At 41.7% G+C, this 56,274-nt stretch overlaps 1 protein-coding gene and 1 long non-coding RNA gene across 2 annotated transcripts in view; one reads left to right on the forward strand and one right to left on the reverse strand.

Moving 5' to 3' along the window:
• The window catches only part of EIF3F (eukaryotic translation initiation factor 3 subunit F), a 12,498-nt gene extending 12,331 nt beyond the window's left edge, over positions 1–167 (reverse strand). Inside the window, exon 1 of the mRNA XM_035330570.1 lies at positions 82–167. Coding sequence (XP_035186461.1) covers positions 82–152 — 71 coding nt within the window. The 5' untranslated portion in view covers positions 153–167. The remainder of the gene's footprint in view (positions 1–81) is intronic.
• Positions 168–14,040: 13,873 nt separating this feature from the next.
• Positions 14,041–55,385, forward strand: LOC118169332. The gene is made up of 4 exons (XR_004752025.1): positions 14,041–14,292; positions 27,353–27,456; positions 52,717–52,816; positions 53,548–55,385. It is a non-coding gene; the product is annotated as an uncharacterized LOC118169332 (long non-coding RNA).
• The last annotated feature ends 889 nt before the right edge of the window (positions 55,386–56,274 follow it).

Below are 56,274 nucleotides of genomic sequence, written 5' to 3' on the forward strand. Positions count from 1 at the left end.
AAAAAAAAAAAAAAAAAAAAAAAAAAAAAAAAAAAAAAAATGGTGGTCTCCGAGTCCCAGGGCGCGGCCGCGGCGGGGGGCGCCGCCGGCGGGCTGGGAGCCGGGGGAGCGGCGGCGGGCGCCGGGGCCGCAGCGGGTGCCGGAGCCGCCATTTTGCGAAAGAGAGAGGGTAGGAGGGCGCGGTGGCGATAGTGATTGGCTGAGCGGGACGCCTATCACGCAGCGCAGTGTTTCTATTGGGGAAAGCGGTGTGCTAAGGACCGCCTGGCAGCCGTCAGCCAATCCGCGGGGAGGGGTGAGGGATGGTGCTCCGATTGGGGCAGAGCACGCTGCTGCGGCTGGAGCTTAGCCTTGCTCCCGCCCCCTCCGGGCCCGCAGCTTCTTCGATTGGATCCTGGCGCGCACCGGCTCCGTGCCCCTCAGCTCGCTCATTGGGCGGCGCCGCTCTCAGCTCCTGTCCGTCAGCCCGAGCCGCCCGGGCGGTGCTGCGCGAGCGTGCAGTGGCCGCGGGAGGGCAGGGGGCGCCGCCATCACACCGCCCGTGGTGTCGCGCCCGTCGGGCTGCGGCTGCTCCGCTTGGTTCAAAGCCTTCCCCCCATCGCTTCCAACGTCAGCTTGGCAAACTCCGAGAACAGCAGGTGGCTGCAGCGTTTGCCTTTCGCCTCTAGCAATTGTTTCACTCGAGAGTGTTGGTGTCCTGCACGCGGATGGGAGCGCCGAAGGAGCCAGCGGTCCCGCCCCTACACAAAACACTCATTTGGGTGAAGCTGTGCCAGCCAAAACCTGCATCAGTTGTCTGGCACTGGTCCATCAGGTAGGGGGTTGAATAACCGAGAACGTCTCCAGGGAGCTGTTTTCCATCCAAAGAGCACAGTGGTGGTTACCGCACCTTCCTCTTCAGCCCTGGGCTCCCGAGGCGCTGCTCCCCGTGGCTGGGTTACCTCCTCAAGCCCTTTCCACATCACAGACTACTTGAGCATGACTGGGTCTTCTCAATTTCAGCTTATTTCATTAACTGATGAATGCCATCAGAGGATAAGCAGCTTCAACCTGATCACTGAAGCATATCGGGAGCAGCCCAATAAAAAAAATACTTTCTACCCGTGTGCTAGCAATTTGGGGAATACCTGTCAAAGCCACAAAGGAAGCTTAATGCTAGGGAACATAAGCAGATTTATCTTTTCCTAGAAGTGCATTCCCTGGTGTGTGCACCTGTAAAAACTGGAGCTCCTGTTCTTAGGCTTTCGCTCTGCACCCTTCGTTTCCTATAGGTGTGTCCAGGTCAAATTGCATAAGGCTTTAAAACGTTCCTGCTCCAGGAGCTTTGGTGCGTCATGGAGAGGTTTAATGTGTGAGGCGTGCATGTTAGAAAGCAGCTGTTTGATCTCATTTCGTTTGCATCAAACTAAGCCTCGGTGCTTAATTTTGCATAGTCAGCGGAGAGTTCATGTGAAGTAAGCAAGCTCTTTAACATCTGCCCATTATATCTTCACGTTGCCACCTTTAAAATTGGGCAACTTAATACATAGCTGCAGCTGTGCTTTGAAACTGGCAACTGTGACACTCTTCATTTAATATGTTGGCATCAAGCTGTTGGACAGCATGCTGGAGAGTGTGTGGTGAGTAAGGATGGGTAGCCTTTATCTCCAAAGTCAAAGATCAGTGGTCATGCAGAGCCTGCTTTGTACAAAGCTGGTATAAATCTTTCTGTCTAAGGATAAGAAAATCAATCATGTGAGAGTGCTTGGAGCAAAGGTGTCCAAGCTATAAAACTGTTTCTCTTTGCTGAGTGACTGGTGAAAAATAGAGACCTTCATAATTAATACTGTTACGCAAATGATCAGTTTACAGTCTGAGGGGAGTGATTACCAGTGACGCATATTTGTGGTGCTGGTTGTTGAAAACGTAGTGTCCATCTCTGTGAGGCAATTAAGATGTTTGTATACCACCACATCACAATGAAATCTGTCTGTCTGGAGGAGAACAGAAGACACATTGTCACATGAAAGTGGATCTGTGTGATAACACAGTGCCTTCTGATTTTCCATTTTTCCCTGCCTGGTTTCCCTGCATCTGATTTTGACAATGAATATAATTAACCTTCTATCTAGCTTTTGTATGATTTCTCTTCACAGTCCTTATGTGCGACTGAGTCATGATTATTGCATATGCTGTCACATCAGCTGCATTTTCACAGATATATAATTTCTGTATCAGTGGCTATCTAGCTTGTATTACTGGAAACAGCAGCATCTCTTGCATCAAAGGAAAAAAAAATCTTATATTGTGTTACAGGTAAAATAAAGTATTTACAATTTATCATTTATCTGATTTCTCATTTCAGAGCATAGTTTTGTCTGGTTAGTTTCATGGGATTAGATCTGACACTTTTATCCCGTTATTAAAAGAATAATTTTCTGTTGTGTCTAAGAAGTTAGGAGAGCCTTTCTGTTATTTCTGCCAAGAGAAAAGTCTGTCACTGAGCTTGACATACATTTCATGTAATTGTTCTTATTTTGGAAAAAAAATTAATATCAAATCTCATTTTCCGAATCACTTTGGGGTCAAAGGAGGGAAGTCAGTTTTCCTGCTTGGGATTTCAAGACTGTCTCCAGCCTTCGCTGTGCTCAACAGAGCTCCCTCTTCACCTTCACTCATAGTTAAGTGGCCCCACTTTTGTTGTCTCTCAGTTATCTGTGTTTTTCATGACCCAAATGTTCTACCATCTGTCCAAGCTTCTTTCTGTATAGGAAGTAGTGATGGGCAGCAGCTTCTGTGTTAGTTAGTTAGTTTGTTTAATTAAAAAATGTAGTAGTTTTCTTGTTTAGTCTTAATGGAGCATCTTACTCACCTGCTTTCCATGCATTTGGGATTGCTAGCAGATGAAAGGTGGTTGTTGGCAGCAGCCTAATTCCCAGCGTAATGGGTCAGCTGATTCATCTTTGTGTTAGCAAGAGGAATTCAAGCCCTTCCCCACATTTGCATAATGTTTTACAGGGCTGCCTTACTTATCAGAGAAGGGAACAGGGGACTACTGAGGTAATGCTGGAGTGAAAATCCAAATACTACCAAAAAATAATGAGGTGTACTGTTAATTGCGTACCACACTGATATAAGACTATCCCTTCTCTAAAGTTAGAGCGATAATGAAAGTCATCATCAGGTGTTCAAAAATAGCACACAGGAGACTGCTGTGTGCTTGTTAGTCACTATGCAGAAATACAGAAATTCAAGCTAAAATAGAAGTAACTTCACAGAATAACCAGCAGTGAAGAGTAAGAGAGAAATGTACACAAGCTTGCATACGTAGGGCAACAGATACTTTTGTAGTTAGAGTTTTAAAGTCCTGGCCAAGACCGTATAATTCTCCGAGCGTTAAATCAAGGTGCCTAAAAGGGCAGTCCCGCATCCCCTCTTACTGGTGCTCTGTTCTGGCTGCAGGGTTTCCAAACACCCATGATAGGCTCTAAAACGGCTCAGATGGTACTGGAGAAGCCTACAAGGCACAATCCCTGTGCAGGCATTGCCCTGTAAGTCAAGTGCCATACCAGTGTGTTGGGGAGAATCGGAACTGTTCAGTAGTGACATCCCAGATTGCACAGACACATTGCAAACGTTTGCAGAAAGAGATGTTGCTAGAGCAGACTCCTGCTTTTCAGAGCAGTTATGTGTGAGGCACTTTTCTTATTTTAGGCACTGTACAGACCATGAGGGCTTCAGGTCCACTGAAGGAAAGGCACCAGGAACAGGCCTTGCCGTGTGTGCTGCTGCGCAGGCTTTGCTTTTGAGAATGCAGGAGAAGTGCAAGGAGGGAAGCACAGGGATGCGACGAGGATTGCCCATCACTGTATGTGTGCAGGGGACAGGGAAGAGGAGCTCGGATTTGGGGAAGGTGAGGCTTTGTGATGTGCCTGTGCACCCTGCTGGCAGCTGGCCGTGCCCATCATTGCTGTCAGGTGCTGTTTTGTCATCCACAGACACTCAAACCACCTTTGTAATCACTTAACTCTCATTAATTAGGGACTTAACTTGGCCTGGTTTGAAGCGAGTTGCGTGAGCAGAAGTTTGTGCGTGGCACTTTTGCCTCATATTTATTGTAGATGTTCCTATGGCATGCCAGTTTCTTTCTTCAGTTTATAAAATTAAGGTAGGATCATGAGGTAGAATTAACTGAGGTGAAATTAACGCTTCTGTGGCATTTCACAGAAGAATGGCACATGGAGCTGTAGGTATGGATGACATAGTGGTGCAAGCCTGAGACGTGCTGTACAACCCCAGATTTAACTGAAATGTATGGTAATGAAAGGTATTTGGGGCCGTCAGTGAAAACACAGACTTTCCAGCTGCTTCAGGACATTCCAGCGTCTGGATGATCTATGACTGTGATTAGTTTCTGCTTTTGACTGAAATCATGCTCAGAGTCAGGTTTCAGGTCAGAGGCATGCTATCTACTGCTTGGGCTTAAAACTAAGAAAGAATGTGCTCACACTGACCTCACAAGGCAGTTTCACACACTGCTTTGCAAGATCAAACTCGTCTCATGATATTGCATTACATTCCTTCTGCCTACCCCCTGCAATGAGAAGCAAAGAAAACCTAGATGTGACTCCTGGCTTTTCTTTTTGTCCTGGGTAGCGTGGGGCAAGACTGTGGCAGCGCTACCGTCCTTGCGGTGTAATCGCCCTGTGTGAGGAAGGCAGCCTTCAACACAGTGCCCCTTCGTCTCCTAGCTTGCTGCTACTGTGCTTGGCTTGAAAGTGTTTGTAACAGAGCAGTGTCATGTCCTTGCGTACCTATTGACAGCCCAATAGAATGAAATGCAATATCACCGATTGCAGATATGCATGAAAGTCCTTGTGCAGGCAGATTTCAAATATTTAACATTTTTCACACTTGTAACAGTTAATGCATCGGTGTGCTATTTGTGGGAAAATATAATCTCTTCCCTCCGGTCCCTTGGTTTTATAAAATAATTTTACAGCTCAGCTTTGCTTCTCTTATGATCAGGCATGTCCTTTCCTTGGTGTTGTTTACAGCTTGGGTCAAAGTCACCGCTTTCCGTTTCCTGGAGCCCAGACCAAAATCACATGTGACCCCAGAGGCACTGAGCCGGGCCCTTGGGACTGGTGCTGTGAGCTGCGTCACTCAGCACAGCTTCTGCCTTGGTGCTTGAGGTGGAACCTGCATACGAAGTGAAATAACTAGACTGGAAAATCTGAATCGCATTTGGTGGGGTAGGGAAGTCTGCCTGGAGATAGAATGGCAAAAATCTGGCTATTTTGTGAACTCCGAGGATTTTGTTTGTGAATTACGATGTGATTTTGTTTTTCCACTAGAGTCTGACAGGGTTGTCTGTTTACAGATGTATTCTTTTTTTTTTTTTTTTTTTTTCTTTTCCTAGCAGTTGCATCATGATAGATATGGGGGCAATGAGGGAGGAGGTGAGAAGATAATCATTTGCATACAGAAATGGGAGCTGAAAAGGAACAGAGGCAGTAAAATCTAGGGGACAGTTACTATATAGGAGCTTGAGAGACGAAAGGGCCCATTGCACTTCTGTTACTGGCATCTTGGGTAACAGCAGGTCATCCATATAGCTGAGGTAGTGGCAGAAGCCTGTTTTGGGCAGCATCTTAGCTCTTCTGACGTAGTGTTTGATAACAATTAGACTGTGTTATTCTGCTCCTATCTCTGCCATTGACTTTGGGGAAGTCATTTAACATTTATATCTCAGTTTTCCACTTCTTTCAAATATGACTGATGATATTCAACTGGCTAAGTTTGCATATAGGACATCCACAGACAGTCTTCTGAGGAAAGACAGGAAAGCCCTTGCTCTTTGAGGAAACAGCTTTGAGAGGAAGCTGGAGAGTGCGTTTCCTGACCTAGAGACTGAACTTTGGAAAGGGAGGAAGTGCTCAACTAGCCTAGGGGGGAGGAGGAAAGTAGCTGTCTGTGCTGTTTTCTAATAATAAACTGAGGTAATTCTTTAGATGAGGTGAGTTCATGCTGCTGAGACCTCAGATACAGCAGCAAGATATGCTTGCATTTTATATCAATCCTGTTCATCAGGAAAGCTGGGGCTGTACTACAGTATTTGCAAGGGCTGCTTCTGCTAAATGCTGTCCTAGCCAATCAGTCTGGATCTGAAATGCCCCAAGCACTGGCATATAAATTCTCCTTCTATAATCTGTTTCCTAATCTGTCTTTCTGCATCAGAGAGCAAGATTCAGCACTGGCTGAGAGAGCTGCACAGGGCTGGCTGGACTGATCCGCACAAAGAGCTAATTCCAAGCTGCCCAATACTCCAGCAGAACCACAAGCCTCCACCTCTCTGTTCAACCTGAGTTCCTGTGGCAGGTAGAGGAGTACACGAACACGAGTAATTAGGCTGTTCTGGTGAGATATCCAGGCCTCTTCTGAAAAGTCAGACTTTGGTTGCAGATACAACTTCACAGCTGATTTTGTACACCCAGTGTAATTTGACCTGAAAAGTTCATAATTTCCAGGGTGGGTTTTAGATGTTCTGGGGATTTTCTGTTCTAATTCTCACAAATATTTGCCATTTAATACTCTGGATTACATCCCTCTGCATATCTTTTTTGCATTGGAATAAATAACGAGCTGATCCATCACTGAAATACCAGCCCGGTCATTTGTTTCCATAGCTGCCAGCAAGGCTGCCCTCTGCCAATGGCAGAATTTATGGAAGACATCCCTTGCCATGCCCAGTCATCCCTTAGCAAGCTCTGTCTAGAAATCTTTCCTTTTCATTCTCTGCCCTCTCAAATCTGCAGTGGATTCTGTCTCTCTCAGAAAATACTGTAAAACATTGCTCCCAAATCCGTTTGTTGGTAGAACTTTTCCGTACCAAGTCTAAATACATTTCCCCACTTTAAAATGTGTTGCCAGGATCATATGTTTCATCTGTGTATGCCTTGGGATATTCTGTGGCATCTCTTAACAGAATGGTCTGGTTTAGTAAGTATATGTTGTCTTAAAGACAGTGGATATCACAGCCTTTTGCATTTACAATTGCTTGACCCTTTTTAGCAAATATGAGAGATAAATCCCTTCTTCAATTCTGAAAAAAAATATTTCTGAATGGTAGGAGAGGCCTACTCAGAAAAAGGCATTGTTTTGACTTCTTCATAAGATGTCTTCCAAGGACTCTGAAAAGGAGGAGCATGTAGGTTTTGCAGCCTTGAAAAGTACTTTTTAGTATTTATTCCTCTTACATCTCACTTGGCATTTTAAAACTTAGGTAGCCAAAAAGTTACTGGCTGATACCTTTCTGATAACTCTAGGCCAAGGGACATACCATGGAGTATTTCCACAGTTTAGCCGTTGTCTTAGATGAGTGCCCACGTCTGGAGCCTGGACTCCAGGTGTTCGCTCTCTAGCCAGTGGTAAAATAAGTGTCCCCAGCAGGTGACTGGGGCACCTTGCTGCAGTCTAATGTAGATGCTCTTAGTTGCCCTCTGAAGGCAGTTGTCTTCCTGAGTGCTGGTTGTATGGAGAGTCTGCAGAGCCTACATGTCTAATGTAAGCATCCAGTTGACCTGCTTAATACAAACTGTCTGAATGCAGTCCTAACCTTTGAAAAGAGGATTCCAGCATGACCCCAAGAACTAGGGTGGCGTAGACTGTGATAGGCTGGTCTGCAGGGGGGCAGCTGTGTTCTGAATACTGGGGAAGGACTGGGAGGCTGTGCTAACAGCTTGCTTTTCTGTTCTTGCTTCTGCACTCTGATCACCATATTCCAGTTCATTTATGCATTCTTTCTCATTCTGCGCATGCCTGCAACTATGGCTTCAAATATCTGTTGTCTGTACAGCTCAAAAAAAAAAAAAAGTCTATAAATTATCTACTTTCGTAGGAAGGGTTTTGTTTGTTTCTATGTTGTTGGTTTCCTTTATGTTTATATTTTAACAATTGAATAAGTGATTAGAAAAAGAAGAACTACACTAAAGACTAGTTTTGGAAGTAGCACAGCATCTCTCCAGCAAATGGAAGTCTAGAACATTGGACAAGGAAACAGAAGCTCTCAGAGAAGTAGAGGTTAGACATACGTTATGCCCACTGGAACTGAGTCAGCTTCAGAGATACCTAACGTGTAGGAAAAACTACGCTTAGGGGCATGGATGGAAATATTGGTCATTTGAATTTAACCTGGAGTCTGTCGCAGCACCACCTTGCTTTGCAGGAGAATTATGGAGATAATTTTTTTAGTTTGTTAGAAGCTCAGATATTCTGTCCTGGGAGGTGTATGAGTACTCTAGATAAATAAAGGGAGTGAAAAAAGTTTCTCTGCAGCATTTCTTCTTTAAAGCACTTTGGAGACTGGCAGTCTGCAACCTTTCAGCAGTGTTTAAATTCAGTCTCTTGAAAAGAAAAGCATCTTGCTCTCTATGGTAGTTTGCTGTTTCTCAGTTTGAAACCAACCCCCAGAGGGTTTCTTAAACAGCTGACCATTAAACACAGTAAAGAACAAAGATCAATTGAAAACACATTTAGATGCAGCTTCCTGGCCTGCTTTTAATTTATTTGAATCAGCACTGGGAATTATTACCATGGCTATTTTGGCCCTTTATTTGTTCCATAGTTTTTCATAAAAACAATCAACTTCAGGGATGCCCAACCGCTTTCTGGATTTATTTATTTTTAATATATATAAATATATATTTAATCTCTTCCAAGTATTCCCAAAGTTATCAAAGGATTATATTTTTAATGCAGAAAACATGTTAAATAGAAACATGTTACTGGAAACAGAACTATGCTTATGAGCCTAGAGGGACTTTGCAAGAAATTTGTTTTGCAAACAGAATTTGGGTTGTGGGACCTTAAACGTTCAGTAGCCTCTTGAGTCTGGGATCTGGATAATCATTTGCTCACCTGGAGCTCTACAGGCACAAAAGGATATATGGCTCCAAAGGGTTTCAGTACAGATGGAAATAGTCAGTGGTTTGGCTGAGTGTACTTGTGCCTTTAGGGGGCAGGCAGGGAATCCTTAATGTAGCTTGTATCAGCCTCTGGGCATGGAAACCCCTGAAGCATGTGCAGTTCGGTCCACGGCTGTTCTGAGACCTGAACTCCTGCTGTTTAAGGTGCCACACTACAGTATTGCCACCTGTGGGGCCAAACACATGGCTTTGTTGCGAGTCTTGCAATATTTGCTGGATTTTGTTTCTGGGGCTTGTTTCTTTTCTTTTTTTATTTCTATTTTTTTTCTTTTTTTCTTTTTAAAAGGCTATAGGGATCCTAAAGTAAGTGATAATATTAGCTTTTAGATTTATTATGTCTGTAATTCTCACTATTGCAAAGAAAACTATGGACATTGGATCAAATAAGTATTGCTTTGTCAATATGCAAAAACTTTCACACGTTTCTTCAGATTTTAAAACCCCTTTCACAATTCTGGGGAGTTTTAGTTAGGGTATTTGAATGTGGAAAGCTGATGGCAATATAGCATCACTGTATCACTGTCAAGAAGAAAAAAACAATTCACACACCAACATAGATATGCAGTTAGACCAATGCATGGCAAATCCAGTGGAAGTGCAAGAAGCCCTAAGGCCGTGTCAGCAGAGCAGCCCCTTTGGATTAAAACACTTCTCAGCAGGGCCATTTAATTTCTGTGCTCAGGCAGCTCTTATGTACAGTGCCCAGGCTAACTTGCTCAGATAGCACAGCTGTCAAGTGTTCAGTCATGCACCAACTACAGTGAGTCTGGGGGCAGTGGGCAAAAAGGTCGTGTATGGAACATACTTCTTCATGTCTGTGGGAGCCGTGTACTTTTTTACAGGCACACTAAGGCTCACAGAAATATGTATGTTGTTGGTTAAGAACGGCAGAGCTGCTGATGGTTGGCCACAGCACGTTAGCGAAGTTTTACCTTGGTGTGCCTGTTAGCCCTGGGTGACTGGGAATCCCAGAACGAAGCTCTTCAGATCTGGTGGGACTGCACGCTAGTCAGAGGTTTGCAGAAGCCTTTCTTACCCTGAAATGCTTCTCTTTTTTGCCTTTTCCTTCAAGTATGACTGCCTGCGTGGATAGTGACTTGTAGCACAGTCCAATTTGTAACAGGGTTTACTTAAGGTAGTGTTCAGTGTTTATCATCTTTGTGCAGAACAGAAACCAGAATTATGTTTCCTGTGCAATAGTAGGCCTTTCCTAAAACTTAACTCTGACATTGGGTTCGTAGCAGTACTGATTTGAGTGATTTAATTGTTGTTCAATGCATTTGTTTTGTCAGCTGAAGGCAAATTACAAGACACATGCTATGCAAACGCAACATGGCACTTAATTGTTTTAGGTCACCGCAGGGGGAAATCGTCTGGGTTTTGGGTAGGACTTTTGAAAAGTCCCAAGACTGCTCTGTTTAGGGAGAAATATACTGTCCTTTAATCAAATGTGAACCAGGGCTTCCAGGGATTGTAATAATGTCTCAAGTTGAATTTGGCTCTTTTGCAGCCCATCAAAAGAAGTCGTCTTTGACAAAAACAATATTTTAAATATCTGCTCACAAGCTCTGGAGCCAAAAGGTTGCTATTTCATTTGGCTAAATACCTTCCCAGGAACACAGCAGAGCTGAAGCTGAGCCAAAATAAGCCCTAGCAGATGCTTAGCCTAGAGAGCACTAGACTGAACAGCTAAAATTGTTGAAAGATTGGGAAGGACAGCCGGCTAGTTCTGCTCCTGATTTACTGTGTGGGCAAGCTGCATCCCTTCTGTCCCAGTGCTCTGCCAGCTACAGCACCTCTCTTGTCTGCTTGCCACCTCACTTCAGCTTCTAGGGCTTAACTCAGTTCTTTCTGTAGTCAACAACAGACCTTCTTCTGTTCGTGACAGCCGAGGAGTCCAATGTCGTCCTTTCCTAATGGACTGTTTAGCTTGAATAGTGGGAACTCTTTGCATCAAGAGGTTCTGCTGTGGTTTTCTGTTCCAGCTTTTCATAACACATCTAATACTGGAGCTTGCAATAATAATAATAATAATCAGATGAGATTCAAGAATTGTGAAAGCTATGCTACTTTGATAATCTAGATTGATCTCATTGCCTACACAGCTCTCCTTTCCTTCCCATTTTCTGGTTCTGGCCTTGTCAGTCCTCATAGGATGCTGTCCTTGTGCTTAGATCTGGTGAGAAAGCCACTAACTTTCTTGGTGTTTTTCCTTAGTGCAACGTAGGGGTTTGGGACTCTGAGGCAAGGACAGAGCAGGACTGTGGTGGCCAGCAACTGGATTGGTTTGGGTTGTTGTGGAAATACAGCCTGATCGTGCTATTCTAGGACAGTTTATCTGAAACTGCAGCTTAAGGACTTGGTCATTTACCTGGCAGTGAGAAGAGGTGAGGACAACCAAGCTGAACAGCTTTTCTGGGGCACAGAGATGCTTGATCAATAACCAGAACTGTTCAGTCTGGAAGCACAGATCTCACCAGGATCTAAGCAGCTAATCGCTGCTCTTCTGGAAACAGGCAGTCACTCTAGATAGCTTTGTTTGAGTAAGAAATAGCAAGTGTCAGCGCTCAAGGCAAAAGCTAAATATATGTTGTGCTTTGTGCTGCAACAGAGGCTTGGACAGATTCTTATCTCGCTGACTTTGGGGTATGCTGGAAGAGGTCTTTCTGGTGTAACTGATACCAGGGTGTCTTGTGAAATTAACATTTTCTGTAGCTTGAAGGGGAGAGGAGTGGTGTAGAAGAAGGGCAAGTGGCAAGGATACCAACCCTGTTCAAAAATACCTAAATTCAAAGAAGCAGGTGGTTTTTTGTATGTGTGGCTCTATTTATTTAGACTAGCTTTGACACTGGGTTTCTTCCTCAGCCAAAATTCAGAAGGAGCTTTGCCTTAACTTCTCCTGTGAAGCCTGTGCCCATGGAAATTGTACAATGTGATTAATGCTCCTTTATATAAACTCCAGCATGTCCAAATCTAAGGTAATCTTCTTCCGTAACTGTAACTCCAGGATCACAGAGGAGAATAGTGGTGAGAGAAAAACATGGATTGCTTCAAAATGGGAGTCATTTGCACTTAAAAATAGACAGTGTATGTTTTGTCAGAAGCATGCTGTGCTCTGACATTGTACAACCAAAAAGAGATCAGTGGCCACACAGTAGTACTCATGGTGAACAGGAGGTGTCCTTCAGAAGGTGTTGGCCCACAGTGTGTCCAGCAGCTTTTGTTGGACAAAGGGGGGCCCAAAGGCACTGAGCTGGGGTTATTGCAACCAGAGTAAATTATTATCCTGATAGTACTCTAATGAGGTGGCATAAGCAGGCAAAGTTTTGAGAAGTGCACTGAAAAGCTCAGCTTGGCTAAGAGCATCTGACTCTCCTAGAAATCTGAACTAAGTATGTAGCAGTGCTGGGTTACCAAGAGTGCATATGAGGAAAGAGCCCTGCCAGAAAACTCTTGTTCCCAGTGTTTCCTAGTGGTCAATTTGGACACATCTTGAACAAGATTGCTGCACTGCAGACTGCTTGGTTTGTATGGCTTGGCTAGGGCTGCTATTGGGGGACATTTGAACTTTGATTGGCTCAGCAGTCCAGATCTTGGTAGAATTCTTCTATTGAATTCTGTTGAATTCTTCTGGGAGAAGAGACTTTCTCTGTCCTATATTTAAAAAACCTTAGTGGTTTGTGGTAAAAACTGGAGTATGGGCTTCAGCTTCAAGTTAATGAAAGCATAGCAACATGTCAGAGGGTGCAGGAATTGACAGACTATTATATACTAAGAATTGTTCAGTTCCCGTGAAAGTGGGAACAAACCTCTGATACCTGATATTAAAGAACTCCTACAAGTTTGGCTAAGGCTTTTCATTTAACAGTGCTGTGTCTAATACATATGTTAGCCATTCAGGTTCCACCTAGCAGAAGCTAGATGTGGTTGCTTTGGGGGTAACTACAAGGAACTTTATCTTCAGAGAGGGACTAAGCATAATCTGAAACCAGCTGTCTCTCAGGGTAGACAAAGTCACAACAAGAAAGAAATGCTGCTCATTTGATAAAAAAATACCATGAAAAAAAAAAAAAAAAAAAAGATGGCTCAAGGAGCAGGCATGTTATTCTCTGTAATGGGATGCACATGTTTTTCCTCCAGTTCCTCTCTGACCTTGTGCAATAATTTCAATTCAAAAAAAACCTAAATTGCTGAGATTAACTTCTTTGGTGGGTTTCGGGGGGTTTTGAGTGCTACCATTAAAAAGACATTTGCAATGCTCCAAGCACTTACTGCTGCTGTACAAAGCCAGAGTACAAGCAGCATTTAATCTTGAGCATTGTTAACTTGCAGTGTTTCTGGCACATAGGAAATCTTAGCTCACACCTATACAAGTTCAGAATAGAATCACTGCTTGCAGCAACGTGAAAATCAGAAGATTTTACATTCCCCCTTGGAAATGGCAGCTGCTGATTGAAGTCACCTGTTTGCTTCTTACACAATGAGGTGCTGAGCACCACAGAACAGCTGAACAGAATAGGGATGACTCCAGCTCTACCAGTATGTCACTGATGTGATCTTTCTTGAAGATGTGCTTGGGTTTCTCAGTTTTCTTGGACCTGAGATTGGCTCACAGTTTAGCACAGATAAATGCACTGGCAACTAGAAAGGAAATGGATGCAATGATACCTCTTACTTAGGACCTTATACCAGGGATCTGTGATCCTGTTCTACTCCTTTTTGTTGTTGTTGTGTGGGTTGGAAGTGAGAAGGGTAAGCACACAGATGAATTAAGAAACATAACGGCTGCTTTGCTCTTGCAGCTCCTAGCAAATTAGGATATGCTTCTGAAAGTCTAGTATGACACAGATGAGACCAATTTGTTCCTCAGTTAAAGAATATAAATAACAAATGTGCTTGTAAGCATTTTTTTTTCTGATCACGTTTATGCAATTTATCAAATCTATGTGATTTACAATCCTCTGGTAAGTGGAGGACAACATGTTTTAGGGTAGTGAAGTCCTTAGTGCTCTGGCAGCTGATTTTGATCCAGCTAATAACAGAATTTCAACTGCTCTTGATTGATCCAAGACTTTCCCCATGTATGACAACGAGCTGCACTTGAAAGTCTCCAAAACATTACTTCTGAAGTATTCTGTTTCCAGATAAACCTTTTTTTAAAAGCTGGACTTACTCTTCTGAGTCTTCTAAAGCATTGGTCAGGCTTCTGAACGTGTTCTTTGAGCACTATGTTAGTGAGAAAGGTTCAAGTGTTTTCTATAGAAAATAGTGAGCTTGTTTCTATTAAAAGCTGTCATACCTCCACCTGCCTCAATATGACATCAGGGTAAGTCAGCTGATGGCACAGCACTGGATAAAAAAACTGTTTCTTACTTAGGATGAATTGGAAGTGTGGTTATTTTGTTTGCTTGTTTGTTTTAAATGGCATTGTTAGTGTTGCATCCTCTGTTTTAGCTGAAGTTTCCTATGCTTGGTTTTGCTGATGGATTTAGTGGCATTGCTGTCCTACAGGGATAAATTAAAGTTTACCTCCCTTTATGGTGTAAGGAGGTATCCTCATGTGGTGGGACTTTAGGTCAATGTTGAGTTGTATCGGGAGAAAAAGAAGGTTGTATATCAGCTCTCCTACTGCCTGTCCATATGACTGAGTCTGACTAGCTGAAAGTTGATGGCGTTGTATTGCGGTTGTTCTCAGCACTTCATATGGGAAAGTGACCTTCTTTGTTGGGATTCCTTGCCTCTGACAGCTGTAAACACACAGCAAGTAAATAGGAACTGCCACATTTAGTCAGTTTGGGTTTCTAGGCCAGTACCTTTGTCTCCATTAATACATGCAATTCCTTCTAGGCCGGTGCAAGGGTTGGGAAGATACTTTGCGCCACGAAGGTGTCTTCCTGAAGGAACAAAAAAATGTTAGATGAAGTACCAAAACTAATATGAAATAACAAGTTCCTGAGTATGCCATCTGTTCCTTTTTCAAATAAAGGGATGTGGCTTAAGGACTGACTCCATGAGCATCTGAAGAATTGACAGATCCACCCTCAACCCAAACATCTCTGGGTGGTTCTTCTGTGCTCGGAGGGAGGGAACCAATTCCAGGAGAACACTCCCCGGAGTGTTATGCAACCTGAGCATGCAGGCATTTGAAGCATTTCCCATAGGTGATCTTGATGTTTTCACTCCCTAAAGAGACCAGCCTTAGCCTCCACTTTGATGAACTTTGGCTGCCTTCCTGCTGTTTTGGGAGGTCAAGGGAGTGGCATTTAATCACTTCTGTAAAACCCTGTTTAACACCATGGTGTGTGGCACTGTTGAGATCCCACAAGTAGGGATACTTGTACCAGATAGCAGTAAGGCAGAGCTGGCAAACAATAGTGAGCCAGAGGAGCTGGGAGTTTTGGTCTGCAGTGTATAGAGAACTTTATAAGGTGTGCTTTCTGTGTGCAAGACTATGTTGTTTACTGACACATAGATTTGATTTTTAGGACAGATCTCTGAAGTATCATCAGATGTTTGAGACCACCAGTCAGCACAGTGGTCCTCAGTTTTATTGAGAGGGCAACAAAGATCAATACAGGAGGGCATTTACAGTGGAGAACACACAAGTGATAGTAGGAAGATGGGATTTTGCATCGACTCAGTATATTCAATACCATTGATACGAAGATGTGTACCGTAGTTTTGCTTTCTAGCAGGCCGTCTGCCCTCTTAAGATGGAGAAGGATCCAAGTGTTTCCTGGAGAGCTGGGGGCTAGGAACGAGCCAGGAATTGGATGAAATGTGTCCAGTCTGATGGATAAGTGTTGGAGTGGGGGAGATGAGAATGTTAAAACATCAAATCTGAAGCATTCTGGGGATTGTCTGAAAATTTTCTGAATATTTCAGGTGAGAAAGGCTCTAGTGGGAGGCCAAAGCAAAAGGGCAAGAGAAGAGATGAAAGAACTTGTAACTAATATTACGTATGTCTCTGACTGGATGAACAGCAAGATCCAGTTTCATTGCTATTGGGAATCTTTCAACTGCAAGAAAAAGAATCTGTGAAGAAGGAAGCACATAAAGCTGTAAGATGGTGGCGTGCTAAAATCCTTGCAACAGCTAAGAAATAGGAAGTTGGTCTTAACATCGCTACTTGCTAATTCCTCTATTCAATTCTTGCTGCTCCTTGGAAAATTCTGCCTCTATAAATCAACTTCTTTATTCAGGAAAGAACTGTGTTTACAGTTCTGCAAGGAATTACCATGGGTTTCCTGCAGGCTTGTAAACCAGCCATTTATTTCCTTTAGTCGTAATCTTATGCTTGCAAGAAAAAGGGTTTGGAGACTTGAAATTAGGCTGAATTGTCTTCCCATTCCTTCAAAGCATGGTTGCAGGAGCTGTCTCTGATGCTTGTTATTAGCTAACCATGTTACCCTCAATTCTGTTTGGTTTGTCAGCTCTAGATGGGCTGCTCTTTCCCAGTTACTGTTGGACTGGAGATGGTAAGGGTCTGGCAAAATCACTTAAACAATTGTATTGGTTTAAATACCTCGATCTAACCACAAACTTCTTTTGATCATCTTGTAACCACAGGTCTGTATTTCCTATCTTCCCATCATATGCATAATTATAAGCTCTTTTGGATAGTGACTTTTCAGCTCCTAAGGCTTTGAGGGCCACTCATGACCCTTAAGCACAGTATCAATGCTGTCACCAATAAAATTAATCCAAGTCATTGGCCACTGGCTCATTTTTCAAGCCACGGAGCACAGTCAGAGCTGGTACTTGCAGGGAGCATATCCTAACTGAGCTCTTGGTGTAATGCAAAGCACTATTTCTTGCTATTCTTGATATCAGCTAAATACTGTTATGGTGTGGTTTGTTTGGTGTTGGTTGGTTGGTTGTTTTTCGAGTCAATAGTATTTTGAAGGGTGTTTATTGTGTGTTTCATCACAGAGTACTCTGTTGCGTTAGCAAGTCAAAAAACTAGCTCAAGTTAACTGTTCTCGAAATGCAATTTCTACTGGTATGAGCTAAAACTCTTCCGAAAATAACTGAGGGTTACATGGAATATAGAGTTCCATATACAGTTCTGTTTTGACATTAAGTATATCTGGCATTATATGTTCATCTAAAAGATAACTGATACAATTAAAGTAGCTCAACACCATCTCCAGCTGAGAGGAAAAAAATTAAAAAAAATAAAAAATATATACATTATAGCTCTCAGGCAGTTTGGATTTGTGTCTTCTGGAATATTTTTAGTTGTTTTTTTTTTTTTTTTTTAAGTTGGAGACCAGTTTGGAATTTTGGATCCTGTTTAAGTTTAAAATATGACTGAAAGGGCAAATCTGGCATGTAGGTTCTCTGTGTCTGCTGGTTCAGAATTTATTCATAAGAGTTCTTCTGAGAATCAACTCAGTAGCATTTTTGGAAAAACAATCTGATATTAATAGAATATTATACAATGAAACTATACACGGCTGATTCTGTACCTGACCCCTCTATGCACAGATTTTTTTTTGGCAATTGTCTGTGTGCTGAAATAACTGCTTGGAGAGGAAATTGGATAAATGTTTTCTGTCATGATACCTGTCCGAAAAGGGTCTGAGTCACTTATAGGGTGATATGGGACGCCTTCCTTATAAATAGCAGTAGTTGCTGCAAAGCTGGTTGGGCATACTGACAGGAGCTATGCAGTTAGGTGTGTTCTGCTGAGCACAAAATTCTTCAGAAAATCAAGGCAATTACCGTAGAATGGAAAACTACTAAATAAGTGCACCATAGAAGACATGAGGGTATAAACTTAGTATCTAGTCCTTCTTTTCATTCCTCATTTAATTTCCCCTTAGGGTGAGTACCAGTAAAGTTCAGTCATGAACTTTAGTTCAAGTCATGAGCCCTAAATTTGTCAAAAGTACTTGAATAGAATATTCAATCAGTAAATATAGGTGACCTGAAAGACAGAGAAGATGGTTTGTGATGGGCATGTGAAAGGTCATATTGTTTAACCCTGCAATGGAGTTTGTGGTATTTGGGGTTGACCTTTCTCTTTTGGCAATGGAGAATATTTTCCAAAATAGGCACAAGCCAGGAAATTCCTACCCAAGAGCTCTCTGAGTTGAGTCCGTTCCTAGCAAGGACTCAGATTTAAAGCATCCAGTTTTGAGCTGTCTTGAGATGCAACTTCTTATTCTTTTCAGATAAGGAGTGGGGTTATTCTCTTGTAGTGAATTAAACAGCTGAAGTGAATTCTTATTCATATGTATATATATATATTTTTCCCTGGAGTTCTGAAGTTTATTTTTAAGTTGAGGAATTGTATCATTCATCCCCAATCACTTTCTCATTTCTGCCCTTCGCCACCACCACCCACCAGCTCCCAAATGTCCAGATATTATTTTAATCATAATTTACCTAAAACCTATCTAGCTATGACCTTAGAAAACTGTTAGTACAACTGATTACAGTGCCAAACTCTGTAATAATTCTTTCTCCCTTCCCAGTTAAGATTTAAATAGGCAGTGCAGTGGCAATGGGGAACATCTTGCGTGCTTGACAAATACAGAATGGCATTTTGGTATGTTGGCTTACAGCAGGGCCAGGAGTTAACCTGGTTGGAATAACAGACAACCAGCAGTGTCAGAGATCCCCTTGATAACAATATGTTTCTGATGAAGATCATAAGGTTTTGCTGATATGATACGTGTTTGTTTGTTTGTTTGTTTGTTTTTTGGGGGGGGGGGAACGACACCATAATGATATGGCCCAATAGGCTGTTTGCTGCTTCCTACCACATGGAAGACTTGCATGCAGACTGCTTCTGTGAGATAACATACAAGCAGAAAGAAGATGGTTTTCTTGTTTTACTCACCTTTTAAAAGCATCCATCAGAAAACAAGGAAAGCTTTCTGCTGGTAGAAGAAATCAGAAGACAACAGATAGCAGAACTCTCCCCTGTTAGCCAAGCTCAGTCTGTTTCTGGCTTTTCCCTGCATGTTTAGTCCTTGTCCCGTTCTCTTTTGCCTCACAGCTGTGGGACATGTAGGTAGGTAGTATTAAATGATGGCAATGATACTCACCTGCTTGTCAGAAAAAAAATTAATCTTGTATGTGGGCTCCTAACAGATGTAAATGGGGAATGTCTGGCTTAGTTGATATAATTACTGTTTGTTGTATAAACTCTGAAAACTGCTTATTGTTAGAGAAGTGGTGGGTGTAGCAATTATCCTCAAACAGGCCCTGTTAATTAAACAACAAAGATTTTGCCCAAAAAGGCAGTTAACAAACCAATAAAAATGAGCAAGTTTGAAGTTACAGGATCACCTCACCATTTACAGCAACTATTTCTTAGCAGCAGAAGGTGGTGCAAGTGTCACTCTGTCACTCACGTTATGCAACAGACATCATAGAAAACTGCCCAGGCTCAGTGGGACCTGAAGACGTGGGTTCCTCAGGTGGCCACTTCTCTGCTGTTTGCTTCTGTGTCAGAAACTGGTTTGTTTGGTAGCACAGTGCTTTACAGGGCACAAAGCCAGAGGGTTCTCTGCTGCTTCCTGGAAGCCTGATAGCCTGGGCTACTGACTCTATAGAGTTTGGTTCCTTCTTTTCTATGCAGACTTCCAAACCATTTGTTCATTTGCATTCTGCCAGAAGATACATTCCTCCAGGCAGTTGAGACAATACTCTGCAATGCATAGTGCCAATGCAGAGAATGAGAGACTGCAGCTTCTCGTGAGCTGCTTTGGAAGAAGTCGTGCATGCGTGTTGGAGAATTTTAACATTTTTACACAAATGGATAGGGAAAGGCTTTTGTAGAAGACTTCAGGATGCATCACAGCAAACTCACATCACATTGTGATTGCACTAAGTCATCATCTGATGTTTTAAGGTCTTCCTGGAAGACTGTTTCAGTGGTTTGTGTGTACTACCTGAAAGGAGTTCAAAGCCAGCCTTGCACATCTGAAACACATCTGAACTACCCTTCTGCAGGCCCAATGTGAAGGAGAAGGTTGTTTAGTGTAGTTGGAAGTCTCATGAGTTAAGAAGGATCTTGAGTTGCCCAAGTTCACAGCATGAGTGCAAAACATATTTGAGAAGTAGTTTAAGTGGTAATTGGTTCTTGTTCTTTCTTATGATTTCCTTTATCTTTAAGCTTTCCCTTATAAGCATTATTGCAAGGCAAAAACTGGAAAAGGAATGAGAAGAAAACACAGAAACAAAGGCTAAGCATTGAAGGCTGAAGAGCATTGCCATGCTAATTTCTATTCTTGCATAACATAGTCTGAAATGCTGGGAGCTGCTGTGTTTTTTGTGCTCTGTTTTTTTTCAGTGTTGCACCTTGCATAACATTATACATAACACGCAAATGCATAACGTTGTTCATATGCTGCAGTTTAAGGAAACTCCCATAGAATCGTGACTCTACTTAAGAGCACAGGAATCTGACAAGTTGCTTTTGGCCCCCCCCCCCCCCCCCCGTTTAACACTTCCCATAAACGTGTTTAATTCTGTTAGGAAACCTCATGCCACCTTTCCCTTTTCAGATGGAAGAAGTAGCTGGAACTGTGAACACTTGAACTAGTTACTGGTATTCAAAATCATCTCCCTTTCCCAGAAACAATACTTGCAAACTTGTCATGCAGCAGGAACTCCAGCTTGTTGTGATGGTAAAGTTGCCTGGTTCCTCTGTAACAGAGATGACCACAGAGAGTTCCATGGTTTCTACTGTTAGCAGGCTCTCAAGTATTTTTCGCAGATTGAGGAGATACTCTGCAGAGCCCTGAACTCCTGGATTTCTTTTTCATTCAAGGATCAAATGCTTGTAGCTGTATGCAGAGAAGGAGATTGACAGGGAGAGAAAGGGCAATGTCAGACGAAAATATTTGTCGTGATTTAAATGTCAAAAAATATGTCAAGACTAAGTACTCCATTTAACCTACTGCCCATTTAAAGTGATCAATGTCATTATTTTTCCAAAGCAATTGACCAGGTGGTTACAGCATCGTCTTGCTAAGTTTGCTAGCAACTACAGAATATCGCAGTATAAAGCACAAATTAGTGCTCGGCACAACAAAATTGATCTGCAAATTGTACGTATTTATGAGGAATCATTCTCCCCACCCACCCTAAGTTCTGGAACATTTTTTCCAGTTCTGCAGTGTGATATAAGTCCTTGCTTTTTGGTATTTAAATGGCTGATGCTGCATGCAAAATCTGAGCACAGAAATGTTGCTTTTGGAACGATATTGTAGCTGAAATTGGAGAGTCACTGAACTGAAAAAGCCAGAGCAGACAAGGAAGGAACAAAACTGCTCAACCTTGGATTGGTTAGTGGAGTTTCCACTCTGTGAAAATAGAGCTGTCCCAGAAACTACTGTTCTGAACAGACTTCACAATGGGTCCCTACAGCTATAAACAGGCCTGCGTGAAAAGCCCTGTATTTTAAGAAATATCTCTTATTCATATGCTAAATGAATGACTTAGCTGTTCAGTAGCTTGAACCTGTGCAGAAAAACATTAAGAAACATAGCTACTGAAAACAGTCTCCTCTTAGTGTGGATTTCAGCCTGAAAAAGTCTCATGTGTGATCTTAAAACTAATCATACCGATTTAAAGTGTTCCTCTTATGTTGTCTAACATAAATCATGGATGTCTTTGAGGCTTCTCTGTCAAAATTAAAGGTCAGGGTAGTATGTTTTGTACTTGTGACCCAGATAAGGAAACGGCATACCACGTACAAACTTCTGAAGAGGCTCTTCAATGAATATGTAAACAGCAGGTAGACACTGATATGTCATAAATCTCCCAGCTGATACTATGGCTGGGGCAGGGCTTGTTGGAGGCATTGCTTTGCAATAACTTCTCTGACTGGGCCAGAGTTTCAAGAGATTGACTTGAAATCTTTTGTCTGGGTCCAGAGGCTGTCAATGGGAAAACTTTACCTCCGGGGGACTGGCTGGTACCAAGCCAACATGGTACCTGAGGAAAAGATGTGGGGTGAAGTGGTAAAACATGAAAATGAAATTGCTTTCTCCAAAGTCTGAGCTGAGCTGAGAGTCAGATTCTGAGGACACTCAGACTTTACAGAAGTTTTGGAATGATGACATTACTGAATGTTTACTAACCCAAATGATGGAGCCTCTCTGGTGGCACTTGACTGTGATCTCAAATTATAATTCACTTCACAAGCTTTAAATGTCTGGAAATGATGTGTGTGATGTCTATATTGTCTCTTCTCCCCCACACCCATGGGGATCTCTAAACCCTGTAGCTGAAGGGACTTTGAGTGTTTTCCACTAGATAGAAATATTCTTGTGCATTGGATAACTGCTCTCTACTTGCAGCTAAGCTCTTTAAGGATTACTAAAATGACGGGCAAACTGTAATTATGCTACAAATACTAATTATTGGAAAAAATATGAAATTCTAATTTTAAGACTGCTAAATATTCAAAGCTGCTAAATATTGTTGTTGGGTTTGCTTTTTTCTCCCCAAGACTAAGCTTCAAATTAACTTCACTTTTAATTTAAGCAGCTTTATGAAACTGATTACATTATTTTGAAATTCAGCTGGTAAGCTCTAATAGTTTAAAATTACTCATAGTTTGAAATCAGTGAAAACATTTGAATGGGGAGATACAACTGTAAGTCCTAAAAGGGAGTACTCTTGCCGTAAAATATCCCCTAAAAGAGAAGTGCTACTTTCTTATTGTTAAAGAAACATACTTGTTTTAGAGCAACTGCTGGTGACTGACCTTGGTCTGGAGCCAGGCCTCCGGGAGCACGGTGAATCCTTGTCTCTGCCACAAGCTCCTGTGAAGCCGGAGCGCCACCAGGTCCGTGGGAGGTGTAGACAAGTCCTGCCCGCTGATGCCTCTTCAAGAAGAAAATGGAGAAAAGTAACAACAAACTACTGACCTCATTTACTTTTTTAATTGTAGTTTAATGCTTTGCTCAAGTTCGGTTTAAAATTTTTGTAATTAAAGGAAACACCAAGTGAAAATAAAAAAGCCATGTATTCCCTGCAACCCAGCAAAAGGCACTTCATATCCCGAAGAAGGAGACAACTACACGTAAATTGATAGCCTGTTAGGTTTGTCAAATGTGATCAGTAGCAGGAACCGGGATATAACCCATGGGGATTAACAGTCCTGTTGCCATAGTAACTTCAGCTGAATTTAGAACTGAAGCTTGCTGAAGAACACGGCCCAGGATAGTTTGTTAGCCTTAAGCCTTTATGTACGTGTAGTAGCTGTTCATAATGAATACGTGATGTGATTTCTTTTTGCCCTCCAAACTTCTATTAACACTGCAAATGAGTTGTTTATGGCTTATTCTGCAGCTCCTCAAGCTGCTGAGGCTCCCTCCATACCGAAGGCCTGGTGTTGCAGGTATGGTGTCGGGAACCCTAGGCTGCAATTAGGTATTTAGCTTTTGCATCCAAATGGCTTTGGTGGCCACTGGCCAACTTCAAGAACTCACATGTACCTAGCAGGTTATGCTCATTCATATACTGTTCATTCTTTAAAACTAACATATATAACTGAGTTCACCAGCTACCACATCTCAGCTCCTAAATTGCATCTAGAGTGACCCTTTGTGCATGCTTCAAAGGGCAGATGACAGCAAGAAGACCTTACGTTTCTAGGATGTTTTTAAAAATCTTGCTGTCTTCTCATTGCCATTTCTTCTGCGCTTGTTCAGCTCTGTGCATGTGCAAATTAGACATCTACAGCTTTTGAGAGTGGCTACCATTATAGTATGCAGAGAAACATGTTGCTGAAGCCCACATTTATATCTGCCAGCTGGATCGTGGTGAGGAGGATGAAAACCTGGTCCTCTACTCCCCTGTGGCGGGTGCTCTCTGTAGCCAGGTCTTTGGTCTTCAGAGCTGTTAATCTGATACGTCTTGTGCTAATGTCATTTGACGTAGAGGTCTTACCAAACTGCTAGGGTATAAAACTAAAAGCAAGTGACTTAATGCAAGAGACACTGTCAAAGCCTTCTTCAACTGAAAGGGAAGGGATATAAGACAGGAGTTTTGATGCAGACTGTAAATGGACCTCCAAGCCAAGCAACAACAACAAAAAATTATCCATAAGGTTGTTTTATTCAAAACTTTGTTCAAAATTGCTATTTTAAGCAGTTTTGTCCTGGAGAAATCTGAGATTTGGCATGAAAAGAGACAGCAAAATCTTTAAATGGTGACCAGACAGCCAGGCCTGGCTAATCCACATAGCTTTTAAAATCCCCTATTAGATTAATAGAAAAGCCTGTGTTGCTGACCTATTGGCTTGCTTACACTTTAAGCCTTTGGATACTTAAACATCTGGATGAGGCATCCTTGGGTTAATGAAGCCTCTGTGTAGTAACAGTTAACTGAATCCCTCTCTAACCTTTAGTCTGCTGTTTGACATGTATCATGTGTGCCCAATGCTTTGTGCTTGACCAAAATGTAATATATTTTTTAACTCCTATTAACAGATGCAAAAGCATATTTGAAACTGTACTGCCTTCTGCGCTGATTTCTCCATCAAACTAAGTCTGAGTCCTCAATTTTCAGCATTTTGTGTCTTGTGAGATCTAGCTCTTTGCTGCTATTTTCAATCTGTTCTTTTTCTAGGAGTGCTGTCTAGATTTTAACTATTTATAATGGCCCTGTGATGTGCATTTTGACTGTCCTTACCACTTACAGGAAACTAAGACTGAAGTATTATAACTGCATAACTGGTGCATGCAGTCTTGGGCTGTGTGCCAAAACCAAGAGGGGGCTGGGGGGCAGGGGGAAGCAGGAACGAGAAAGGTCAAGTTCTCAGAACAAGTGGCTGCAAATTGGCATAAATTTGGAAATTACACCTGCTTGTGCTGGTGACGAATTTGGAATGAAGCGGTTGCCAATTCTTTTCAATCTAGAATTTAGTTTTGTAGCCCTTGTGAATATCATGTAGGACTCCCATCTCGACTTCCTGAGTCTTACCTGTTTTGTTTCTTCAAAGATGATGGATTAAAAACGTTGGATGGCTAGGTCAGAAGGTTTGGAACATTATTTACATGTTTAAAGTGGCTGACATCCTAAAAACTCCTATTCTGGAGGTGAGATTTTAGTGTATTTGGTAGCTTCACTAGGGTTGTTTGTGTGCTTGCTGCACAGATTGGCTCAGAAATAAGTCACTGATGTAGTTCAAAAGTCCCAGCCTAAGAAGATGCCCTCTTATAGGCACTCTGTGAGCAGACATCCATAAGTTTAGGACTGTCTCTATGATAAACCTGAAATGCTGTTAGGCTCTAAAGGGACTTCTGTGTGTCCTGAGTAACACTTCTCTTACCACACAGGAATAGGCTCTGATTTGGAGGTGCTTGGCATTTCACCTATCTGGGAGCTGTGGAAACAAAGTGAAAACTAAGTGAATGAAACTATAGCAAGTAATAATTTTAAAATGACTTTGAAAAAAAAAAAAAGATAAAAATAATTAAAGCTGTAGTTAACAGTTACGGTAGAAGGAGATATCAGTCTGTTATGAGGCTGTAGTTCCACCTAGAACATGAGCCCAGAAAAAAATCAGGCTCCAGTATAGAAACAATTGATGCAATTGAGTTTTTTCTTTCTTTATGGAGCCCTGCAGAAGAACTAGTTTGCAGGAATGGGACATTGACTTTTTACCGTATGGAAGAGTTGTGACAGATATTCTTTTATTACATTGCATCCTACTGTTTTCATGGATCTGATAATCTGCACAGCAGTGATAGTGGGTATTAAGCTTCCAGTGCTACTGGAGCTAGCAAGCCTGGACAGGTTTGTGTTGTACTGTAGTTCTGCTGTGTCAACAGGAGAAGATTTAGAACCTTTTACTTGTCTGCAGTTGGGTTTCTCTCTCTCTCTCTCTCTCTTTTTTTTTTTTTTTTTTTGTCCTGATCTGTTTAATTGACAGCCCAGCAGCCTACAACTGTTTCTAGACTTTATACTTGAATCCTTAGCAGTAGTGGAGTTGGTGGGAAAGGGAGTGGAATTACATAATTGCAAAACCAAAGATAATTGGAGTGACATTTCGTAAAATTATGAACTAGACTAATGGAAAACTGCAGATAAAAAATGGCAGGAGTTGTACACAAAACCTGATCCCGTGGGAATCACTTTCCACAGTCCTCCCCTTTTGACAGCGTGTAAAGGGCAGGATCCTTGGTTGGTGTTAGTCATCCCAAATCTGGATCAGAAGAGCTGCAAAGATTGCCAGCTTAGGCTCTGACACAGCCCAGCTGCCTTCCAGCTTGCACTAGTGCATGGCTCTGTGCAACTGATACCACTTCTGTTAGCACAGGATATAAACACATGCATGGCAGAAATAGGAAAATGCCACAACTCTTCTGCAAGAGTAAAGGATGGCACAAACAGACCAATGAACAACCAAAAAATGAACTGAAAAGCCTTGAATCTTGCTGTACTTACTGTTTCTTAGTATTTATCCATGCAGTCTTTTGCTCACAAAAACGTTCCTGGGAAAAGAAGAATTAAATAATTGCAGAATGTGCTTGCATGAGCACTTGTGCATGATCTTGTGTACTCACTGTGGTTTGAGTCATGCAGTGAGCCACAAATGGGTACCACGTAGGTTAGGATAATGAAAAAAAATAAATGGTGGATGACTGATGTAAAACAGCCTTGAATTGGCTGCCTTAAAACTGTCAATTTATTCACGCTACTAGGAGCTCAAATAATGAATAAGGAGCACACTTCTAAACTCAGTGTTCCTTTTTTTTTTTTTTTTTTGTTTCATAAATGTTTGTTGAAGACTTCTGTTATGAGCAATTGCTTACATCAGTTTTCAAGCATGTCTTGCAAAATTAATTAGAACCATGACTTCACAGCAGATCACACTCAAAAATCAGAACCACAACAACTTTTGCAGAGAGATTTATACTCTACATCTTTCCAATGCAGTTGATCACTTTACAGAAGTAGATTCACTGAATTAAACAGGTTCCTTTATAGAATAATGAAAGTACAGTCTAATGCTGGACTTCATTAAGAAAATGCTGCAAATGCTATAGCTAGATGCAGGCCTGGAACATCTGGTTGGGACAAGTGTTGCAAATATGGATGTGGGTCTGCTGAGGTCACTGGATCCCCTGCACTTACAATTTGCTGTAAAACCTTTTTGTGCTGTCCATGCTTTTCACATAAGTGCCTCTAACAGTAGCATTACAAGCTTACTGCTACTTTGTCATTAGGTTGCTTCCCGACTGTAAAAATTGCTCTTACATTCTCCAAAACCGAATCTTAACGAGAACAGACTTCTTACTTTATTTGGTCATAAAATATCTGTACCCAAGAGTGATGCAAAGGCTCTGGGAAAAATGTTTACCTCCTTCATTGAGTTTCCCAGAATCTCATTTGCTTGCTCTTCTTTGCAGCTATGAAAAAGAAACCTAAAAAGAGAGACATGTTGTACTCAGCACAGAGAAGAAAATTTCACAAGAGACAAGGCCAGTGAAGATCAGTCACCATTTTTCTGCAAGTAGGTATAAACTTTGCCAGATGAAATGTGTGTTAGTGACTAAAAGAATTGTATGCTTCCTGTAGTACAACCTAATGTACACAAACGGGCAGCCACACAGCTCTTTACGGTTACATTGCTGGGCTGCTCCATTGTATTCAAAGTGTCCGGATCCAGCTCTGCCCTCAGTTGTGCAGCGTCACCCTTCCTTGCTTGGTCTTACACAAGCATGGCCAACTGCTTAGGATGGTGTGAATGTTGCCTAGTAACATCCATGCACCGAGTAACTGTCAGAGTGGTCCCTGCAGGGGTTACTGCCTTAAGGAGTGCTAGACTCAGGGAACACTTAAAAGTGTGTATTTTAAAAATGCATGACTACATTAATATGCTTACTCATTCCTTTGCTTCTAACGTGAGGTAACACTGAGATTCTGGTAACATGGAGATTGGCCTCATTATCTGCTGCTCAGATCGGCTCAGCAGTAGCAGTCACTGTATCATTATCTGTAATAAGGGTAAAATATTGGCCATTTTGATGTTATCCTTTATTTGCAAAAGATGTTCAATCACTGCTATTGACATGAATCTTCAACTACTGTCTTGTAGTAATTGCACAATGTAGTAGATTAGATTTTTTCCTTGTCATCTGTATTTTGCAAGTGGCAATTCTTTTCCCTGCTAAATGTGTTTCTAAGCATTTTAAATGTTAAAAAAGTGACTTGAATAAAATTCTAAATATAAAGCACCTTAGATTATCAGGTTGCTTTTGTCTGCTAAGCCATGATAATCACCATGTACCACAGGATTGTCTCTCAAGAAGAAAATTACATTAAACATTTTGCCCTTGGTGAGTTCGTAAGACCTGGCAGCTTGTGAAATTGTGTTAAACTGCACATCAGAAAAAGCTTCGAAGCTGACCAGAGATAATTTTTATTTAAAGAAATAAAAAATGTACAAAGTAATTGAAAAAGTCTTCTTGGTATGACAAAGAAACAATTGAGGATTGAAAAGCTTGAGGAATTTTGAAAGACAGTGACCTCATCTAGTCATCAACTGGGTTTAAAACAAGCAAACAAACCTACACAATTTAACACTACTCTGTGCATGGGATATGCAGTCAGTAATGTTTTCTAATCCAGTGTTGTTATTGGGCTCTGAATTGGTCCTGTTTGTAGCCAGGCCATATCCTGCAGGGGAATTCTCAAGGTGGAGCCTCTGAAATAAGCCAGATCTTAGTTTCTGTCTAGCTCATGCAGCTAAAGTTATTTAATTATTTTTAAAATAATAATAATAATAATAAAAGGTTGTTCTTCAGCTATCTGTTGGGGATCCTAGTAACTGCCATTGAGAAATTCAATGAACTGAATATAGTTTTCTCACTAAAACTGAGAATTTCTACAGTTAGTACAAATCCTGTGCAATTTAAAAAATAAAATATGCTTGGAGGTCGTGGTTTTAGCTGAAGTTGGCAGAGTGAAATATCTCACCATGGCAATGCAATCTAGATAGCTCAGACTAAAGCACAGACAGATAGTGGTGGTAAGCAGAAGTCAGCAAATTTAAACTAGAAATGGTATGTAGGCTCTTAATGCTGTGAATAAATGAATGGCTGCAAAATGTGCCTAGAATGGAGTGAGCTTTATGGAGTTTGACATCTTTATATCATGCTTTCCCTCTAGTCCTCAAATAGTGAGTGGCCTCCTCCTCCTCCTGAGCAGGGAGTGCGTGCTATTCTTGAATCACAGTGGCAGAGCACAGGCCCTGTGGAAAGCATCGTTGCTATCAGGTTAGGGGTTGCCAGCAGGTGGTCCCTGATAGACTGAATCACCATGGCTGTGGCTTGGCTCTGGCAATTTTTCTTTGCCTAAGTTGATGCTAGCCATGAGAAACCACACATTAATATTCTCATTCAGCTTTGTGGTTTATCCTCAGCTACTAGCCTGCTGCCTCCAGAGACAGATGTTCTGCAGTTCGAAGAGTAGGAGCTTAATGCACCTTTTGGAGCCTGCCTGTGTTTTTGTGCGACTTACACGTGCTCTGGGAGTCTTGGCCTCCAGCTACCAATAGTGGTTTGTATCCAAAACACAGAGCAGAGGGCTCAGAATCATCAAATGAGGAATGCCGTGATTGATGTGAGCTGGGGCACTGTGGAAGCTGGTTGTGCAAGGCAGCTCAGGATGCTCTGCGGTTGTGATTGGACACATTATGGAGAGGGTGCAGTACGTGATGGAGGGGGGTCCTTTCCCCAGATCTGGTGAGATCAGGTTGGATGCAGTGGCAAAGATGCTGAAACTGACTTTTAGCTCTCTCATGCTGTGGATTCTGGCTCTGATTGTCACTCAGACCCTTTGGACAAGTTCAGCCTATTAGTGCAGATTATGTTTAAGCTACCGGGAGTAAGGACTTTGCCTGCTGTCACTGTTTTCCTTGCCTTGAACAGCAGTCCTGCAGAGAGCACAAATCCTTTTTTGTCTTGCTTTCTCTGAAACAAGATTACCTTTGTTTCACCCTGGGGTGAAGAACCTGACCCTTTTAAATGACAGCATCTTCAGCGCTGTGTGCCATTTCCCAAACACCATGCACACGGATCTACTAAATGTACCAAAGATGATAAATTTACTTGGGGAACTATTTTCAGCCCAGATCACAGTGCTGCTTTTATTTGCTGGTGGGCCTCTTTATTTCTTTGCCAACATTCCTGCATGTTTCTGGTTCTTATTTATTTTTCTAATGCTGGTTTCCTCTCATTAATCACTCTAAACCTATACAAAAGTGATTTTCTCGTGTTACAAGAAATCTCTTACAGGGCATGGACCTTATGTTACTTCCCAAATATTTAATAATCTCTTAATTAGACTAGATATTAAATAGCAAAATACTTGCTTAGATCACTTACTATTTCTGTCTATGGCAAACTAGTATCTGCAAGCTGAACCGTAGGGACTGATTCTGGCTAATCATATAGCGCATAAATCATAAGCAGCCTCCATGTAAGCTGCTTTGCAATACCTCAGTGTCTCAGCCTTGATAGGACCCTTCCCTGGAGGACGATCCAATACCTGCCCATTAAGTGTGAAAAGACAGAAGTATGTAAGGTAGATTCATTTGTCTCCCTCTTAGCCAGCATAAAATGAGCTGGCAAGCTTAGATTTTTGGGAACCTGGTTTGGGACTAAAGATTTGGATTTTTTAGCATTTGGTGGCTGAAATACATGAAGCAATCCTTGCAGCAGAAATATGTCATTTATAATTAAGCGTCATCTGTATGTGTGTGGGGGAAAAGGACTGAAATGGGTGATTTAAGAGCAAGTTCCTCCCACACTGCATCGCCGAGTGAGCACGGGGGTGAGCTGTGCTGCACTGCAGTGTTTTTTACATCTCTTCTGTTTTGAGGACCCAAAAAGTGCTCAGGAAACAAATGAGAGTCTAACAGGAGAGGGGCTTGTGGGAAAACAGTCTCAGGCCTTCTTATCCCATGCTGTAAATATGTCAGTCTGTGAGGTCTGGGACGACTGTGCATTGGGAGGATAGTCACCGAAATTTGGGGAACCAACACTGGTGGAACAGGTCACATTGAGTTTTCTGGTTATTACTCAGTCATCTCTTTTTGAGGGTCATGCAAGCGATTTTGGGGAGTAAAACTACATTACTATAAAAATGCATCTTCTTATACTTGAAGAGCAGGTATTTGGGAAAGGGAAAGGAGCAATATTGAGGGCAAGATCAATCTAATTCCCTTCACAAAGCCTTTAGCACTGCTTTCAGTTATGCCTGCTGAGCAGTGTGCACAGCTATCAAGTGCGCTCACTCCAGCTTTCAAGAACAGAGAATAAACACTTGCAGCCTATTTACTCAGGAGGAACCTGTCTGCCAAGTGGAGCCACCTCCCTCCTTGGTTGTGTTTATGAAAACGCTGCTTAAATGGGGAGAAACAAGAGAAGAGCAAACAGATTCCTTGACCCACCCAGCGCTTCTCCCTGCAGCACAGCCACTCCTGCTGTGTGGGATCCGTCACATGATGGGGAGATGCTGCTGGGAGCTGTTATTTTAAAATACTGGCAGCACATCATCGGGTGGGACCTCTCTGTCTCGTCTCTTCTTACATTCTCCTACTAGCTACTTTTTGTGTTTTATACCTCTTCTTGTTCTGGCTGTATGGCCTATATATACACCATAATTCCTGCTTGTCCTCTGTATTTTTTCATATGCTTTGAATAAAGGTTCTTGTGTGGATGGTGTGCCAAAGACCAGTCACCAAATTTGACTCTCGTGAGTCTCTGGTACCCCTTCCTCCTCTGGTGAGGAAACAGTTACTCATCTCCAAAAGGCCTGGATGGCTTTCCACAGGGCATTAACCCACCTGCACGGGCCAAAGTCTGTGCTCAGCTGCATAAGGAGGCAGTGTAATTCCAACTGCAGATCATCCGTGCAAGGTGTGGTAAATGCCCTTGGGTGCCCTTGTTCCCTGGTAAGGTAGCGTAGCCAGAACTTCAGTCAGACTGCAGGTTCCTGCTGCGCTCTTTGCAGCAGCTTGCAGTTCTCTCTGAGCCTGGCTCCAGGAGGTCCTGCCTTACCGTGTCCCTTTCCACTCACTGCACAGCAGCCTCCTTCCCTTTTATTGTTTGGGACTGCGGCTGTGCGTAGGCAGGGGGAATGACAGAGAAGTGACAAAGCATATGTGAGCCCTCACACTGTGTTTTTTCAGTGTCTTGCTGTTTGAATGGTAGTTAGTGATATTTGCAAAGCTTCTTGCTGTTACAGAGGGTCGTTCTGTTCCAGTGAGGGACACCCACTGGTTCTTGCTGGGTGTTCAGAAACAATGCACCGGTCACAAAAGGATTTTGCTTTAGCAGTTGTTTCTGTTGGCTGGCCTGCTCCTGATAACATCTCCTCCTGTCGTGTACAAAGAGTGCTTGAGCTAAGGGCTTTAATATCTTGCATGGTCAAGGTTTGTTTTAAGGGGTATAGTAGTTTATTTTTGGAAGGAACTGAGGAGCGGTCACATAGCATTGAACTCTCCTATCCTGTTTATCATCTCCAAGCCCAGCCCTTCTCCCAAAATGGGTTTTCAAGATGTAGCACTGTGCTTAACTACAAGATAAGATTTGGCAGGCAGTTTTCTGCCTTTGGAAAAATATGGGTTGCACAGGAGTTTGAAAATGGAAATGACCAGAGGATAAACTACTTAGGCTAATTCACACCTAGAATCTTATCACAAACTATTGGAATTCCCTTACAAGTGGATTTGTTCTCTTTCCCCCATGTGTTGCCTTAGATCTGCTGGAGTGTGACTGCTGTGGCCAGGGAAAGGCTGATAAGTCTAAGAAGGGCTGATTGATACCTTAGCTGAAAACACTTTTTTTGCTTGAATTTTCTTGTTCTTATGTATCTTGTCCTATCTAGTGTTTTGCTTGCACTCTTGGCAGAATCTCCTAGACATGGCTTTTTCTGTAGTACAGAAATGTGTGAGAAGAAGATGGAGAGAAAATTACTACTTGAGAGCTGTCTAAACTAGACTGATGGATACCAGCAACCCTAATTTGCAAAGTAATGAAGTTCAGAATAATCTAATTTAGCTGTCTGAGAACTATAATTTTGCTAGACTCCTAGTTGTGTGCTCAAGGAGCACAACTTTAGGCTATAACAGAAACTCTGGTGTCCCTAAATGCCTTGCTTATACAGTTCCTTGAATGAATGCTGATAAGCAAGGCTGTAACAGCCCAGGTGCTTAGGTCTATTGACGTTAATGAGACTTAAGGAGGTTCTCAAGTGCCCTTCTTGAATTGGTGTCTGACTGCTCCAAGACTTTCCCAGAAATTGGATCCAAGTCAAGAGAACTAAGTAAACTCAAGCTGAGCAAAACCTCACAACCTGCCTCAGTTGAGGGAGGGTGATGAATATTTATATTGGAGTGATGGGCAGAAGATAAGGAGTACAGAAGGCTGCAGTGTGTGCCCTAGTGCTGTAAAAGCATCTTTGAAAACATTACCCAAATCCCCTGCCTATCACTTTGACTAATCAATAGATATAGGGTAACCCTTTTTGTTTGGAGTGACAGTTATGCAGCGTAAGCTAACAGGGCTCCTCTTTGTATAGGCACATCTACAAATACTTATCTACAGTGTTTGAAATGGATCTTGCGATTTTAGAAAAAAAAATCATATGAGTTCTAATCAAGTTCTGCTTCCCTTCTGTAGAAGATGTTGGCATATGCATTTGAAATGGTAGTTGAGCTCTGTGCCAGCCACTGTGGACCTGTGAGCAAATGTTATCTAGTGAGGTTCTGAATTAATTGGACACCAGCTCTCTGAAAGACCTGTATCGTACAGGGCTGTTTTCTCAAATGTAATTAAGTGCTGAATGCAGATGGGAATAGAGCAGGGGAGAAGGCTAGGGATGTAATGAACAAAGTGTTTTCCCTGTTTTGTGGCAAACTAGGTGCTAAAATTGTCCCAGCAAAAATGTGTCCCTTTGTACCTTGCTCTAAAAGTTATCTGGGCTGTTGCTGAGATCAGAGAAATTGTTGCTGTCCAGGCCTTGCTGACTTTCCCAGCTGCATTTCCGACAGGAGGAGCCGAGGAAGGAACAGCTGCAATTGTCCCATGCTGCAGAAGGATTCCCTCCCACAGGAGAAATCCCCTGCTGAGTGGATTCACTAGCATTTAAGCCTACTTAGTGTCAGACATAAGGCAGCTGTAACAGCTTCAGAATTGGGTCTTTCAAAGATAACCCTTGGTGCAGAACAGCTGATTTCTGAGAAGTGATGTCAGAATGCCTTTTTTGATGTTTGCCTTTCATGGATTTCAGTGTATGGTCCTTGTGCATCCCATTAGGCACTACATATGTGGCTTGCAGTTGTCTATAATTAGCACAGTTAATCTGTAACCATGAGGTTTCAGGGCCTTGTAAGTAGTACCATCTCTGACAGTAATGCTCTATTGTCCCCAAAAAGGATACATCCTTCTGGGTAAAGCACTATATGAAATTATATCCTCTTTCTCAAACTGTATTTCTAACTGTAAAGTCTCTTTCCATAGCTTAATACACTGCCTTTGCTTTCTCATATCTTATGTGGATATCTTATTCCTAATGGTGATGTAGGTAGCTAACCGTGCCTACTACATGGGTATTTCACCTTGGTCTCTCCTTCCATCAGTCCCGGTGATCTCTTCTTTATTAAAAATAAATCGTATTGACTAGGTCTATTTCACAAAGCATTAGAGAGATTACTGGCAGAAATGAAACGCAGAAGCTATTGCTGTTTCTTCGAGAGGTCATGCTGGCTTGTTAGATGTGAGAAGCCCCTGGCAGTACCCCGTCATCCTTGCTCTTTGGGTACAGATCTTTGGGATTAGAAATGCTTAGCAGTGGCTTGATTTTAGGATAAGTGTAACTATAATGAAAATAGAAGGTTTATCCATAGTGCAAAACTTTTGAACAAATCCACAGATTCTAGAAGACTGGTCAGAACAACCGAAATGGTGTGTTCTAAGTGCTGTAATTTTATTGTGGGTTTTGAACAGCTGACATTTTACTGAGTCCCAAAATAACAGGTCATGTGGATAAGAACTTTATCAACAAATTTATGTTCCTTTTAATAAAATAAAACACTGTGGCATCTGTCCCAGCCAGAATTGCAGTAGTTGCCTTCCCTGTTGGAGGTCATCTTGTTCCACGAACAGAATATTTACTTAAGCATAGAAAATTCCTTTATGTTCCCTGATAGTTTGCCTGGAAAATAGCAGTAAAATCACAGTTCAAGCCACGTAATTACTGTGGTAGTAAACAGCAATACGATGCCCACACATTTCCTAGTATTTAATTCCTGTAAGCTTCTGATATGAAGCACTTTGTAAAGCTGATCAACACATGCTAGATGAGAGGCTTCCAAACAGACTTTTGCTGTGACTGCACACGTAGCTATGGGAAGTCCACTACGGATGGAGTCCTGGAGGCTGTGCTAGGAGTTACTTGGATCTGTGCTGGCCTTGCACAGTGTTCCTGGTGGCTTCATCTGAGAGATGCTGTGCTAGGCCCGGCCCAATGTGAAGGTCTGCGGGACAGTAAGTCCTGTTGTCCTGTGGACTGCAAGGGAAATGAGCAAGGGGCAAAGGGACTTGCCTAAAGCCAGACTGCAAGTCGTGACAACAATAAGCAAAGGTACATGGTGGGAGAACAGCAGTGAGTCACCTCTCCTCCTAGCTTATCTCTGAGATCCTTCATTACTGGGGGGACAAGGGAGCAGGTGGGATTGCTACAGATCATTGACTGCCCCATTACCCAGACCAGTCAGCTTAAACACAGTGAGGGGATGTTTGGCTGATAACAGCCACAGAAGCGCTTAGGTAAAGCACAGCCAAGCTCCCAGCACAACCTACTTGAAAGAAAGGCAGGTATTAGTGCTGAAGGTTTTATTTGGGCTGTATCTGTGCTAGCAAAATAGAAAGCCGTGTTCCTCTTTAAATTGCCTGACTAGGACTCCAGGTGTTCTTATCATCATGGTATCTAGCCTTATTTTGATAGCAGTGCTGCTTAGGGCAACACAGGAAAGATTGCTAGTGGTTTGAACACTTATCACTGTTGAGCAGACCCAGGGTCATCTCTGCTGGGGAAAGCCATTCTCTGCAGCCTCCTGGGACATGCTGCAAGAGGAAGAGGTTTGGTTTCTGGAACTCCCATAAAAGAAACTCTGCTAGCATTGACGAAGAGGTGTCAGACATCTCACCCTGCGCTGATTTTCTGTGTTGAAAGCCTTGGATGATTTTAAGCTGAGATTGGATATGCTCATTGGCAAAATCATAGAAGGTGTAGTGGGAAACTTAATGCCATCTATGCAACTCAGCAGTAATGACAGTCAGAGCTTATGTGGGGACAGGTTCCCAGAGGCTCTATAAATAGCACAGCTTTACATGGGTTGGAGCTGACTTACACTCTCTGAGGATTTGGTTCCTTTTGTCTGGAAGACTGAGCTATGAAGTTTGTCTTAGAGAAATTCTCTGCCTGTGGCAGCTGTGCTGCTGCAGCACTAACCCATGCTAAGCGGTCACCTAGTAGCCCCTTGGGTAGGTGCAAGACACATTCACAAACGGGAAACCATGGCTTTGCCAGACCAGTACCAACCAGTTTGATGTACTCTCACCTTCATCTCCCTCCACAGCTGATGCTGCAGCACCAGCATCACTTCAGCGATGCGCTGACATGTGAGTCAAGTTTCTTTCCTCTGCCAGTTCTGAGATACTGTGCCAGTATTCGTTCAAATACTGCTGCTCTCATTCGGCTTGTGAAATTCACAGAAAATTTTAACAAACGCAAGCTTGCAAAGTGCTTTTTTTTTTTTTTTTTCCCTCTATAACCAGCAGTTGGAGAACAAGGTTTCTTGCTAGGTGCTGTACTAAGTATGGCTCACCACAAAGCAAACAGATTTGTGCTCGATCTGCTCTTCATGGCAATTATTTTAGGAGGCTTGTGCTTGCTGTGAGAAGCCATGTTTGAGATCTGACAGCTAACACAGTTTTTAATCTGTAAAGTCCGGTCTTTAGGTGGTATTTGGAATACAAAAACGTGTGTAACAAACCTCTTCCCCTGAAACAAGATTCTATTTTAGATATTTATCTTTCCCATTCCTGTTGTATTTGAGAGACTTGTAGTCTTTACGTAGGAATTACCTGAGTGAAAACAAGGTGTGCATCTGGAGATAGGCATGTGTGGCAATAGGCTGGGGGACTTTGCCTTTGATATTTGTCTTAAAAATTAGTTTTAAATGTGAGATGATGAAAATAGGCTAGCGCTGGAGCTTTCTAACTTCTCAGCACTGGGTGAGAGATGGTACTATGAGACGTGCTTTGCTTTCTCATCAAATGGCACTTCTGGGGAACCTTCGATATTCCGCTTAAGCTGCAGCTTTGTGTGATGTGACCTGAAGGCTGTGACAGGGCGACCCTGCACTCTGGCACCACCAGCCAGGGCTCTTATTGCTGCCTCCAGCAGAAGTGCTAACAAACAGAAATTATTTCCTGAAGAACATTTTAGCACCTACCTTGAAACAGAAGAATCTGTGAGCAGAACAGTGCTTGAGATCTGCCTCAGTTCACGGAAGGGTGAGGGGAAAAAGAAAATAAGTGTCTGCCCCAACATTACAAAGGAGGGGTAAATCTTACCAGCATGATGCAGAGGGGGAAGTTGAGTGAGGGAAGGGCCTTTTCTGTTGTCACCCAAAAGGCGGTGGCAGATCAGTTTCATTTCCCTGTTCCATGTTACCTGCGCTAAACCCATCCTTGGCTTGTTTTAAATCTCTCTAGTTACAAAACCAGGTAGGCCAAAATGTAGTTGAGATCCAGCTAAGTCACCCCCCTTTGTCAGGGACGCTAAATAAATAAATGAGAAAAATTGCTGAAGATGACTTCACTGATGTTGGGGTGGAACAGAGGAGCAAAGGGAGAAAGCGAACATTTGGACAAATCCTCATCCCTGATATTTTAAAATAAAAATCCATATAATTTAACTATTTTCAAAGATTCTGCACACTGCAGACACTCAACATTTGTGAGGAAAGGCATACAAGTCCAAGAAAATTCAAGCTGGGCACCTGCAATCAGCAGTCGTTTAATCTTTACTCCTTGCATTTGCTGCTCTTCTTTTTCCTTTACTACTTCTCCTTCCCCAGCACAGCTCTGTTTTTAATTTCCATGCTAGTGCATTCCTAATGTCATGTAAATAATGCTACGGGACATGTTTCTACCTCACCACATTTAATTTATTTGACAGTTATGACACCGAGATACTTGATTTGTGCATTCAGAGTGTCAGTTTTAAATAAACATTTCTCATTTTAATACTTTGGAGAAGGCTGTGAGTGTTACAACAGCTCATTCACCAACACTGATTTTTGGAAACTACAGCCATCAAATTATCCCGATACACAGTCGGAGAAAAAGAGCCCGCTATGTGCAATGATTTTTGCAAAATAAAACTGCGAGCACATTTGGTTACAGTTTATGCTTTGTCTGTGTTTGCTGAGCTCTAGCTCAGGCTCACCAGAGTCTGCACAGTTTGAGGTTTGGGATCAGAGGTCAGGAAATACTTGTTGTAGCACTGCTGCTTGCTTGCTGGCCTTGGACAAGTTTCATCTGTCTCTTCAAGGGCTTCCTCATTTGTCAAGAAGAATAATTAATAGAATCTTAGATTACCTGGGATTTCACGATTACATGGAGATACTTGGAACACTGCAGTGACCTTGAGTTTTGAGGTGCCGAGCTAAGTACCCCTGTGTTTGTGTTTGGATAACAGGGATCTGCAGCACTGACAACTTCTGAAAGAGAAAGATCTGATAACAGAACACAAAGAGAAGCCTACGTGTGATACATCACTCGCACCTTGTGTGCTTGACCCTGCACCGTGTGGAACCTATTACCCTCTCCTTCTAAAGCAAAAAGAGAGCAAAAAGAGCTCTCTGAAGATGTTAAAAAAAAAAAAAAAAAAAAAAAAAAAACAGAGAGAGAGAGAAAAGCAACCCCTCTGTGCTGAGTGCTTCATGGACGCCTGGACGCAACAGGAGGAGAATGTAGAAAATGCATCCAGATTGCATAGATCTCATTCTTACAGGAATGGCAATCACATGGAACAGAGAGCAGCAGTATTTCCTTTAAGAGAGTCTGCAGGCAGATACAGAATAGTTTCCATCAGAATAAAGGACGTGCTGCTACGAGGGGAAGCTCTGTGAAAGAGCTGGTGTAAGGAAACCAGTCAGTGGAGGAAAGCAGACATACCTTTTGGTACAGAAGGAAACCAGAAAAAAGAAAGGGGAAAGAAAACAGATGGAACGTGGCATTTATATAAAAGCAATTAAGATGCTATCAGTTACTTGGCAACTATATGGCTGTTTCTACTACAGGGAGGAAAGAGTGAGCACTTGCTGTTAGAGCTTTTCCCTTGGGATTCTTGAGGTTGTTATTACTTAAGTTCATGAACACCATGCGAGTTAGCAAAGGGGGCAGGGAAAATAGATGGACTTTCAGGCTCCCAGGACCTGCAAGATCTTCCCTCACTGGAACAGGAAATAATGTATGCTCTCCCAGGCTCCACAGAGCTTTTGGTTGTTCTGATTACTACTCAAGTGCTGACTACGCAGGGTCTCAACAGAACCTAAGTCTTCCCTTACTTCAACCCCAATAAATCCTTTAATAAATGTTTCTCTTTTAGCAGAATATCAAGTAGTAAGAAAAAAAAGAAAGTAATATGACACAGGAAAGCATGATAGTTCTGTCAAGTAGAAACGTCACCAGCTTCTCTTAAATGCAAGTAAAGCAAGCTTGCCAAAATTCTGATCACTTCATGGCAAAAAAAAAAAAAAAAAAAAAAAAAAAAAAGTTTTGGATAAACACAACCTCCACATCTATGTCCTCACCTTTTCATAAAGTAACAGGACTGGTTTGCCAAGACTTCTTGTTGTTTTAGATGTCTTTGGTTTCCTCTCTTTTCTCAGGGGTAGAGCAAGAAGGTGGCATTTGAGGTGTGGAAGCTTTAGGCAAGATTCAGATCAGGATTTTTTAGATCGGGTGAGCTGTGACTTTAGCTGTTTTTTGGTTCCAGGAAGAGAAAGTTGCCCTCAAATGAATCCTGGATTTTGTAGCACCTTGTAGTCTACAACTGGAAAAAGTATTAGCCATGTCCAAACTCCCATCTGACCCAAACTCAAAATAGCTGAGGGAGGGGACATAGCACTTAACATTTAGATTTACTCCATGGGTGCATGGATTGCTTTACCATTTCTGGCCTGGTTCCAGCTTGTGTGTGAGCCTTGTGCAGATTGGTGACATGCTCAGCAAGAGTTTGGACACACCACACGGGGCAGGAACCTCCTGCTCCGTACAACGCACTCTGAATGAGGGAGAGGAGCATGTGGGTTGGCAAACCCGAAGGAGCTCCTGCTTCCTCCCACTCAGCTCCCTCCTTACAAGCGCTAAAATCAGAGCTGGTCATTAATTAGCAATGTCAGATACCTGCTACTGGAAGAGTCCTTCTTACCAGGTCTCTACTACTGAGGCACTCTTTCTCTTCTTTGATTTTTATTTTTTTAAGGTAACGGCGTACTGTGGATATATTTCAAGCACAGTTGGCTTGTTTGAAGTTTCTCTTTGAAGAGCAGCACACTGCTCAAGCTGTAAAGCGTCACTTTCAGGAGTCAGATACATGCCCAGAAGCAGAATTTTTGTCTTGCAAATAATAAGCTGGTTCTGTAGGTTAGCGTGATGCTGAAATGAGCCAGTGAGTGGCTCCTAAAGCTGTGGTGTTTTATGCTTGGATTCTTATCCTCAATATATGGCAGTAAGGAAGGTGTGAAATTACTCCCCACCTGCCTGGAAATCTACAGAAATCAGTGAATAGGATTTTGTCTCCTCCATTGATCCAGAGAGAAATTGGGTGATAGTTTGCTAGAGTTAGAGTTTGCAAGTATCATTCAATGACACTTGAATGGGGCTCCCTCCTCTTGATCACTCCCAGAGGCAAATGAGAGGCACGGTGTCTGTCTGGCAGGCCTTCAGCGGGCTGGGACCCAGCCTTGGAAATTTATCCTAGAATGGTGCCTATTGGGAACATCAGATTTTAGCTTCTTACACAGCAGGTCCTTTGGAACAAACCTTTTTAGTGAACATATTTATTATAGTAGTAAAGTAAGTAGTCTAAACACGTCTGTGTCTCACCCAGGACATTATTATTCTCTGTAGTTATTTTCCTAGTGAGTTGAATGGCATAGTCAAAGGTTTGAGTCAGAGGGTCAGAGAAGGTAAATCCACTGGCAATGATGGAGAGTTTCTGCCAAAGACTTAGGAAGCAGACATTACCAGAATCTTGTCTGTTTTTTCTCAGTTGTATCAGTTACTTTAGGAAGAGATATTATCTTTGTCTATAAAACTTGCTCTAAAGGATTTTACTAGTAATGTAACTACTAGCTGGGATTTGGTAAGCACTACCCATACCCAAACATGGTATTAGTGAAAGATACTATCTGGTTAAGTACCGAGTATTAAGTATTACATTATATTGTATCAGATTGGTTTCTTTGGCACCTAGTTTCTTAACAATATACTAATATATTCAGCTTTCACTACTCTCCCAGTGAAAGTTGTTACTATTTTCAGCATGTGGGTGTTCATTATTTCTCTAAGATGAGGAAAAAAAAAAGAAAAAAATAAAACAACAAAAAAAAGCTTGTTACGATAGGATAAGCTGGACATCTGAAAACAAACCAAAAATCACATTTCACTATAAGAATACCAATTTTGGTACATATAACAAGGCCAGAGAAGCAATTTCTTTTTCATAGCTAAAATTTTACCGTGTAATGCAATCACACCAGAATTCTTGTGTCTCTGCTTTGTACTATTGATATTAATCTGCTTGTTTGACTGCTTTCTTTCTGCTCGGGCACCTTCTCTTATAATGGGACGGACTCCTTCACTGAACTTCAGCTACTCCCCAGCTGTCCTTCACAAGCCTCCTCAAGGCCTTTCTTTGCTGCACTGCCTACAAATCACTGTCACCTGGTAGTCTTGAAGCTGGAGGCCATCTGTGACCATGGTGACTGCTGATTTATGGAAGCACACCCATCTTTGTTATTCACACCACCTTCTTGTACACATTTTCTCCTTAGTCACTGTATTTCTTTCTTGTCTTGGGAACACGGAGTGCAAAGAGTCTGGGGTGGGAACTGCCTAAAGTAATGAATAAGAGGTGCAAAATAGATCAAGTAGAACATTGTGAAAAATATATTGAGAAATAATAATATGTTTGGAGTGTATATTTGTCAAAACAAGATTGTATCAAATATAATTACAGAGGAGGACATATCTACCGAGGTATGTAGGCCAGAATCACTAATCAAGCCAAAGACTGGAAGGACCGTGGTGACGTAACACTCACTATCATTAAATCTAGACAAGCCTCCATCTAATGTAGTGTAGCCTTGAAGCCGTTCTGAATTGTCTTGTCTTTCATAGCTCTCAGGGTGAAGTTGTCTCCCGGGACTCAACAGAGCTTTGACACTTTTGGAACACGCATGTAAACCCCCAGCGACGGTGGCTGAGAACAGGGCACAGTGTGAAAGAGATCTTTCTGGTAGAATTGTCCCGTGTCTCCTCTGTCCTGGAGAATTCTCAAGGGACAAGTTAGAAGAGCTTTATGGCTGCTATGCCTCTCTGGAAAGAGGCCAAGCATTTACTTCTTTATAAAACTATATAATGGCAATCTAGGAATGTATGTAAATGGAAAGCACTTGAATCTATGTAAAGAAAACTTGTTATATTCACCAGAAGATTAATCATATGGGAGAACCTGTATCTAGCAAATATAAAATCAACTCATGGTAGTTCAAACATTTCAGAGAAATATGCTATATTCAACAACAGGGGCCCAATCCTGCCACTGCTGAAGCAATAGTAGATGGTTGACATAGTCAGGACAAAATTCCCAAACTGTTAAGTGAGGATTATTTATTTTTCATAGCCTTACATGACATGTAATCTCTTCATTGACCTTGTCTTGCCTTCTATATTTTTAGATGCCATAGCATCAGTCTGAGATGATTTTGGTGGAAGCTGGTTTATATATGCACAGATCCATGGTGCAGAATCAGCCTAGTCTTTTTGATTTATTTCTCAAAGCTCTCCTGCATGGTTTCTGTCTTGATTTTCTTGTCAATGTGATTTAGTGAAAGTCTCTGGGGATGCCTGATGCAGTATGTGAAACTGGTGTTATTGTTGTCCTAGCAGACTCGAGCAAAGGACTGCTTTAGTGGACCTGTTTCATGTTACATATGCTAATAACGTCAAACTTCTGAAGGAAATTCTCCCAGAACAAACTCAAGCTGCCTTTGCAAAGCAATCTCTTTAGTCTTCCCTGTAGTCTCATTTTTTCTCTATTCCTTGCTTCCCCTGATGAGCTGTTTTTGGTTTGAGACTCTGCTGATTAATAGTTTCATCTCAGTGCTCTAATTTGAGCCTGATTTTCTAGCAAGGTGCTGACTGCACTCTGTGAGTCAGTGGGAGTGGCTGGTATTCAGCACTTTTGCAAACCAGGACGCTTACCTCAATGCCTTAGTATGGGTTTAGGAGCTTAATTTAGGCTCCTATTTTTATAAACCAGAATCGTGACATCCAAATATATTAACTGATGTGTTCTTTGAATAATTGCAGCTAGTATTTTTTTTTTTTTTTAATGAAGTCACATAGCCATTTTTAATGAGATTTGAGTGTCCAGCTCCTTGAACTTCTCTGAAAATCCTGTCCCTCTTGTTCAGCACAGCTTAGGGCCAGAAGGGATTTCTTTCCTCTTTGTATCAACTGAATATGCTGAATATGTGCCATGTACCTCTCTGCTTGCCTGAAACCACCATGCCAGTGTAACTGGGACATGGTTAATGCCTTAAAATGTGGGAACAGTCAAAACGTATAGATTGCTATAACTCTGATTTCAGTATATGAGTGTGCTGAATGTGCTTGGGAATTTAGAGGGGGAACAAGAAAGTTACAGTAAGAGTTTCCATGTTAAGCATTTCTCCAAGAGGTCCTGCAAATCTTTGGTGCCACTGGCTCTCTCTTGCTGCATAACTTGATCCAATGAACATGTCAGATCCTGAAACTTCAGCAAGCTTTTTGCAGGTGGTGGCTGAAGCGAGGTGCAAAAGACAGCCTTTGATAGGTGTATGAATTTGTAAGTGTATGAGGAACTGCTCACATAAATCCCTATGCTGCCACAATGATTTATTATATGTGCAAACCTCAGAACATGGAAATGGAGCTGTCGCTGTGCTGGCTAATAGCTAGACCTGGAATGAATTAATACAATGTCATAATTCACTAAAGGAGCTCTGCTCATGCTACAGAACCAGAGAGTACAGTATGAGTTTTTTATTACCCAACCAGTGACCAGAGTACATAAACAAGTATGGAGTATGTACAGCTGTTCTATGCACTGTCCTGCATAATAATTTCTATGGCATTGTACTTTGGATTTAACTAATAAGTGCAACACGGGTGGTACTTGGATGAGAGATGTCAAGTAATACTAATTCATGCTTTATAGGATAATCTCTTCAAAAATAATGTTTGAGTTTTGTTTTAAATTACCTCTCCAGAGCTCTGCACTTCAGAGAAGTCTGTAAGTAAATGCAGCTATTTCCACTGCAATCCAGCTTTTGATAGCTCTTTTTGTCCTGCTACCCAGAACATCCCACTTTTTTGCTCTGTCCTCAGCCTACTCCCTTGCCATTCAGACCAGACTCGCCCAGTGCCCCACCAGGAGCTGCTGTCCTGCCAATGACAGGGTGCCAGGCTGGTGAGTCTCTTTTCTAAGGATGCCCTGTCCCACACTTACATCTGGGCACTGTCCTCTTGAGCCATTTCAGTAGGTGTGGAAGCAGTGCTGTCGTGCAGAGAGGGAGGTAGTACTCAAACTAATGAAAATATCAACCCCATGCAGCACTGTTCTCCATTAGTTGCAATTTCAGAGTGGTCTTTCACTAAAGTGTATTTCACTGGAGTGATTGCAATCCATCCTGGCTGAGAGACAGTGAATAATGTCTAAATTGAAAGGAACAGCCTTTGCCCTTTACTGCAAAAACTGATAAATGTAAATGCCATTGACTACCACAACTCTTTGAATATGTCAAAGTAGACAAGAAGCTAAAAACACACAGCTAACTGAAAATAGTAGTAGAAAAAAAAATAGAAAGCAGACATAACTTCTGCCATTTCCTTTTACTTTTTTTTTTTTTTTTTAATGTAATATCCTATCATCTTCCCCACCTGAAGTGATGCACGTGGCCAGATGTCTCAAAACCTCTCCCAGCTGAGCATTAGAAAAGCTGTACAAGACAGGTGAGATACATGGAAACTCTGGAACTGGATGACCTCATCATCCTTATCACAGCCACTAGCAGAGACAGTGAAGCGCTGTGGGCTTCTGTGTGGAGAAGCTTGCCTGTGATATATATTACTTATCCATGTATTATCTACTGAGATTTTCAGGAAAAAAAAAAAAAAAAAAAGTATTTCATCCACAGTATTTCATACTTGGTCTGGTCAGACAAAAGAAGGGAGAGAGATTTCAAGAATATTTCCTTCTGTTTTTAGGGTGCCCAGAGACCGGCCAGCAGTACTTAATGATCTCTGGAGTAAAAGGTATAGGGCTGAGTGCTGCCTTCCAGTTCCCCTGTTTATGTGGGTGGGATGGCTGCCTTGTGGGGCTTAGCTGGGCATAGCAAGCAAACTCAGCAGCTGTGAAAACTCCTCTCCATCTACACACACACACATAAATATAACACTTGGTGATACATGAAATACGGACGTGGCAGGAGGAAGAAGACTATGATCAGTAAGATGTGAACACTGCTGACCCCCAGCCTCACGTAGCATGTGTTTCTGCGCACGTCTCTGTCCTTGTACAGTTATCGAGTGAACAATCGGTGGGTATTTTTATGTGAAAGATGCATTCTGAAACGTTACATCACAGAGCTCTGTGGGTTAACATAAGGGATGCTATTTTTCTTAATCTCCCCTTATTTCTTTATCAAATACTACTTGAATCTCTCTAACCTAGTAGTCCTGCTGTCAGTTTCAGAACTGCCATGAAGCTGATGCATTTATGATGACCTTTCCAGATATGATATTCTTCGTTTTTATTGTATTATAAATCCTGGTCATAATAAGCTCATCTAATCTGTTTTCTCTTACTTCTAGGAATAGACACTATCTCTTTCTTCACTCTTACAGTTGGTGTGAACGCATGATCAAACTGGAGAGGGATTCTTTGTTCTCCTCCTTTCTATGCCCCTTCCAAAGCTCTCCTGTGACTCGGACAGTTCATTTATTTCCCAGTCCCCATTAATCATCGCCATGTGTGCATCATTCTGCAGCATGAACTTTGGGCCACGCATGGCTGTTGAGCAAATGTGGCAGACAGACATGAGTTGCTGGTCATACTTCCCAGGGTGAGCAGACCACACACAGACAACCTCCGGAGGCTGAGAAGTCAAAAGGGACTGATAATAGGTTACGGAGCAGCTTTTTACAGTCAGAGGGAAGGGGGGAAGTCTGACTCTTAGTTTTGCACTGAAACTGATTACATAGTGATTTATTTTAAAGTGAAATCAGGTCAGATCTCTGCTGATAGTATGTTCCTAGGAATCTTTTTTAATGTGTAGCCAGCTTGAAGTGAACCTTATCAGTTTAAGTGGAGTTTCACAAGGCAGGGATTTGGTCTTTTGTTCTTTGAATTAAAGTATTCTTCGTGTAGGTGATATAAACCTATCTACGCATTCCAGGTTGTGTATAAGTAATGTTTAGCTGCTTTGAGATGTTCAGTTAGTTCCAGCATCTAAATTGCTCAATTGTATGGGTCTTCTGGGTTTGTAATGTGCCTTGCTGCTGCAACAGAGGGAACAACAATAAAAAACAAAATGTGGTGATGTAGCTATGAAAGAAATATATATATATTTATATATATATTTTTCATACAGCAAGTATTTAAGGAGCAGAACTTGCTGTTGATGAATGTCACAGGACAAGATTTTAGCAAGATTCAAAGTGACGCTGGGTATTATATGCCCCTCTACTACTCTGTCTAATCACAAAAACAGCATCAACAATGAAAACTTAAGAAAAGTTCTGTGTTTCATGATGAAACCTGAAGTTTGTGACCATTTTAAGATGACAGCTAGTAAAGACATTAAAATATGAAGTTTTTGTTAAACCTTTCTATGTTGCTAGTGATGGCTTGCCTGAAATCTGAGCCCTAGTATTTTCCTAGTACTGACTGTTTATTCTGCTACCACATTCCACTTACTTTTTATTTTCTTATGTCTATATTCCAGTCTAAGTGTTCCTGAAACCAAAGTAATGAATTTTAGTGGATTAAGCTTATATAAAAATATTAGAATTAATGTATCATGTGGCATGTCATCAATGCAATTCTCTACATAATTATTATTTTGAAAAGTTGTCTTCTCTTTATCTTTCCTAATAGTAATAACCCAGATTGGTGCATGCGTAAGAAGATATCATTGTGTTTCATGAATATACATAGACTTATAAACATTTAGAAAAGACAGAAAAAGGAATTTACAGAAGCGTGCAGCATAAAATGAATAAGGAAGCGATAAAGACTTTCCTAACCATCAGTGCCTGCTTTGCATGCCTCCCTCAGCATTGCCTCCCTGGGGCATTGCAAGTCAGTGTTGTCAAAATTTTACTTGCGGAGGGGCCTTTCCCAGTTGGGTCCCAATCCATCCATATTCTGAGATGAAGGTAACTCAGGTGCAGGAATGATGTGCATAAAGCCACCAGGGACCTGTTCAGCACGTAGCTTGCGTACTGTGTTGCGCCAGAGCAGCTTTGCCCAGTGCGAGTGGTTCCAGAGCACTGCCCTGCTTCGGGGCCTCATTGGGGCTGATGGGATGGGTTCAGCAATGTCACGGGGTCTCCGCCAAAGACTGAATTGCATCATCAGTTGATTTTGTTGGAGACAATCCCAACACAGTGATCTGAAAGCACAGATCACTCCTGTTCTGCCTCCCATGTCTCTGATGTGTTCTTTTTCCTTTTTCAAGCAAAGGCAGCTGTGCTGCAGTCAATTTTGCCATGGCATGCTGGTATAGCCCTTGACTTGCTTGGTCCAGGTGAAAAAAACATGTCTTGACTGAACATCCCCAGACCTTCCTACACCTCAGGTACCTGGCCTATTTGTATGGACACTGTTGTGCAGTCTGCCTTCTCTGCCCCAGATATGCGTGAGGGCTCCAGTGCAGCTAGACATATGTAGTGTCACTCTGGTGTCTGCTTCCTCATGCTAGTAGAAGGAAAGGCAGGCCTTAAAACATGTGGGATCACTGCAGCTTTCTTTCTTTCTACAGCTTTTTTTTTTTTTTTTTTTTTTTTTTTTTTTTTTTTTCCCTCTCCACTGTTGATAGAAGTATGGCTAGCTTTCTGCCAGAGGTTTGGAAAACCTCTGGACTTCTCCTTTTCTACTTCTACTCTGAGTCTTCAGACTTTTGGCAGCACAAACAGCTCAGCCTACAATCTTGCTGCTGCGACTCAAAGGTATGACAGAAAACATTTCATAGCATAGTCATTAAGTGTGTTGCTAGCATCAGGTTTCAACATGTTCACAAATATTGCTCCATCAAAAATGCTGGCATCAGTGGCAGGAGTTGTACCTTGAGATTGAAAGATGATCTCTAGAGTAGCCATCAGATCACCATTCTTCTTTCCAAGGTGATCTTTTTTCCATCATGTTTTTTTCTACGAACCTTTGAAGTTTAATCCCCTAACACCTGATGCAGCAGGGTTTGTGTCATGGACAGAAGACAATTACCATCTAGTCCAGCAACTTCTATTTACATGAAAAGTGATTTCAAATTATGTTAACATCTGATATTTACTGCAAACCACATATGGTGCGAACTGTTTCTGATTCTACTGCAGTAGTCTCTATCGCACTTTTGTCCTCCAGACAAAGACCATTTTTACCTGGTCAGTGAAGGCATGGGATAACTCCGTGGATGTACCCAACTCATGAAGGGATGTGTATCTTTATATTGTTTTGAAGCCCTAGTAAGCTGGTAATAGACTTTCTCTATTATATGCAGTTAATTTTCCTTAGCCACTGAGCACCTTTTACAGACTTAAGCTGCAATGAAATAACAGAGAAATGGATTAAATTTTCCAAGACCACATTTATTACTATCTGTTTATCGTAACAGCCAGCATTCAGGCAAATTAAATGTTCAGTGGAAGGCAGAGCAATTTCTTTAATCTGCGTAGCTTCAAGCATCATCAGAAGACAACGTTCACAAAGGATAATGATTTTTACATAATGCATTGTGTGCCTTGGGCATGAGAATGTACATATATACGTACATACTTGCATAGTTTTTCACATAAGACTGTATCTTGCAGGCTTATATTTCTCCATACCTTAGATTGTGGCTGTGCCTGACTATCAAAATTGTTAGTGACTGTGTCCTTATAGCAATTGCAATAAAACTCTCATAAATAAAAATAAATAAATAAAGAAAAAACAATGGTACACTCTCTGGACACAGTGCTGACATGTGGCTACGTTCTTAAAATGGTTGCCACAGCCAGTATGGCATGAGTGGTCCTGATGCCATATCTGAATATATTTATTAAATAAAGCCATATGACTGATGGTTTTAATGTTTGTTGCATTTGCATATATTCACTTAGTTAATGTGCAGAGGACAAATATCTCTCCCCAAGCTTCTGGACAGAAATGGCAGTCAGGCTGCCTTGGCACTTGAGATTCATCATTGTAGTCCAGCATCTAAATCAGCACCCCCAGGCTTTGCCCAGCAGTCCCCAATGTTGTTATCCTGCAGTCACTTCTGGAGTACGTGTGCTAAAAGGTACTTGGTCTGTTTGCCTTTGTCTGTCCCATCGGGGTCAGTCAAGCAAGGGGCCAGCTGAATAAGGAGACTGCTTGTTTGTTAGGAATGGTCTTGAACAGTCTGAGCACAAAGGCAATAATCCAAACACACCACTGAAATACTCCAGTAGTAACAATATCTGTCACTGTTTAACCCAGTGTGGTTTCATATCCATTATCCTTAGGTGTAAGCTCTATATTTCCCTTCTTCCGCTACGTTATGTTACCTGCTTTAAAAAAAAAAAAAAAAAAAAAAAGGTTTTATTTATCATAGATAAGGTTTGTCTTGATAACAGCTTTCAGACAAAAGCTTTCATACACATACAGTTAGGCTCACAACTAATGGAAATGCTGGGACTGTGACATAAAACTGAGATTATACTAATGGCTTGCAGATAATGATGGAAATTTTGAGGGTAATTCAGATGTATGAAAGAACAGATTTCTATTCTGAAATATAAAAGCTGTCTAAATTTGAGTTAACAGAAAGGATCATGCCTTGCAGGCAGTGTCCAGTGGAGAAGGGTTTGTGGACAGGACCTTAGACAGGGACTCAGAACAGCAGGGTTTCTGTCCCAGGTCCCTGGCTTGATTTTAGACTGTGCCAGTCATTTAATTTTCTGAGTCTCCGAAATAATGAGCTTTGCTTTCTGTCTGAAACTGATTGAAAGCCACAGAGGAAAGGAAACTCCCAGCTTGGTCATTAAGGGTATCCCAAATTAAATAGCAGAAGTATTTCTATATGCTTATAAGATGCATGTCATAAAGATGTGGCTCTTTGATCCTTTGTGTGTACAGTATAAAGCACTGACACTCCCAGAAAGCACTTCAGTAAACCAGTAACAGTGAAAGCCCAGTGACTCAGGGTATGTCTTTAAGTAATTCTCTGTAATTTGTATATGTTTATTTCAAACAAATGCTAGCACAATGACATGAAATTATCTAAATATTTCAGAGGGATTCTGTATACAGAGTGTATTTCTCACTCTGTATACAGAGTGTACTTCTCACAGTTATAAGCCTGAGATGGAGACAGACATAAACGGTATAGCAGAACACGAACATGAGGACTCAGAGTTTTGCTTGACCGCTTGTGAGAACCTAAAACATTGCTGCCCCCAGTTTTCCTTTTTGCCCCTCAGTCAGAATTAACCACCCTCTAAAGGGGCCGCGGAGCAGGGTGTGGGCTCTGTTTGCATGAGGTGTACCTCACGTACCCCGGTCACTCCTAGGACTCCGTACTGGAACCTCAGCTCAAGCTACTCGGTCAGTCAGCTGCTGGGCAGCAGGCCCATGCCTGAGGCTTGTGGATAGCACATAATTTACCTCAGAAAGATGGTGACTACTTGGAAGAGATGATTTTCAGAATGTATATAACAGATAGATTTAGGAATTAGAAGAGAAAATGGATGAGTCAACAAGGCATTACGCTTAAATCAGCTGTGAAGGATACAAAGGCCTGGCACTGAACTGGGTGCTGGAAGCGGACTCCCCATGGCGGGCTGGGGCTCAGCAGGAGTTAGCAGCCCCGCTGCCGGGGAGGTTTGTCGAAGGACAAGGAGCGGGAGTTACTCTTTCACCCTGGCCCTGGCATTGTACAGGTTTCATGCTAAATGTCCACTCATTAGGATAAGAGGTTGCCCAGGTGGGAAAAGGACTATTTTGGGAGCTTGGGAGTGGAGAAGGGCTCTGCAGCTGGAAACAAGTCTCCCGGAGCATGTTTTCAGCTGGGCTTTTGAGTGAGGCTTTGCAAGTAGTGACTCTTTTTAGCCTAAGTTGTAAGGAGGTGAGAGGGAGCACTCAGACCATATTACTTCATTCTTTGATGGAAAATAAATTACAAAAAAAATAAAAATCTGTCTCTCTAATAGCTGGACTGTGAAAATTACTTCATGGATGACCCCCAAAATGCCTTTAGAGCCTTTAAAGGAAAGCAGGATGATGATGATGGTTATTATTATTACTTCAAATTCTGAGATATAAGTTTAACATTATTTATTATGATTTTTTATGCAAGATTGATCTGAACTTAGTTCTAATGTTATATACAAGCTTAAATTTCCATGATTAAGAAGAGACGAAGGAATCTTTTTTTTTTTTTTTTTTTTTTTTCCCTAACACTTTTTTTAACCTTAGCTTTATTTCAGGTTTTCCAGTCTGTATAGTATTGCTATGCTCAGTTTCTTCACACTGCAAATGTTTTAGGTTTTCTGTGAATGGAGAAAGATTCTGTCATTGCTGACAGAAATACAGTGAGAAAACAAATCCTGACAGAGAATACTTTGCTACTCTCCCAAACTGTGTTTAAGACTTGAGTTTTCAAGTGGCAGTAGTGAGGAGTAAGCCTTGCAGTCGGTGCTGCTGAGCGAGAATCAACAGGTTGGGCCTCTGGTCTAAAGACCTTGGTCTAAAATATCACAAGCTTGGTCTCTATTGCCTTAATCATTTCCAAAGTCTTTGATTCAGCACATCCCTTGGGTTGGTTCTGTTCTTACATTTGGGTTAAGAACAGGTGTAAAGAAATGCAAAGATGCAGAAATGCTAAAGGAAATAACAGATCTTTTCCAGATCGTTTTAGTTTAATTTTCATTTATAATGAAAAATTAGGCTGCAGAATCTGGATTGGTATTTTATCCAAAGCAAACAGCCTTAAATGGTTCTGAATAAAGATAAAATCTATCATCACCTCTACTTTTGCTCATCAGTTTGTCCATGCCAAAAACTAAATCTGTCTCTAAACCTATGTTCTTTCAGCAATTTCACTTTTCAAATGTGCCGTAAACAACATTGCTCAGCTTCTCATACCATTTTTATTTATTTATTTATTCACTCTCTTTCCCAGGGTGGATGGAGCAAGAAGGGACAGAAGAGGCCTCCCAGTTCTTCATCGAGTGGAAGGGAAGAAATTGTCCTGAGTCACAGACTATTCCTGTTTTTTTAAGGTAGGATTAATATGAAATCTTGGACAGGGAGATCACAGGAAACACAGCCAATCTGAGGAAGTTATTTTTACAGGTAGTCATGGACATAGCACAGTCTTATTGATTGTTTTGCAGTTTCCTCACTATTGACTTTTGAGATCTGGCACACTTGATGTATTGCCCAGCTTTAATTTCTAGCTAGAAAAATTACGTTGCTACCTTTGGAGAGAGAGGGGGAAAAGTCTTCTAACATGAATGTAGTTGTTCCCTAGTTTAGATCTTATCATTCTTGAGGACTGAATTTCCCTATGGATTTTGAATAGAGATGAGAACATATCAGTTAAAGAAAAAAAATATGTTTAGATTTCCTCAAACCAAATCCTGAAATGCACTTGGGCTCTCTTTGTGCTCTTTTAATGCTATTTATTATTATTTGCTCGCAAACATTCTGGTCTGTTGTCAGAACTATTCTTCACAACAAGCTGAAGTAACCATTATAATGCATTAAAAGAAAGCACTTCAGGTTCATAAATGATTACCATTTATATGGAAAACCTTATTCTAAGCTTTATCTGTATCTTATCAGGGATACAACATTACGTGTTAAAATAACAAGCTGTGTTAAACTAACAAAGATGGCTTTGTATTTTGTGCATGTACATGTGTATATATATTCATATATACAAATGACCCTGCACAGCCTGCCAGAAAAGAATCATTTGTTGAAATGGTTTAATGATTAATTATGCCAGGCAGAAACATGCGCCCACACACCCTGTCACAACTGCACAGCAAGACACTGCCTTTGAGGAAGCATGGATTTCTTGCACATATGGTCTGCAATCAACTCAGCTGAATACAAACTTTCTTGAATTTCTGCATTAGAGATGGGGAACATCTTTGTGGAAACTGGTATGCGTGGCAGCCCTTGCTTGAAATGAAGGGGCAATGCCACAGGGGGGAGAAGTGTTTTGTACAAGGCTACACACAGAAGTGGTGGCAAAGCTAGAAACAGAGCAAGGTCTCTGAACATGTAAGTCTGTATGTCCTCCTCCATATCACCCTGTCTACCAGGCAGAGAAAGGAGTAGGCTGTGATAGTGGAAGCCAGTGAAGGAAAAGTCTGTCCCTGTCCCTCTGTCCCTCTGTTCAGAAGAAACTGTCTCAGTTGGCCTACTTGTTCCCTTTACCTAGTTCCCAGCAAGAGAAGTGTTAAACCAGCACTGAGAGCCCTCATTCCTCCTGGGATTCAGAATATAACAACAGATGCCAAGGTTATCTTTGTCCTCTCTCTCCAGTAAGGCTCCAGAGAAAGCACAAACAGAATGTGGCTTTCTTCCCTTTTTCCTATCAATACCAACAAGAAACATATTTCTTTACTGTGATTCCATTTATATTTTGAAGAATAACAGTAGCAGAACTCTCTGGAGACTCTAAAATGGTTTTAAAGTAATTCTGAGTCTTTCAAGGACAAATAAGGGCTGCTAATAGAGCAAGTGCAAATCTTTTCTTTCTTTTTTTTTTTTTTTTTTTTTATAAGCATTCCTAGAAGACAATGCTATCTTTACTCTTCCCATATCAGCTGGGAGTCTGCAGCATTTACCATATCCAGTGCTGCAGACCACCAGGGTTGAAGACGGTGACACGAAATCCCTGTGTTGTTCAAGATCACCTCATAGGTGAGCCTTTCCAGAGGGCAACTCCCCTCGTTAGTATGTGAAAAATTGGTATAAATCACTGTAATCCCGATTTAATAATTTGAAATGGTTCGGATGCAAAACCAAGAAAGTGCTGCGTAGTGGATACAAGGTGAGATTAGCATTAAGAAATACTGGGAACACTGCTCCACTATGCTACTGGTTTGTCGGCTGGCCACGGTCGTATTGCCACTCTGCCTCAGTTTCTCTATTTGTAAAAATGGAGGCAAGATTGTCGCCTTACCTTTGCTCACCACGGATGTGGATGGAGGTCTATGATATAGATAAGGTGGATTCTGCCTTTTAATTTGCCTTTTATATTTGGGCCCTCATGCTCTGCAGCTTTGTAGTTCACATCATCATTTCCACCCTGCACTTTTCATACAAGACTAAATGGGAGAGGACTCCTTTTTTGATGGAAGCCCGTGTGCCTTAGCCAAGATACAAAGTCGACAGAAACAGCAGCGTGATGATGATCCAGGCCCATTCATCCTGACAGCAGAAACAAATGTGTCTCACTTTTGCTCTACCATTTACTCAAGCAGAAAACAAAACAATAGAGATGGGAAAAGGTCTGAAAGAGCTGTCACAGAACAAGTGCACCATGCCAATAATTTGAAGGATTAAGAACCCCAAGCCACACGTACTGAGACAATAGCCGGGGCCATCCTGTTCACTGAGTTCATGGATTAGAGGGATGTTTCATATCATTCTGTTTTTCTTTTCAACTCTGATTGAACAAACATAGCCTGCACGTTCATAAATCCCTTGTTAGTAATGCAAAATTCAATACAATTTCCCTTTCACTACACTCTATGATTTTGCCTTTGTAAAATGTTGCAGTTGTTCTGCCTGGATGCCTTCACAGAATAAGCATGACTTTGTGTCTGGTTCAAACAGTGTGATGTTGAAGGGAAGCCCCGAAGAGGGGCCTGGTGTTGGTATACCTGCACTGAGGCTGTGAAGATGAGAGGCTGACCCTAGCTACATCACTTGATTCACTTGTCTAAACTCCTGTCTCTTAAGTCGGGTAATTCACCTTGGAGGTGCGCTTTTGCTCAGAAAATATCTATGGAAATGTCATGCTTTGGGATCAGTGCTGTCACAGATTTTGTTTTAAAAATATGTTTGTATTTTTAAATAATAAGATGCATGTTTAAATAGTATGACATTCTGCTGTGCCAAGTGTATATGGGTTTTAGTCAAGCAGGGATTTTCCTTCCTCTCCAATCACCGCCAGCCAGGTGCTGGCAGGTGGTGTCCCATCCAGTTCCCACTCAGAGCATCCCCCTCCCAGCACTTCATGGCAGCACTGAGCCTGTTTTTGCAACGACCTGATGGATGCCTCCTCCAACATCATCTAGAGGTGCAGTCTGGGGAATGCAATGGTCAATTGGGTAAACCCTCATCATCATGAAGATGATCACAGAAGTCTCACAGACTTCAATGACCTTGAAGTATTTGTGACTGTATATTTATATGAATATTTATCATTTAGAAGGTACAATGATGTTGCATCTTTTGTGAGAGTACAGAAAAATTCAAGGGAGGCATCATAGCTCCTGCAACCCGAATGCGGACTCAAACACACTCAGCTGTCTGTTGAGTGGTCGTGTTTATATTTTTGTTCAAAAATTCAGAATTTCAGTCTAAAAGGGGAAAAAAGCAAATGTGGTGAAGTCAAAGCCTTCCTAGTAAGAAAGATTCTGATCTGCTTTTGAGAGCTTTTTTTCTGTATTGCACCGTAATCCGTTTATCTCTGTTTTCTCATAGCAGCTATTTA

The sequence above is a fragment of the Oxyura jamaicensis genome, chromosome 6 (genome assembly GCF_011077185.1).
Source record: "Oxyura jamaicensis isolate SHBP4307 breed ruddy duck chromosome 6, BPBGC_Ojam_1.0, whole genome shotgun sequence".
In the NCBI taxonomy this organism is placed as follows: Eukaryota; Metazoa; Chordata; class Aves; order Anseriformes; family Anatidae; genus Oxyura; species Oxyura jamaicensis.